Consider the following 72,089-nt stretch of genomic DNA (forward strand, 5'->3'; position numbering starts at 1 on the left):
CAGCAGAATGAAGAGAATATTAATTTCATCAACTACTTTGTCATAGTAAAATGTGAAATAAATTATTTTGTTTTGGCTTCGCTGTCCCAGAAAGTAATGTCTCTATTTAGCAATGTTTACCTTATTCCACACAAAATACTTTGTTTTTAAATAAAGTTGAACCTATTCCTGCATAAATAAATCCATCAAGTTACTGTAGTTCTTTATTGTTCTACATAAGCCCTTCCTCACATAAACTTGATTCTGTGATAAACTCTGTCTGATAGCTCATATGAGTCATTTGGCAAAACACAAAGAACATGACCTAACAATATCTTTTTAGGGATTCAAGCATTTGCAATAGTTCCTCATTCTAATGTTCTCTATTACACATTATCTCTGATATAATATGTTTATGGATTCCTTATGAATAGATGAATTATAGGACACAACTCCAAACAATGAAGTAATTTCTGCAGCTCCCCAATGGCTCAACAGTTCAACACAGTCTACACAGTCAGTAAGTGAGCCAGCTTCAATTCCTGTTCTGTAGTTTGTTAGCTGATGTGTATGTGGACACCTTATGAGGACAGAAGTAGATTCAGCTGTGATGTCTTACATGGTTGAATAACTAACTTGCCAACACTTAATATTTAAGCGTACATACCAAGAGTGGGCACTTGGGCAAATCATTGGAGGGCTATTGGTGCCCATGGAACTTTTCCCCAGCAAGAATGAATGCCTTTGGGAAGGGAGGAGAATAAAAGGGAAGAATATGGTTGATTCTGAATGTACTGTATATGGAAATGCTATTTACAATACACTCTAGGAATTGGCAAAGGGATACTGGCAAAACATCAGACAAGATATGTTAACAAAGATACTTTAGAGTTAAAATTAATTCTCAGCAAGGACCATAAAAGATTACTATGCTAAACAATCTCCTTTTAAAACATTATAACAGACCACATATACATCAGTATTTTGGCATCAAATATTAACTATGTACAAATATGGTAAAGATGACGAATGACAAAGAATGAAATCATACATAATGCAACTAGGTGCAATCAACTGGGAAAAAAAACATTTGCGGGAGGCATACTGTCTACTGTTAAATTTTAGCAATAAAAATAAAGATGAGTACAAAGAAATGTTCCCTGATTGATAACCAGATCAACGTTTCTGTTAAAATTCATAAACAGGAAAATATGGCCTCAAGCTTATCATTTCGATGTGACTAACTCAACATTTTCTTTTGTTTAACTCCTTAACTATGTACTGATCTATAATGTAAGGATACTGCAAATAGCATGAGTACTGGACTACTAAAAGCCACACATAAATCAGACAGTGTTTATTAAATAAAGATAAAAGTACTGAATGATAAATTAAGGCATGAATCATAAAGTATACTTTAATACAACTGAAGGAGGAAATAAAGCCTAAAATACTAATGTGTTACATACAAGTCCATGGTAAACTGAGCATGCGCACATGCAGGAGCTATTGTTGCAATAGTTTATTTTATGCTCCTATGAACCAGTACTGGAAAAACCCTATTAAGAGACTCCAACAGGTGTGGCTTTAATGAATAAATAATTGCTGAGCAGTGGTTTACTTGCAGGAGTCAGTGGCTTTCTGAAAAATAAACCACTAAGTGATTTTGGGCACAGAACTTCTGAGTTGAATTGAAGGACAAGTTATGCTGACTGGCTCAATTCAGTACATTTTTGGTTAACTCATGATGGTGCAGAAAACTATGCAGTACAGGGCATACTACAGAATAGAGCTTTGTGTGGAGTCGGAAAAGCAAAATATTATGTAAATAACTGGGGTAAGAACACATTTCAGGTGCAAGATTGCTTGTAAATCACCACAAAGCAAGTTGGTTTCACAGAAGAAATAATAGGAGAGAAGTTGGTATTTTAGTTTTTGTACAACTAAACAATGCAACTAAGTGAGATACTGTGGACCAGAAAGCATCTGACTTCATTGTGGTATCAATTATGTACTGTAAATGATGTGACTTATCTTTTGTAGAAATAGTTTACTCTGTTGAGACCATGGGCTCGATTTTAGGAGGGAGGTGGGTTGGCAGCGGGGGGTCGACTGGGCGCATGGGTAACGCGCCCAGTGAATTCGGGATGCTCCACACGCAATCGCAGCCTAATTGAAGCCACTTACCGTGGCTTCCGGGTTTCGTGCTGGAAAGCTGCGCAGCGGGCGGACTTCGCAGCCATATCATAGGCTGTCAGCTGGAGGAGCCCGATTTAAAGGGGCAGTCCTCCACTAACTGATGCTGCAGAAAATAGGCAGAATTACAGCATGGAGCAGCCCAGGGGAAAGGCTGCTCCCAAGTTTAATGATGTCTCACTCCAGGACTTACTAGATGGGGTGAGGAGGAGGGGGAGGACAGAGATCTTCTTCCCTGCGGACGGGAGGAAGTGGCCTGCCTCTGTCACCACGGAGGCCTGGCTCGAGGTGGCAGAGGAGGTCACCAGCACCACCAACATATCACGCACCTGCATACAGTGCAGGAGGCACTTCAATGACCTAAGTGGGTCAGCCAAAGTAAGGTCACTTACTCATTCCTCTACTCTCCGTTTGCCACATCATCGCCCCCACCCCACATCTCCTTCTGCACTGCCAACACTACTCTAACACATCATTCCTCACACCCACTCAAAGCTCATCCTCATCTTACCTGCACTTACTCACCTCGCCAGTACTCATCCCACCACTACCACTCAACCCAATCCTCATACAATCTCATGGCTCTATCTCATACTCACCCTCTCATGCATCTCTTTCACAGTCAGCCTCACTCAACCTGCCACTACCTGTGCTGCAGCCACAGGGCATGCATCACATATGTGCAGTAGGAAGCGTAAGGCAAACGTGTCGTGAGCATGAAGGGGATGCACAAGGATGTTTGAGGGTTTGTCATGGTTTTTACTTATATTTGATTTCTGATCAACTCACATTACATATTATATTGGCACCACTACTGCCACGTCTTTGCGAATCTTGTCTGGTTTGTGCAATAATGCCCTTTCCTGAGGGTCACTATGAAGACCCACAACTGATGCCACCCATTGTGTCACTGCAGAGTGGGTGTAGGTGTATTTGCAGGGCTCTTTTGTGCAGACAACTGAGAGACGTTGGCGATGTCCCTGGTGGCACCCTGGAAGGATGAGGAGGAGAAGTTGTTGAGGGCAGTGGTGACTTTGACAGCGAAAGGTAAGAAGATGGTGCTCGGGCCAGCCGGGAGCAGCTCGGCATGAAGGAGGCTGCAGATGTCCATGACTATGTGTCGAGTGACTCTGAGCCTCCGTGTGCACTGCTGCTCAGAGAGGGCCAGGAAGCTGACCCTCGGTCTGTCGACCCTGTGGCGAGGGTAGTGTCTTCTGCGACGCATCTCTCTCTGCGGTTGCCCTCCCTCCTGCTTTGCAGGTGGATGTGTCACAGCACTGTGTTGTGGAGCTCCACGTGTCAGAGATGGACGGCGTGGCCGGCGAGGCTGGTGATGGTGTTTTTCCTCCGAGGAGGTCATGACTGCAGCTATGGCGGCCCCCATCCGGAAGATGTATGTTTGACAGGGTCCGCAAGGTAGGTAAATGTGTCTGCACACCGGGGTAAGTGTGCAAGTTTGTGAATTTTATTGTTAGGAGGAGGGTGGTGGAGGCCAAACTTTGTCCAAAGTGACAGAGTGGCCTCCTGCAATGAGTGAGGGTCTCCCCCCACCACCTGTCAAATGGACCTTTGCAGCTGCCACAGGCTGACAGCTGCAACACGTCCATTTCAACTGGGAGTGTTTCCCCCAGTACGGAAACAGTCTCAGTTGAGTTGAAAATCCCACCCCTCCTAAAATATCATGTCAATTAGGTCTGCTAATGACCTGAAGTATCTACTTAGTTTAAGTGGCATCCCGCCGGCTTTAATTGCCGGCGGGAGTCCCGCATGCGGGGGCTGCACGTGCATCTAAGCGCGTCACTGGGGAACCCGGAAGTGGGCGGGTTGGAGCCGGGCTCCGGACCCGCCCCGGGAATCCCCAATTTTCTGAGCCCCCCTGCCACGAACCCACCGGCTCGGAGGTCCGAAAATCGAGCCCCATGAAACCATGACTCATGTGTGGTAGGGTTTATTCATCCAATAGTTCATTGCTCCAGCTAAGTTTGTGGATTATTAACAGTTATTGTTGCCATTTGCAGCTTTTGGAACAGTACATTCAGTTTTTAAGTGGAATTTCCAGAAATTTATAAAATGAAAACTAAATGCCAAAAGTTTAATTTTCCCCAATTACTTCTGTATTTTCCATGGTGTATTTAAGGTTAATAAGATTTTTAATGAACTTCTATCATCAGCAAAGCAAACGATCAAAACTCAAGCCATAATGATTCCACCTCCTCTGCCCCCTGTTCCCTGCACCATCCACTTCTCCTTGTCTTGTTTTGGACTTGGCAAAAGGTGACAAAGAATGTTTGCTTGGAGTATGTGATCCGTGCACCTTAATACCATCTACCAGGCTACTGACAGTCAAAACATTTCGATTTTCCTGACTATGGCCAGGCCATTAACTGAGAATATGGATTTTCAGCCCAGCTGAGTGAAGGTTAGGCCTAAATTTGAGCCATGAAATTGCAAAGCTCTGTTGTCAATGTCAGGCCTCACCGTAGGTAAGCTTAGATTGTAATTTTGGATGAAGGGTTGCAATTAATTCACTGTGTGCTGCAATTCGCAGCAATCAAAAAAGGGAACCAACCAGAAGCTGCACTGACAGCCAGAATCCTCCTCCTTGCAAAGGGGGAATTATGATAATAAGTTCCCATGCTGAAATTCACTGGCATAATCAAACATAGATTTGCTTTTTGGACCACTCCGTCTTCTCTACAGCCATGTAAAGATGTCCAAAGCAATCATGTTTGTGACACATTGTATAACTTTGCAATTCATCATGCGACAGGAGGATCAGGAGACCGCTGAAGTAGTTGTAGCAGTGAAGATGAAGAAGAGGAGGAGGAAATGAAAGAAGCAGGGGTTCCTCCTTAAAAGATTGGTGCAGCAGGCACTCATAGATAATTGTTTCCACTAATTTCCCCGATACAGCCTCTACTGTAGCTTAACTGATGTCTTCCACTATCTTATCAGTTGAAATCTTAACAAGGCCTATCTCAACAGAAGCATTCATCACTAATGAGAAATAAAGTGCTCCAAATTTATTAGGCAATAGTTAAATAATGATATGCTGCCACTGTCTGCCACTATGTTTCCCCTTGGTGATTCTACAAGTTATGCTTCTTTCGCTACCTATCCTACTAATGCTTCTAAGTACTCCCTGAGTAGGAGGAGCAAGTGTGGTGCCAGACTGCTGTTCCTTCATGAGGGTCTCAAGGGAATGGAGATAACCCTGCACCTCTTAAAGCAGGCCATGAGATGGCGCTGCTGGAGCCATATCTAAGAAGGCATTCAGTGGCTGTCGGTGCCTGCTTACTAAATTACAGTACTTCAATCCTTTGAGGAGGCAGCCTGAGTTGGACAAGTATGCAAGTATGCAGTCACCCTGAGAGGAGGCTGACTTATCTGTTCTTTCTGTTGCCATGCCCCAGGTGCTGGACACTCCTACAGAATGCCCGTTGATTGAAGTGAAAGCAGTCTTTAAGAGTACCACCGACGTGTTTGAAGTCACCATCGTAGCTCTCTCGAGTTGATCTGCCAGCCTGTCAAACCAAACATTGACACATTCCTGTGAGTTGAAACCAAAGGACTTTGTAGTTGACTCACAGCATTCGTGAGAGAAACTGTGCCTGGACTTAATCCCTCTGTCCTCTGGGGTTACCCTGCAGATGCTCATGAAGTAGCCACTCATTTCATGGTGCACTGCAGTAGTGAAAATCCTTCACACATTACTGCAGAGAGATTGATGGTGCACTCCCACTCATTCACTGACTATCTTTGCAGGGTGTTTATCATCAAGGTCCTTTGGTTCTTGATCAGCTCTCTTCTGAAGGAAGGCCCAGCAAAGCAGCAATCCTTTGGACATTCAGCTGAGGAACACCTCAGGCTGAAAACTTGGGCAGCTGCTTTCTGTTCCTTCACTTGCTCCTCCTCACTTGTGATCTCCTCCCAGTGCTCACTGACTAAATGACTGGAATTGCTAGGATCTCTACGGGTGCTTGCAGCAGGCGGAGTGTGTGATGCGACCTGCTGTGCAAGGTTCTATTCCTGGCTCTTACCAGCTGGTTTCACCTCATCCTGGGAAAACCTTACAGGAGAAAAGGAAGATATGTTACTATGGTTTCAGGGTGGAATGCCTTATAACAGAAGTAAGTTGCCAATGTATTGTGTGCCTGTTGAGCAATGTATGCCTTTGTGGTACTGAAAGAATAAGAAAATGTAACTGTTACAAATTTCGAGTCTGCACTAAATGTTCTCTGCACCCCTGGTCATTTCCATAAGCAAATCTTGCATTCCCAATTAGCTGGAGAACGCATTTACTGCCCAATATCTAGATCAATGATAATGTGACTCGGCAACTGTAACAATAAGACCACTTGCTGTGTATACTGGACACTATATTCTCGCAAGTGCTGCCACATGCATATTCCCATCTTTTCAGAAGAGGGACAGATAAGCACTCTGGTGAGACGAGACCAATTGTAAACACACAAACTGGTTTTATTTTACGAGTCACATATCAATAAACAGAATACAATTTCCTATCAGTCCTCGTACCATAAAAATAATGAAACATCATTTTCCCTTTTTATGTGGGCCTAACTAACTTTACAAGTCTGAAATCCCTGAACTGACTGGCACTAACCTTAGAAAGCGAGACCTCCATGTCTCACACTGATTATTCTCGGCACAGATTGACCAAAAATGCCCTATCCAGAGAGAATGAGAGAGATTGACCTCTGACCCCTGCCTCATTTATCTGCATTGACGATTGGCTCACCGAGCTGCCACAATAAAAGCTATAATCTTGAATAAGAACTCCCCTCCCCACCGCCCCACGCCTTGGTGTGTGAACTACAGCACCACGTCGGTCCCGATTTTAACTCAGGGCCAGTTTTCGATATGTGAGTTTTGGTGTCAGTTCAAAACTCACCCACTGCTTCAAAAAAAAAACATGCTTGGGCTACTTTACCTCCCAGGCCTCATTATAATCTCACCGGTGGGTTTCCCACCCAATTCAGCGACCCACCGGGAAACCCATCCACTTCCCGAGCACAATTTCCGACAGGTCAGCCAGATTTCAGGTAAGGGGATTGAGGTCACCAAAACGGCCGCTCTATCAACTGCTCCCTGGCCTGTCTAGCTGCAATGCGTTCTGCTCGCCCTTCTTCTTGTGGATTTCCCTCGCCTTCGTCCAATTCTTCCTAGTCTGACAATGCCTCTTCTTGGTTTGCCTACTCCAACCCCACTCCACTTTGCATTGCCAAGTTGTGCAGAAAGCTGCAATCTACGATGATGCGGCTCACTTCGTCTGGGCCATTTTGTAGGGAACACCCGAGAGTGATCAAAGCACCTGAATCTTTGCTTCCAGCTGCCAGTGGTATGCTCAATGATGTTCCTAGTGATCCCATGGCTCACATTGCACCTGTGTTGCTCAGGCATAATAGGGTTGTGGAGAGGTGTCATCAGCCAGGTGTGGAGGGCGTATCCCTTGTCCTCTTACAGCCACCCTCTGACGATCCTGCATGGGTGGAAAAGTGGAGGAATGGATGAGTGTCACAGAATGAAGATGTCGCGGTAGCTGCCAGTGAAACTGGGACAGATAGCATTGATCACATACCAGTTGAATATTGATGGAGTGGAAGCCCATCCTGTTGACATGAGTGCAGTCTATTATGCCCTGGACATGAAGGAAGCCGGCCACAGTTGTAAATCCCAGAGATCTCTCATTCTGGCTGTTGCTGTCTATCCTGAAGGTTAAGGGCGGTGGTGACTTTGAGAACCACTGGCAAACCATGGCACCCTGGTCCAGCTGACAGGAGGTTCTGCTGCAAGAAGCTACATAGGTTAGCGACAGTGGCTGGGTAAGGCCTTTTACGAGCAGCCCCCCTCACCTACCATATTCTAACAGGCCCAGCTGTCACCTGTCCTGGTTCTCCAGGCTGTTTCTATTGCTGCTGCTGCTCCTCTTCCTCCAACTATTCCTTCATCCAGTAGAGTGAAAGCAGTGAGTGGTTAATGAGGGTAAGTAAGGGAAAATAAAAATCATAAAGAAGCAAACAGGAACCTCAGAACATGCTTGGAAATGCACTACTTGTACAGATCCCAATGACCTGAATGTCTGCAGGTGAGTACCACTTTAAATGCAGCATCCAGTCACATCAGTCAGTTTGTGAAGCCAAAGCCACTAAATTTTACTCAGCAGGTTTGCCAAAGGGCAGGACTTCCCACCTACTTCCAACGGGTGCTTTTGCAACATGAGTCAGCTCCACAGTAAAAATGGCGGCCAGCGAGCTCCCAGTGAGAACAGGGCAGTATGTCGATTTACACAATTATAGCCGCTCACCAGCCTCAGTCCTGCTGAGCAGGCTAGGCTAAAATCGGGGCAGTTGTCTGTTTAGCTAAGTCCCCTGATGGGTGCCTTGAGCGAAACCCATTCTAACATTACAACAACAACTTGAAGTTATATAGTGCCTTTAATGAGAAATATTTCCCAAGGCACTTTGCAGAAAAAATGGACACCAAGCCAAAGAAGGAACAAAGAACTGAAGTTTAAGAGGGTGGAGGATAAGATACTGCTTGAGAAAACATTGGAATTATTGAGTCTAGAAGTAACAAAGGCATGAATGAGAGTTTCAGTGGCAAATGGGCTGAGATAGGACTGGAGGTGGGCAATGTTACAGAAGTAGAATTAGGCAACCTCTGATATGGGGTCAGAAATTTAGCACAGGGTCAAACAGGATGTGGAGATTGAAAAACAGCCTGGTTCAGGCTGAGGTCGTGGCCAGGGAGAAGGAATTGAGTCAGTGGTGAGGGTAGGGAGTTTGTGACAGGGGCCAAAGACAATAGCTGGAGGAAGTTACAGCTCATTCAAGACTGGAAGTCAGATAAGCAGTCTGACAGCACAGAGGCAGTGGAGGAGCCAAGCCGGGTGTGGAAGAGGTAGAGCTGGGCATCATCAACCCACATGTGGAAGCTGACCCCATGTCTGAAGATTATGCTGCCAAAGGGGTAGATAAGGAAGAAGAGGGGGCCAAGGATGGATCCTTGGAGGGCTTCAGAAATTATGGTGTGGAGGGGAAAGCTATTGCTAAAGGTGCTATGGTTACAATCAGATTGGTGAGAGTGGAACCAAGATAGTCCCACCAAGCCGAACAGTGGATTAACAAATTGATCAAAAGTCCTGAAACATAATAAGGAACTTTAAATAATCATATTTATAGAGCTCCATGTGTATATCCATTTTATTTGAGTGAATGTGTGGCATAGAGCCATAGAAAAGATACAGCACAGAAAGGGGCCATTCGGCCCATCGTGTCCGCACTGGCTCGAAGAACAACCAGGTGCCCATTCTAATCCCATCTTCCAGCACCCAGTCCGTAGCCCTGCACTTACAGCACTTTAGGTGCATGTCCAGGTACTTTTTAAAAGAGTTTGAGGGTCCCTGCCTCTACCACCAATTCGGGCAGCGAATTCCGTACACCCACCACCCTCTGGGTAAAAAAGTTTTTCCTCATGTCCCCTATAATCCCTCCGCCAATCAGCTTAAATCTATGTCCTCTAGTTCTTGAACTTTCCTCTAGGGGAAACAGATACTTCCTGTCTACTCTATCTGGGCCCCTCATAATTTTGGACACAATTCTGGCATGATGTAGTAAGTATAAATGGGATTCTTTTGCAGTGCATCTGCTCCACAATATTGTGAACAGCATGATCATTGTGGCTATGCTCTGTTTGCATAGCCACAGTGAGACTTATTTGACTTGCTTGTGGCTTAATATTCAGCCAGGACTGGAAAGAGAAAGTCCTGAGAACTGATCTTTAGTGGGATAAACAAGCAAAGCCCTATTCTACTACAGGTCCTTAACATTGACTCCAGACCCCATGACGTTTCATGGCTTCAGGTCAAATATGGGCAAGGAGACCTCCTGCTGATTACCATTTACCGCCCTCCCTCAGCTGATAAATCATTTTTCCTCCATGTTGAACACCACTTGGAGATAGCACTAAGGGTGGCATGGGCACAGAACGTACCCAGGGTGGGGGATTTCAGTGGTGACTCGGTAGTACCACTACTGACCGAGCTGGCAAAGTCCTGAAGGACATAACTGCCAGACTGGGCTTGTGGCAGGTGATGAGAGAACCGACATGAGGTATTAACCTACTTGACCTTATCAATCTACTTTTCTAAGATGTATCTGTCCATGACAGCATTGGTAGGAGTGACCACTGCACAGTCCTTGTCAAGACCAAGTCCCGTCTTCATACTGAGAATGCCCTTTATTGTGTCGTGTGGCACTACCACCGTGCTAAGTGGGATAGGTTAAGAGAGCATCCATGAGGCGCTGTGGACCATCAGCAGCAGCAGAACTGTATTCAACCACAATCTGTAACCTCATGGTCTGGCATATCCCTCACTCTTCCATCACCATCAAGCCAGATGACCAAACCCTGTTCAACGAGGAGTGTAGAAGAGCATACCATGAGCAGCAGCAGCTGCACCTACAAATGAGGTGCCAAGCTACAACAAAGGACCACATGCATTCTAAACAGCAAAAACAGCATGCTATAGATAAAGCTAAGTGATCTCACAACCAACAGAGCGAGTCAAAGCTCTGCAACCCTGCCACATCCATTTGTGGTGAATAATTAAGCAATTAATGGGAGGAAGCTCCATGAACATCCCCAACTGCAGTGATGGCGCAGCCCAGCATGTGAGTGCAAAAGACGAGGCTGAAGCATTTGCAACCATCTTCAGTCAGAAGTGCCGAGTGGAAGATGATTCTCGGCCTTCTCCAGAGGTGCCCACCACCACAGATGCCAGTCCAGCCAATTTGATTCACTCCACGTGACATCAAGAAATGACTCAGTGCACTGGACTCAGCAAAGGCTACGGGCCCAGGCAACAAACCGGCTGTAGTGCTGAAGAACTTTGTTCCAGGCCGCGATCCTAGCTAAGCTGATACAGTACAGCATCGACCCGGCAATGTGGAAAATTGCCCAGGAATATCCTGTCCACAAAAGCAGGACAAATCCAACTTGGTCAACTACTGCCCTATTTGTCTACTCCCAATCATCAGCAAAGTAATGGAAGGAGTCGTCAACGGGGCTATTAAATAAAACATACTCACCAGTGCTCCGTTTGGGTTCCACCAGGACCACTCGGCTTCAGACCTCGTTACAAGCCTTGTTCCAAACATAAACACAAGAGCTTAATTCTAGAAATGAGTTGAGAGTGACTGCCCTTGACATCAAGGCAGCATTCAACAGAGTGTGGCATGAAGGAGCCCTAGTAAAACTGAAGTCAATGGGGATCAGGGGGAAAACTCGCCAGTGGCTGGAATCATACACGGCACAAAAGAAAATGGTTGTGGTTGTTGGAGGCCAACTTTCTGTTGCCATGCCCCAGGTGCTGGACACTCCTACAGAATGCCCGTTGATTGAAGTGAAAGCAGTCTTTAAGAGTACCACCGATGTGTTTGAAGTCACCATCGTAGCTCTCTCGAGTTGATCTGCCAGCCTGTCAAACCAAACATTGACACACTCCTGTGAGTTGAAACCAAAGGACTTTGTAGTTGACTCACAGCATTCGTGAGAGAAACTGTGCCTGGACTTAATCCCTCTGTCCTCTGGGGTTACCCTGCAGACGCTCATGAAGTAGCCACTCATTTCATGGTGCACTGCAGTAGTGAAAATCCTTCACACATTACTGCAGAGAGATTGATGGTGCACTCCCACTCATTCACTGACTATCTTTGCAGGGTGTTTATCATCAAGGTCCTTTGGTTCTTGATCAGCTCTCTTCTGAAGGAAGGCCCAGCAAAGCAGCAATCCTTAGGACATTCAGCTGAGGAACACCTCAGGCTGAAAACTTGAGCAGTTGCTTTCTGTTCCTTCACTTGCTCCTCCTCACTTGTGATCTCCCCCCAGTGCTCACTGACTAAATGACTGGAATTGCTAGGATCTCTACGGGTGCTTGCAGCAGGCGGAGTGTGTGATGCGATCATGCACGGCACAAAAGAAAATGGGTGTGGTTGTTGAAGGGCAATCATCTCAGCCCTAGGACATCACTGCAGGAGTTCCTCAGGGCAGTGTCCTCGGGCCAACTATTTTCAGCTGCTTCATCAATGACCTTCCCTCCATCATAAAGTAAGAATTGGGGTTGTTTGCTGATGGTTGCACAGTGTTAATTACCATTGGCAATTCCTCAGATAATGAAGCAATCCATGCCAGCATGCAGCAAGACGTGGACAACAACCAGGCTTGGGCTGATAAATGGTAAGTAACATTTGCGCCTCATAAGTCTCAGGAAATGACCATCTCCAACAAGACAGAACCTAACTACTTCTATAATACCGTTCAATAGCATTACTATCATTGAATTCTAGAGGGGTGGGGGGATCATCACTGAACAAAAACTCAACTCAAACAGCCATATAAATGCCGTGGCTACTAGAGCAGTTCACAGGCTGGGTATTCTGCAGCCAGTGGCTCACCTCCTGACTCTCCAAAGCCTCTCAACCACCTATATGGCACAAGTCAGGAGTGTGATGGAATACTCTCCACTTCCCTGGTTGGGTGCAGCAGCAACAACACTCAAGAAGCTCGACACCATCTAGGACAAAGCAGTCCGCTCGATCAGCACCCCATCCAACAGCTTAAACATCCACTCCCTCCTCCACCGGTGTACTGTAGCTGAAGTGTGCACTATCTACAGGATGTACTGCGGTAAGTTGCCAAGGCTTTGTTGACAACACCTCTCAAACCTGCGGCCTCCACCATCGAGAAGGACAAGGGCAGCTGTTGCATCACCATCATCTCCAAGTTCTCCTCCAAGTCACCATCCTGACTTGGACATATATCGGCTGTTCCTTCATTGTCGCTGGGCCAAAATCCTGGAATTCCCTGCCTAACATCATTGTGGGCGTACCTTCACCACATGAACTCCAGTGATTAAAGAAGGCCTACCACCACCTTCTCAAGGGCAATGAAGGATGGACAATAAATGCTGGCCTTGTCAACCATGCCCACATCCCAAAGATTTTAAAAGTACAATTTATTTTTATAAATTATAAAAATAAATTGTACTTTTAAAATCTATTTCCTTTATTTGACCAACATTAAAACATCACAATATTAGCAATTTATACCACTAATAAATCAAACTTCAGGAAAGCAGCACCTTTATGTCAGGTGCAATATTCTTTTTTCTAAATAATGAAAGCAAAAAAGTATAAATTATGAGAAATGAGATCTGAATGACATTCTGTTTTACATTTTCCTGCCAATTTTTTTTTTTAATAAGGATCAGAATATTTTAAATACATTTCATCAAACAATATGACAGCTGTTACTGTGCTTTTGGGATTTATGATCCCACAAAAAAAAATGAGCATTCATGTTTAAAAGATTACAAAATATTTATTTCTGTTGTGCCTTTCTTTCTTTTCCTCATTAAACTTGTTCCATAATTTATTACACGTAGTCTAATTGCCTACTGAAAGCAAAGCTGGTATTATTTAAATAGTGTAAAATGATCCACATTTGTATGTCCTCAGAAGTAATAAGGCCTAAGTGCCCTTGGGTTAATGGAGGGAAAAGTGGCCAGGGTTCCCACTCCCAATCGCTATTCATTGATGTATGTTCCTAGACTCCGGTGAGTGTTGGATCTAATTATGCCTCTGCTAGACCGACAGCCTGCAACACTCGCTGTTAAGCACCATATGAGTCCAGCAATCCCATAATCTCTGTGCCCCAGAAAATTGATTTCATAGTCCTCATCCCATTTTTAAATCCTCCACCAGCTTGCCCCAACCTACCAGGGGAAATCTTTCCATCATGGAATTCACAGCTGCCACCCTCTGATTCTCTGACTCTGATTGCTGTTGTCCCCTCCATTCCATATCAGAGGTTTATCTTTTCACCATTATCTTCTACACCTGCTAATTCAAAGGTTTTTTTTTGCATTAAAAAATTGAATTATCCAATAATTTGAAGCAATGAAAATAACACAGCAAAATGGGAATTTGGTACTGTAAAATGCTGAGTTGTCAGATCATTTGAATTCACCCAATTCGAATTAAGAGGAGTAGATTATGGAGAGAAATTCTCCCCTTCAGGGTGGATTTTCGGCAGGGCGGGACTTCTGCCTGCCCCTATGAATCTGCCCCAGCCCTGACCCATTCTCCTGGGTTGAGGTTCATTCTGTACGCACGGTGAGCACCTGGCAGGATTCTTGCCCTGAAGAGGGAGTTCATCAGTACAAGCGAAGAAACTCCAGCAGTGCTGCAGCAGGAATGCTGCTGCAGAAACGGAAGTGGCGGCGAGCAACTTTAAGGGATAGAAATTCCACAAAAATGGCAGCCAAGCTCCCACTAAAGGCACTGGTCTCGACTGATAAGTTCTGGGGCCGATTTGAAGGGAAAGAATGCTCCAAGGCCTTCTCCATCTATTGGGGGCACTCGGGGCAATATACCGCCGCTTCCCAGGGCCTACCACACGGTGGCCACTTTCCAGAGAGCAAAAACCATTGCTGGTTTTTATCCCCCTCCTAGTCTTAACACAATTACATAGAAAAAAATAGGAGCAGGAGTAGGCCATTTGGCGCTTCGAGCTTGCTCTGCCATTCAATATGATCATGGCTGATCCTTTATCTCAATACTATATTCCCGCTCTCTCACATACCCCTTGATGCCTTTTGTATCTAGAAAGCTATCTAGCTACTTCTTAAATATATTCAGTGACTTGGCTTCCACACCCTTCTGTGGTAGAGAGTTCCACAGGTTCACCACCCTCTGAGTAAAGAAATTTCTCCTCATCTCAGTCCTAAATGTCCTACCCCGTATCTTGAGACTGTGAACCCTCATTCTGGAGCCCCCAGCCAGGGGAAACATCCTCCCTGCATCCAGTCTTTCGAGCCCTGTCAAATTTTAAATATTTCAATGAGATCCCCTCACATTCTTCTAAACTCGTGTGAATACAGGCCGAGTCAACCCAATCTCTCCTCATACGACAGTCCTGCCATCCCAGGAATCAATCTGGTGAACCTTAGTTGCACTCCCTCTATGGCAAGTATATCCTTTCTTAGGTAAGGAGACCAAAACTGCACACAATAGTCCAGATGTGGTCTCACCAAGGCCCTGTATAACTGCAGTAAGACATCCCTGCTCCTGTATTCAAATCCTCTTGCAATGAAGGCCAACATACCATTTGCCTTCCTAACTCCTTGCTGCACCTGCATGTTTGCTTTCAGTGACCGGTGTACAAGGACACTCGGGTACCTTTGTACATCAACGTTTCCCAATCTATCATCATTTAAATAATACTCTGCCTTTCTGTTTTTCCTTCCGAAGTGGATAACTTCACATTTATCCACATTATATTGTGACTGCCATGTATTTGCCCACTCATTCAACTTGTCTAAATCGCCTTGAAGCCTCTTTACATCCTCCTCACAATTCACAATCCCACCTAATTTTGTGTCGTCAGCAAACTTGGAAATATTACATTTGGTTCCCTCATCCAAATCATTGATATATATTGTGAATAGCTGGGGCCCAAACACTGATCTCTGCGTTACCCCACTAGTCACTGCCTGCCACCCCAAAAAAGACCCATTTATTCCTACTCTCTGTTTCCTGTCTGTTAAGCAATTTTCAATCCATGCCAGTATGTTACCATCAATCCCATGTGCTTTAATTTTGCACACTAACCTCTTGTGTGGGACTTTATCAGAGTTCTTCTGAAAATCCAAATAAACCACATCCCACTGGTTCTCCCTTATCTATTCTACCAGTGACATCCTCAAAAAACTCCGGTAGGTTTGTCAAACATGATTTCCCTTTCATAAATCCATGTTAACTTTGTCTAATCTCATTGATGTTTTCTAAGTGTCCTGTTATCACATCTTTTATAATAGACTCTAGCATTTTCCGTACTACTGATGTTAGGCAAACCGGTCTGTAATTCCCTGTTTTCTCTCTTCTTCCTTTTTTAAATAGTGGGGTTACGTTTGCCACCCTCCAATCTGCAGGAACTGTTCCATAATCTATAGAATGTTTTAAGATGATAACTAATGCATCCACTATTTCCATGGCTACCTCTTTTAGTACTCTGGGATGCAGATTATCAGGCCCTAGGGATTTATTGGCTTTCAGTCCCATTAATTTCTCCAGCACTATTTTTTTACTAATACTAATTTCCTTTAATTCCTCCTTCTCACTAGTCCCTTGGTTCCCTAGTATTTCTGGGAAGTTATGTGTCCTCTTCCATGAAGACAGAACCAACATATTTGTTCAATTGCTCTGCCATTTCCTTGTTCCCCATTATAAATTCTTCCGTTTCTGACTGTAAGGGACCTACATTTGTCTTCACTAATCTTTTTCTTTTTACATACTTGTAGAAGCTTTTACAGTCCACTTTTATGTTCCTTGCAAGTTTACTCTCATACTCTATTTTTCCCTTCTTAATCAATTTCTTGGTCCTTTTTTGCTGAATTCTAAACTGCTCCCAATCCTCAAGCTTGCTACTTTTTCTGGCAACTTTATGTGACTCCTCTTTGGATCTAAACTATCCTTAATTTCTTTTGTTAGCCATGGTTGGGCCGCTTTTCCTTTTGTGTTTTTGCGCCAGAAAGGAATGTATAATTGTTGCAATTCATGCATTCGTTCCTTAAATGTTAGCCATTGCCTATCCACCGTCATGCCTTTTAATGAAGCTTCCCAATCTATCATAGCCAACTCACTCCTCATGCCTTTGTATTTTCCTTTGTTTAGATTTAGGTCCCTACTTTCGGATTGGACTACTTCACTTTCCATCTTAATGAAGAATTCTATCATGTTACGGTCACTCTTCCCTAAAGGACCCCACACAACAAGACCCCTTCTCATTGCAAAATACCCAATCTAGGGTAGCCTGTTCCCTGGTTAGCTCCTCAATGTACTGGTCTAAAAACTATCTCGTACATACTCCAGGAATTCATCCTCCACAATATTATTGCCAGTCTATATGTAGATTAAAGTCACTCATGATTACTGTAGTACCCTTGTTACATGCATCTCTAATTTCTTGTTTGATGCTGCCCCCTACATTACCACTACTCCCTCCAGTGTTTTAAGCCCCTTGGTGCTTCTTAACTCCAACCAGACTGATTCCACATCTTGATTTTCTGAGCCAATATCCTGAGCAATAATTGTAGGGGCCTTGCTGCTGTGGAAAACCATAAAGACCACATTAATGTAGAAATACGTGAACAGTTACTTGACCATAAAAAGAGAAAAGCATGATGGGTATTTGACCAATGTTAACTCCTTGACGCCCATACATAGGGTAGTTACAATTTCACACACACACACACACAGAAAGACACAATTGTCCTTGGTACGTTGATAATTAAGTTGGCTGTCCAGGTGCTTGGTACTGTCTGGCCTCCCCCACTCCCCCCGTGCAGATAAGGGTATTGCTGGCTTATAATATAATGAGAATACAGTTTCTTGAGGCCATGTGGCCTTGATTCTGACTTCAGCCCTGTGATTAACCAGCTTTGGAATTTAGGGAGGTGATGTTCTCGAGCCTGCGAGGCCTGCTACGTGCTAAAACAGGAATGAGCTATGGATGTCCAGAGGAGGCAGGCTCCCTGCTTGATTGACTAACCACTTCAACTAATGGGGATGTACATGTACGCCCATATTCTATGATAGACAGATATTGCTGATTGAACTGTATAAATGTGGGCTGTGTCCTTTGTCCAGGGAAGTGGTAGTTCTGACCATTGTCAGAGCAGATCTTCCCTTGAGCTCAAGTTTCTCTTAATTAAAATTCTTACTTGTCTAAAAATAAGTGTTTGGAGTTAATGCATTGTATATAATGGGTAATTAAGTTTTCGACACTGCCCTAGCTGGGATTACCTAACTCAACCCTGACCATACATTGAAATTTGAGATCTATCTGGTCTGTATGGCTCAGTACCACTTTCTTTGCCTCTGAATTCCAAACTCCCTTGTTTTTACAAAGCAACACATCAGAAAGGGTATGATTTTATATAATAAACATTGTTAAATACTTTGTTGCAATGCTGCTTCACTGTGAAAGAGTTGATCGATATACATTTTCCTATAGAGGGACTTCAATTGATTCAAATAACATTTAAAATTGGAATCTTATCATTCACATATTTGGATAATTAAAGCATTATAACACAAAGTCTCATGTTTCCGATGGCCCATTAAGAGCTTTGTACCGAAAGTTTAAAAGGACAATTGAACAACTTTGCTCCCTCAAGTACAAGGGGCACAGACTTGAGTATATATGGTGTGCAACTGGTTTAGCTATCCATCATTAGATCTGGTTGAACCACATCAAGCACTATTGGGCCTCACACTTCTCTGCCAAAACTGTCCACTACTTCAGGATTATCCTGGAGAGCAGAGATAACCCCCCTCTTTTCTCTACTACCAACCATCTCCATAAAGCCCACTCCCCAGTCCACTCGATCTTCATCTCCAACAACAAGTGTGACTAACTCATGGACTTTCTTTGCCTCTAAGATTGAGATCATCCTTTCAGCTGCCTCGAATACATCCCCCGATCCCCCTGCCCACCAAGTCAAACCTCCCCCCAGCCCTAGCACTGATCCTGCATCCTTCTCAAGTTTCTCTCCTATCTTCCCTCATCCTTTCCAAGCTCATCTTGTCCTTGAGATTCACTTTCTTCCCATCAAACTGCTGACCGCAGAACTTCTCTTCCTGCCCCATGCTAGCTGACATTGTAAATGATTCCCTCTCTTCAGGTATTGTCCTCTGCCATTTCAAAATAACCATCAACCCCTCCTCAAAAAACCCCACCCTCAACCCATCTCTCCTTGCAAACTACTGCCTGATCTCCAACCACTCTTTCTTGTCCAAAGTCTTTGAAGTATTGTAGTTTCCTAGATCTGTGCCCATCTTCCCTTAACTCCAAGTTTGAATCTCTCCAACTAGATTTCTGCCCCTGCCACAGCACTGAAAAGGCCCGAATTAGTCCTAAATGACTGACCATGGTGCATTCTAACTCCTAATCCTCCTAGATCACTCTGCAGTTTGTGACACACTTGACCACACCATCTTCCTCCACCACATCTGCTCCTTTGTCCAACTCGGTGGGACTGCCCTTGTTTGGTTCTACTGTCAGAGCATCTCCAGAATGGCTTCTCTTCCCACCCCCATACCATTGCCTCTGGAGCCCCCCCCCCAAGGATCTATGCTTGATCCTGTCTTGTTCCTCATCTACATGCTACTCTTTGACGACATCATCCGAAGACACGGGGTCAGCTTCCACATATAGGCTGACAACACCTAAATCTACCTTTCCATCATCTCTCTCGATCCCTCCGCTGCCTCGTTGTTGTCAGACTGCTTGTTCGACAACTAATCTTGGATGAGCTGCAATTTCCTCTAGTTAGATATTGGGAAGACTGAAGTCAACACCTTCTGCCCCGCCACAAACTCCTTAATCATGCCACTAATTCCATTTCCCTCCATGGCCACTATTGCAGGTTGAACCAGACGGTGCACAACCATGGTGTCTTATTTGACCCCATGCTGAGCTTCCAACCCCATATCCTGTCCATTATGAAGACCTCCTCCTTTCATCTCAGTAACATCGCCCATCTCCGTCCCTGCCTCAAGCCATCTACTGCTGAAACTCTCATCCATCTTTTGTTACCTCCAGACTTTACTATTCCAATGCTTCCCTGGCTGGCCTCCCATCCTCCACATTCGGTCAACTTCAGCTCATCCAAAACTCTGCTGCCCATATTTTATCCCACAGCACGTACTGCTCATTCATTACTCCTGAATACGCTGATGTACATTGTCTCCAGGTTCCCTAATGCTTGCAATTTAAAATTCTCAGTCATGTTTACATCCCTTCATGGCCTTGCCCCTTCCTATCTCTGTAACCTTCTCCAGCCCTACTACAATCCCACAGAACTCTACTTTCCTCCAACTCTGGCCTCTTGTGCATCTCCACTCCTTCGTCCCACTATTGGTGGCTATGCCTTCAGCTGCCTAGGCCCCAACTCAGGAATTCCCTCCTTAGACCCATCCACCTCCTCCTTTAATATACTCCTTAAAACCCACCTCTTTGCCCAAGCTTTTGAACGAGTCAGTCTGTAGACAGAGCCGGAACCCACAACCTTCTAGTGAAAGGGTATGGGTATTTCATATGGAGCCACTCACATACTAACTGCAACTTAACATTTAATGTAAAAATGTTCAGCAATGAACTGATTCCCACTCTTCACTCCTTTTCATGCTTAGGAACAAGCCATATTCGGAAGATCATTTGTAAAAACTGCCAATAATTTCTAATCTGTGATCATAAAGGTTACTATCAAAGGTAGTTCTCTTCTTGTAGTTCTGTAATAAAAATTATGAAATTATGGAATATTCAACTGTTCTTTGAAAAGAATATATAGAAAGCACAATACTAAATGACCATTTATTTTAGTTTCATTTATTTTAAGCTCAGGTGGAACAATTACAATAACGGATCATTTAGCAGAATAGGTACACAGCTTATTCAAGCAACTGATTCTTATGCATGCATCATTTACAGCTTGGTAATAGATTATCCATCAGCAAAAAAACGATTATGTGCAAAAACTGATACAATTCAGTTATATATTGACTCTACAGTTGATTAGTCATTCTTAAATGATTGTGATTTGTACTTGATTCACTATTCACATAAAAAATAAATTTAGCATGTGAGATAGATTATTTTGCTGCTCACCTAACTACAAGTACTGTAGATCTGCAAATACTCACAGAATATATAAACGGATGATTCAGATCAAAGCTTTTATGTTTTAAATTACATGTTTACATTCAAGCAATGTGCAAATGCAATGGTTGCTCGGCAGTTATACTATTCAGTTCAAGAATATTCATTCTAACACCAACATAGCTGATTAAAGAGGCTATATCCCTTTTGCTGACAAAATAAAAAGGTTTTACAACATTTGATCAAAGAACATTACAGGCAAAGAAAAGAAAAATATTCAGCTGCCATTTTATACGGCATATGTGTGGAATCCGAATTACATCATGTACGTAATAAAAAGTACAAATAGTGTAAGATTTAGATTTGGTGTCCCTTTAAAAGGGTCAGCAGGTTTTTATGAACTATTAGTTGTGTTATGTTAATAACAGTATTACTGGTAGGTTTGGTAATACTTCCTTTCTGAGGAATATTTTATTTCCAGTGAAGTTCTCCTTATATGGGAAGTTGAAAAGAAATACTGTAGTACTGTTTTAAGTTCAAACTTGTTGTTTCAGGGTATGTGGAAAATCATAAGGGTAAAAGTGACAGCATTGTATGTATAGGAAAGTGGTGAGCCACATGGACCTAGAACCTGCTCACATAATCTCCATCTATTAGCATACACGTGTTACTTTCTGTGCACCAAATTAATCCTAGTTTCACGCAACCTCCGGGGTGCATGTCATGCCGAGACCGATTCAGAGGCAGAATAGTCTGAATGCTCAATTGATTCATGGCTTCATTCTTCCCCTCCCCCACCACTTTATATATTCCCCTTGTAACATTTCCTCCACCCATCCAATAATGCCTGCCATTCACTTGGCACAAATTGTCAACGCGTGTACAAAGCATGCCAGACAAAACTGCAATGTTGGAGTTGCTGCTCTGAGAGCTTACAGTATAAACAGGGCACCTCCACTAAATCAATCCACATACTGAACTTAGATCAAGACTTATGTAAATAGAGTACGGTCTGTAGTTTTGTGCAGCCCATTATGGAAAGGACATTAAAGCCATAGAGCCTAGATTCACCAGGATCATGAAAGGGATAGGAAATTATAGTTAGGATAAAAGTCTTGAGATACTGGGCTTATTTCCACTGGAACAGAGAAGGCCAAGAGGAGATTTAATAAAGGTTTTGATTGAGTGGCTAGGGAAAGACTATTTCCTCTGGCTGGGGAGACAGTGACAAGGTGTCATCATCTTAAAATTGTTATTAAGAGAGTGAGGAAAAATGTTAGGAGAAAGGTCTTTACACAGAGGGTGTTGGAGCATGGAATGCTTTGCCATAGAGGGTAGTTGATACAGAGACCATTGCATCCTTTAAAGGAAAAACTGGATAAATATTTGAAGCAGAGGAAGATACAGGGCTATGGGGAGAGTAGGACAGTGGGATTAGTTTTGGATTGCCCTACCAAAGACAAGATGAGCCAAATGGCTTCCTTCTGTGCTGTAAACTTCTATGGTTCTAAATATAACTTGAAAAACCCCTTGACAATGACCTCTCAAAGGAGCAAAATAAATCAGATCCTTTCACTAACCTAAGACCTCATTTACCTCAGCTGGGAATGCAAGAATCATCATTGTATTATCCATGTATCATAAACCATGTTTATACAGCATTATGTGCCTGGTTTAATATAGATTCTTCACACTATGTACGAAGGTGATGATCGGAACTTGTTCTGTTTGCCTACTGTGTCACAGTGGGCATCCTTCTTCAGTAGAGTGCACACGAAGGCAGATCATATAGTTGCAATGTACAGCTTACGAGTTTGAATACAATTTGGAAAACCAATGCCAGTTTCATGTAGCCCACTGTGAAGCCTTGGCTCATCCGGCATTGTTTTCATTCCACTTTCATGTGTAGCCTGGGTGGGGTTCACATCAACTTTACAGCAAATTGGGTTAAATGGATTTCAAATTAATTTATAAGGATGATACCAGAACTGAGAGATTATACCTATCAGGAAAGATTAAACAGGCTGGGGTTCTTTTCTCTAGAAAAGAGAAGACTGAGGGGTGACTGATAGAGGTCTTTAAGATTATGAAAGGGTTTGAAAGGGTAGATGTAGAGAAGATATTTCCACTTGTGGAGGAGACTAAAACTAGGGGCCATATATACAAGATAGTCACATATAAATCCAATAGGGAATTTAGGAGAAATGTCTTTATCCATAGAGCAGTTAGAATGTTGAACTCACTACCACAAGGAGTAGTTGAGGCGAATAGCTTAGATGCATTTAAGGGGAAGCTAAATAAACACACGAGGAAGAAAAGAAGAGGTTATGCTGATAGGGTTAGATGAAGAGGGGTGGGAGGAGGCTTGTGTCGAGCATAAACACCGGCATAGAGCTGTTGGGCCAAATGGCCTGTTTCTGTGCTGTACATTTTTAGTAATTCAATGTAATTGCTCCCACCTCACAAAAGTTGAATCCCAAGTGCTATTTTTATAACACTTGTAACTTCTGCCTAAAAAGGCAAAAGTATATTCAAATTTAACATATGTAACAATTAGGAAAGTACTACAAGAAGGTGACCTTTATAGGATTATCACTCCATACCGTCATCTCAAGGCTGACATCGCGACAGGTCAAGAAATTGCAACTTCGCAATTCTCCAATGTCATTTTTTATTTTTATGCAGTTCAGCAAAAGGAATCATCCTCGTGAAGAGTTAAGTAAATGGTTCGCCTTGAAGAGATTCCTTAGGAATTGCAAAATGCCTTACAACTTGCCAAATGGCTCAACAAAAATATTCCCAAGGTCAAAGCAAAGGTATTTGTCAGTTAAACTATTTAGCAACAGTTTGCCAGTGAAATCATATTGCAAGTCAAATTCACAAAAAAAATGTGCTGCACAAATAGTCTTGTAACATCGCATGACTTTTGAAAAATTGATTGAATGATGTTTAAATCCTGAACACTATACAAAGGTCAGATCTCTTTTTTGAAAGCTCGATCTTTTGTAAATTGTTTATAGTACAGACACTCATTGTACATTCCCAGTCTGCTGAAAATACATATTCCATGCAGAATTTTTGAAGCACTGAGTTTCATTTTATTTTAGTCTTTGGACTACATCCAATTCTTTTTCCTACCAATTAGATTTTAGGTTCGATAAAGTAATATATGCTTGGGAAGGTAAAGGATTTCAAATCTAGAAATAAACCTCCTAAAAAGGTCAGCCAAATGGCTACTGCTTCCTTAGATATTTCAGGCAATCCTCATTAATGTCACATTTATGTAGAATAGTGCTAGGTGGTTACTTGTTACTTTTGACAGCATTTGCTGTGACATGTTTTAGGTTAGTTATTGTATAGTTATAATGATTTCTCGGTTGCCCAGTAGGACAGCCAGTGCTGTTCAGCTTCTTCACACTAAATCTTGCCTGAAGTCCTTCAAATTCTTGACACATGTTGATTTGAATACTGTCAACGGTATTTGTAAAATTCTCTGACAATCCCTTATTGATTAGATTAAAATATACTTAGAAATCACACTTAAATACTTGGTATATTGTCCAGACTGTTGATAGTTGCTACATTCTCAAAAAACATTTCACATTCAGACGTACTTGTTCTAAATATCAGATTGCTACAGAAATCCCCCTTTCTGCAAAAATAAAACTGCACAATGCTTTTCAAATGAAAATTGTCTCTCATATCTACTGTTCCACTCAAAATAATATGGTTTAGTTATCTATGGGTTCCAAAGAGAGACTCGGAAATAAGTTCTCACTTTTTTACGAAATATTGCCCATCTGTGATTTAGATTTAATCATGAACTGTAATCTTCTTTGATCTCTTTGCTGTTCTTGCTTTAACTCCACATATGAGCGAGAGAAGGTGTGAAAGATGGAGGTTACAGGAAAGGCCATGAGAAGAATGCCACTCAAAATGCTGCTTAGTGCTACCACTTGGCCTGGGATGCTTCGTGGCACCATGTCTCCATAGCCCACCGTTGTCATGGTGATAACTGCCCACCAGTAACATGCTGGTATGCTTGTGAACTCCTGTGATCCAGACATTTCATTCTCAATAAGATAGAGCAATGGGGAGAAGAGTGCAATGGCTACACACAAGAACAAAAGGAGGAGACCAAATTCACGTGTACATCTGCGAGCTGTTAGCCCCAGTGTCTGCAGTCCCAAGGAGTGCCTGGCAAGGCGCATTACGTACAAAATCCTCAAGGCACGGAGGACTCGCAGAACCAGGCCCACCTTGTCGAGGTAACTGCTTCCTGCTCCAGGTTTTCCATTCTCCACTGATGTGGTGTCCACCAGAAGGGTGATGTAATAGGGCAAGATGGCTATCATGTCAATAATATTTAGCGGGGTCCTCAGGAAAACAAATTTGCTGCGAGCCTGTATGAAACGCAATACAAACTCCAGAGAAAACCAACCTACACAGACAGTTTCCACGATGAAAATGTTGTAACACTTCTGGGAGCATTCACCCTGCAGGCACAAAACATTAAAGAACAGTAAATAAATGACTACTGTTTTCAAAAGTTACTTTAACACTTTTTAGATGTATGAATGCACAATCTTATGCGTCTTTTTTCCAAAATTCTTAAGGAACCATGGGTGTTTCTTCACTGAATAAAATATAAATATACCTTTTTATTCCACTATTGGTCGCAATAATATACTTTTTCTTTCTGGTACTCATTTTGTAATCTTTTGTCACCTCCTCCTTTTCTGAAGGTGCTGACTCCTCCTGGGGTATAGTTCCTACAGGCACTAATCACTCTCTGGTATCTTGTCATATTGGCCATTTTTTATGTGTGAATGTTAACAGACTATTTGGCTCTGGTAGGTGGGTGGGGAGGGAAAGAGCATCACAGCTGAGCCCGGTCCTGTCCTCACTTCAAATCCACAAAGTTACACTACCCAAATAAATTATTTCAATTTTGATCCCATTCAGATTGTCAAGGTAGGTGTGTATGGGGTGGCAAAATGTAACCATTGTACTCCAAACCCAAGCATGTTAAATCAAAATGGAAGCAATTCTTCCCTATGCTCATCATTGATGAAACTGGCCTATAAATTGTTGGATACTATTGCAGTTGATGTTCACATCAACATAATGGTGAAAAAACAGCATATTCTTTCTCTCTCCTTTAGTACATTTCTGTTTGGATAATATCTTCCACAATAGTAGTTCTACAATCCTAATATCCATCTCCTCTATGAATACTGAGGCCAAGAACTTAATTAGTATCTAAGCCATTTTCTTGCTTCTTTGATGTCTTGATGACTATCCTCTTACTACTCCTATAAGCCAACTGTAACCAAAGTGCCATATGAATGCAAATTAATATGGAGAATGTCCTGAAACCCTTTATGGGGGAGAGGAAAAATAAAAATAAATAAAAAAGGTATAATGGAGCAGACATGAGAGTTAAGAAAGGTGACTGGAAGCTTGGTTGAAAAGAAAGGTTTTGAGAAGGGCCTCTGGCAGCTGAAGGCTCTGACACCAATGGCAGGACGAACGAACAAGGGCCTGTACAAAAAAAACCACAGTCAGAGGACTGAAGGGTTCAGAAGAGGCTGTAAGACCAGGATGGGGATTTACAATTTAATTTACAGGGGAAGTCAATCTAGGTCAGCAAGGAAGGAAATGATGGGAAAGTGGGAATCAATGCAGGACAGGATACAACAACTGAGTTTTGATCAAGTTGGAGTTTCTGGAGGCTGGAGGATTGGAGGCTAGGAGAGCGTGGGAATAATTAAATACACAGGTGACAAAAGCATGAATAAGAATTTCAGTTGCAGTGGGGGTAAGGTAGTGGTGGCGGTGGAAGTAAGTGATCTTGTTGATGGATAGGATGTGGGGTTTGCAGCTTAGCTCTGGATCGATAGGGACACCAAGGTTTCACATTATTTGGTTCATTCTGAACAGTTGGCTGGGGAGCGGGATGGAGTCACTGGCAAGGGAAAGGAGTTTATGGTGGGGACTGAAAATGATGGCTTCAATCTTCCCAATATTAAGTTGGAGGAAGTTTTAACTCACCCATGACTTGATGTCAGACAGATACCCTGACAGCACAGAGTTGGGTGTACGGTCAAGAGAAGTGGTAGAAAGGTAGGCCAGTGTCTGTGGATGATGTCACTGAGGGGGTTGCATACAGATGAAGAAGAGGAGGGGCCAAGGATCTATTCTTGACTCATTGATGGACATGAATGAGCCTATAGAAAGCCTCTATATTTCCCTTTATATGATTTTTGTTCATTTCTTTTCAACGTCCTCTTAGTCTTGCTAATTTCAATTTTTATAGCTTTTCTATATGTTCTTTAGATATTCCCTGGCTTTCATTTTTATTATCTGCCATGTAAGCATTAAAGGCTTCTTTTTTAGTTTCAATTTTGATTTAATCACCCTATTCACCCATTGAAACCCAGCTTTACATACACTTTTGGCCATACTAGAATAAACTTGAATTGTACACTTTCGATCTTCTTCCTTGAGGGAATAGCAACACACTGACTGAGAAAATAATTTTGAACACATGCCCATTTCACCACAAACATTTTTCCTATCTCAATCTATTTTTCAATAATTAAAATCTCCTTCAATTATAACTCTAGGTTAATACATGGCTCTCTAAATGGTCATCCTCAGTTTCCTTTCCACTGTTGTATGGCAGTCTATAACATACTCCTGATAATGTGAATTATTCCTCGCTATTCTCCAGTTCAATCCAAAGGGATTCTGTTTGGACCACTTCTCAATTTAAATCCTCATGCCTAACTTGTACAATAAGCATTATATATCCTCCATGCAATCTGCCGTTCATTCAGTAAGTTTTCTACTTGTTCTATACAATATTTAAAAATCCTTTAAAAACTTTAATGGTTAGTGTAATATAAATCATATCGAGGTACTTCACACAATTTTTAAAATACTACTATAATTACAGAGTGTACAGCACAGAAACAGGCCATTTAGCCGAACAGGTCTATGCCAGTGTTTATAGTCCACAAGAGCCTCCTCTTACCCTATCCTACTGATAGTTGAGATACTAAACAAATTGATATATTTAAAACCCGTTTCAGAAACTATAACCAAATTATTTCTGTCAGACTTACACAAATAATAAACATCGCATTTTAACTGAAATGCTGATAACATTTTTTGGATATAATAATACTTAGGATCATTGTTATCATTCAAAATTCTAAGCTGAATAAATTCAGTATAAATGAAAACTTCCTAGCAGTGTTTAAGTAAATTAATCTGTGTATATCAGTACAGGTACAGTAAAATGTCAACATATGGTTTGAAACTGTCCTAAAACTGTCCAGAAATTTGAACTGTAATTTTAGGCTTCCCCACACATGAAGCTCATGGGTTAAACTTTTTCCTTCATTGTCTGGGCAGTAATAACATTAAGTTTCACCTTTCTGCAGAAAGGCTGAGCTAGATTGAGGGTTGTAGGTTTTATTTGGTTAGAATTGAGGAATAATAGAGGAGCTATTATGCTACTGGGTATATACTATAGGCCACCAAATAGTGGGAAGGAGTTAGAGTAGCAAATTTGCAGGCAAATTACAGAAAGATGCAAGAACTGTAAAGTGGTGATAATGGGGGACTTCAATTATCCCAATCTAGACTGGGATAGTAACAATGTAAAAGGCAAAGAGAGGGAGGGATTCCTGAAATGTGTACAAGAGAATTTTCTTGATCAGTGTGTTTCCAGCCCAACGAGGAAGGAAGCAGTGCTGGAGCTAGTTCTGGGGAATGAAGTGGGGCAAGTGGAGTATGTTTCAGTGGGGGAGTAATTTGGGGAACAGTGATCATAATATTATCAGGTTTAGAATAGTTATGGAAAAGGACAAAGAACAATCAAATGTGAAAATACTTAACTGGAGGAGGGCTAACTTCAGTGAGTTAAAATGGGATCTTGCCCAGGTGGATTGGAATCAAAAATTGGTAGGCAACACAGTAATTGAACAATGGGAGGAGATGGTGCGGGTACAGAGTAGACACATTTCCACAAGGGGGAAAGGAAGGGCACCCAAAGCTAGAGCTCCCTGGATGATTAAAGACAGAGATTAAAATGAAACAGAAAAAGGAGGCTTATGACAAATGTAAGGTTCATAATACGGTAGAGAACCAGGCTGAATACAGAAAGTACAGAAGAGATCTAAAAAAGGAAATGAGAGGCAAAGAGAGAGTATGAGAATAGATTAGCCCCTAACATAAAAGGGAACCCAAAAGTCTTTTATAAACATATAAATAGTAAAAGGGTAATCAAAGGCAGGGTGGGGCCAATTCAGGTCAAAAAAGGAGATCTTCTTGTGGAGGCAGAGGGCATGACTGAGACATCCGTCTTCACTAAAGAAGAGGATGCTGCTAAGGTAGCAGTAAAGGAGGAGGTAATAGCGAAATTGGATAGGCTAAAAATAGATAGACAAGGAGGAGCTACTTAAAAGGTTGACAGTACTCAAAGTAGAAAAGTCACCCGGTCCGGATGGGTTAGGGAAGTAAGGGTGGAAATTGCAGAGTTTCTGGCCTCAATCTTCCAATCCTCCTTAGATATGGGGGCAGTGCCAGAGGACTGGAGGATTGCAAATGTTACATCCCCGTTTAAAAAAGGGGAGTGGGCTAAACCTGGTAATTACAGGCCAGTCAACCTCATGTCGGTGGTGGGGAAACTTTTAGAGACAATAGTCTTTTAGACAAAATAAACTGGCACTTGGAGAAGTATGGGCTAATAAATGAAAGTCAGTACGGATTTTTTTAATGAAAATTGTGTTTAACTAACTTGATTGAGTCCTTTGATGAAGTAATGGAGAGGGATGATGAGGATAGTGCAGTTGATGTTGTGAATATAGACTTTCAAAAGGGATTTGATAAAGTACCACATAAATTAAATTAAAGCCCATGAGATTAAAGGGACAATGGCAGCGTAAATACAAAATTACCTAAGGGATAGAAAGCAGAGAGTAGCAGTGAATGATTATTTTTCAGACTGGAGGGAAGTATACATTGGTGTTCCCTAGGGGTCGGTATTAGGGCCACTGTTCTTTTTGATATATATTAATGACCTAGACTTGGGTATCAAGGTTCAATTTCAAAGTTTGCAGATGACACAAAACTCGGAAATATAGTAAACAATGTGGAAGATAGTAACAATCTTCAGGAGGACATAGACAGACTGGTGAAATGGACAGACACATGGCAAATGAAATTTAATGCAGGGAAGTGTGAAGTGATACATTTTGGCAGGAAGAATGAAGAGCGGCAACATAAACTAAATGGCACAATTTTAAAGGGAGTGCAGGAACAGAGACACCTAGGGGTGTATGTACACAAATCTTTGAAGGTGACAGGACAAGTTGAGAAGGCTGTTAAAAAAGCATATGGGATCGTTGGCTTTATTAAAAGGCACAGAGTACAAAATCAAGGAAGTCCTGCTATACCTTTATAAAACACTGGTTAGACCTCTGCTAGAGTATTGTGTTCAACTCTGGGCACCGCACTTTAGGAAGGATGTCAAGGTTTTAGAGATGGTGCAGCTGAGATTTACTAGAATAGTACCAGGGATGAGGGACTTCAGTTATGTGGAGAGCCTGGAGAAGCTGGAGTTGTTCTCCTTAGAGCAGAGAAGGTTAACAGGAGATTTGATACAGTTTTAATAGAATAAATAAGGAGAAACTGTTTCCGTTGGCAGAAGGGTCAGTAACCAGAGGACACAAATTTAAGATGATTGGCAAAAGAACCAGAGGTGACATGAGGAAACATTTTTTTTAATGCAGCGAGTTGTTATGATCCGGAATGCACTGCCTGAAAGGGTGGTGGAAGCAGATTCAATAATAACTTTCAAAAGAGAATTGGATAAATATCTGAAGGGAAAAAAAATTTACAGGGTTATGGGGAAGGAGCAAGGGAGTGGGACTAATTGGATAAGAGCTGGTACAAGCACGATGGGTCGAATAGCCTCCTCCTGTGCTGTACCATACTATGATACTATGAAAACAGGAGTACTGAGACCACGACACCTGTGGACAAAATGCATATTGCAGACATTAGCTGTTAGTGATATCATGCAAAGTTATGTTATTGATTGAAACATGGGTCAAGTGTTATTAATGTCACAGAAACGTTATTAAATTGTGACAACAGGAAATAGGTGTTAGAATGGGAAGTCTCAAGAATTTTAATATACCAACTGATCTCCCGTGGTGTTGGACACAAGGAGACAAGACCAAACGTGGTCTCCAGCTGACAGGGATTGATGGAGAGGTCATGAGGTCAAGCATTAGAATAAAGGCGATGGTATGCAAGATGTACTGAGCCAACAAAAAATAGAAAAATGTTACATCCATATGAGTATTTAAAGAACCAATAACAAAAATATAAAAATATCACTCAACAACCACTTGCATTTATATAGCACCTTTAACGTAGTAAAACATCCCACGCGCTTCACAGGAGCGGAACGAGCCACATAAGGAGATATTAGGACAAATGACCAAAAGCTTAGTCAAAGAGGTCGGTTTTAAGGAGTGCCTTAAAGGAGGAGAGAGAGTTAGAGGCAGAGACGTTCAGGGAGGGAATTCCAGAGCGTATTGCCTAGGCAGCTGAAGGCACGAACCCCAATAGTACAGTGATTAAAATTAGGGATGCGCAAGAGGCCAGAATTGGAGGAGTGTAGGGTTGTAGGAGGTCACAGAGATAGGGAGGGGTGAGGGAGGGATTTGAAAACAAGGATGAGAATTTTAAAATTGAAGTGTTGCTGGACCGGGAGCCAATGTAGGTCAGCGAACACAGGGGTGATGGGTGAATGGGACTTGGTGTGAGTTAAGATACGGGCAGCATAGTTTTGGATGAGCTCAAGTTTATGGAGGGTGCAAAGTGGGAGGCCGGCCAGGAGAGTATTGGATTAGTCGAGTCCAGAGGTAACAAAGGCATGGATGGGGGTTTCAGCAGATGAGCTGAGGCAGGGGCAGAGATGGGCCATGTTATGGAGGTGGAAGTAGGCGGTCTTGGTGATGGAGCGGATACGAGGTCGGAAGCTCATCTCAGGGTCAAATAGGACGCTGCGGTTGCGAACGGTCTGGTTCAGCCTCAGACAGTGGCCAGGGAGGGGGGATGAAATCGGTGGCAACAGAAGACAATGGTTTCGGTCTTCCCAATATTTAGTTGAAGGAAATTTCAGCTCATCCAGCACTGGATGTTGGACAAGCAGCATGACAAATGAAAGGCAGTGGAGGGGTCGATAGAGGTGGTGGTGAGGTAGAGCTGGGTGTTGTCAGCGTACATGTGGAACCTGAAGTTGTGTTTTCGGATGATGTCACCGAGGGACAGCATGTAGATGAGAAATAGGAGGGGGCCAAGGATAGATCCTGGGGACTTCAGGGGTAATGTTGCAGAAGCAGGAAGAGAAGCCACTGCTGGTGATTCTCTGGCTACGACTGCATAGATAAGAATGGATCCAGGCCAGGGCAGACCCCCACAGCTGGACGACGGAGGCATTAGAAGAGGATGGTGTGGTCAACCGTGTCAAAGGCTTCAGACAGATAGAGAAGGATGAGGAGGGATAGTTTACCATGGTCACAGTCACATAGGATGTCATTTGTGACTTTGATAAGGGCCGTTTCAATGCTGTGGCAGGGTCGGAAACCTGATTGGAGGGGTTCAAACATGCGGGAAAGATGGGCATGGATTTGGGAGGTGACAACACGTTCAAGGGCAAAATAAGAGCTCATGGTGTAGGGGGTAACACATTAGCATGGGTAAAGAATTGGTTAGCTAACAGGAAACAAAGAGTAGGCATCAATGTGTCATTTTCAGGTTGGCAAGATGTAACAAGTGGAGTGCCACAGGGATCAATGCTTGGGCCTCAACTATTTACAATCTATATCAATGACTTGGATGAAGGGACCGAATGTATGGTTGCTAAATTTGCTGATGACACAAAGGTAGGTAGGAAAGTAAATTGTGAACAGGACAGAAGGAGTCTGCAATGGGATATAGATAGGTTAAGTGAGTGGGCAAAAATTTGGCAGATGGAGTATAATGTGGGAAAATGTGAACTTGTGCACTTTGGCAGGAGGAATAGAAAAGCACTATATTATTTAAATGCAGAGAGATTGCAGAACTCTGAGGTACAGAGGGATCTGGGTGTCCAAGTACATGAATCACAAAAAGTTAGTATGCAGGTACAGCAAGTGACTAGGAAGGCAAATGGAATGTTGTCATTTATTGCAAGGGAAATGGAATATAAAAGTAGAGATGTTTTGCTACAGTTGTACAAGGCATTGGTGTGACCACATCTAGAATACCGTGTGCAGTTTTGGTCTCCTTATTTAAGAAAGGACATAATTGCTTTGGAGGCGGTTCAGAGAAGGTTCACCCGACTGATTCCTGGGATGAGGGGGTTATCTTATGAGGAAAGGTTGGACAAGTTGGGCCTGTATACACTGGAGTTTAGAAGAATGAGAGGTGATCTTATTGAAACATATAAGATCCTGAGGGGACTAGAAGGGATAGATGCTGAGGGGATATTTCCCCTTGTGGGAGAGACTAGAACTAGGGACTATAATTTAAAAATAAGGAGTCTCCCATTTAAGACAGAGATGAGGAGAATTTTTTTCTCAGAGGGTCGTGAGTCTGTGGAATTCCCTTCCCCAGAGAGTGGTGGAGACAGGGTCATTGAATATTTTTAAGGCTGAGTTAGATAGATTCCTGATTAACAAGGGAATCAAATGTTATAGTAGGTAGACGGGAAAGTAGGGTTGAGGTCGCAATCAGATCAGCCATGATCTTATCAAATGACAGAGCAGGCTTGAGGGGCCGAATGGCCTACTCCTGCTCTTAATTTGTATGTTGGTATGTTCATATGAGAGGAAAGGAAGGTTGGAGATGGGGTGGTAGTTTGCAAGGACTGAGGGGTCAAGGGTGGTTTTTTTGAGGAGGGGAGTTGATGACGGCAGATTTGAAGGGGAGGGGGATAGTAGCTGAGAAGGAACTGTTACCAATATCAGCTAATATGAGGGCCAGGAAGGGAAGTTGGGTGGTCAGCAGTTTTGTGGGAATAGGGTCGAGGGAGCAGGAAGTGAGTCTCATGGTCAAGAGGACATGAGGGCAGATAGGAGAAAAACGAGAGGAAGATGCGAGTTTCAGGCTGGGAAAGAGGGAACCTTAGGGGAAGTTTGGCTTGGTGGGATAGGGGAGGGGAGGGAAGCGGCAGGGGCAGCTGAATGGATGGTCTCAATCTTAGTGACAAAGAAGTCCATGAGCTCCTCACATTGTTGATGGAGGCAAGGTTGGCGTGGCAGGGGAGAGGGGTTTAAGAAGATGGCTTGTAATGGAGAAGAGAAGCCAAATTCTAGTTGATCTCCTGTTGCATTGCACGTGGGAAATCAAGAATAAGGGCACTTTTCATATCAAGCAGGATTAGAGATAACTCCCTGATTTTTTCTGATGAGACCCGTGGATGAATTGCGTATGGTTTGAGGTGCTAAGCAATTTAAACCCCCCTAATTCTTCCAATATGCTTTAATCTGACCAATTTTACAATCTCAGACACTGATCCCAACTATAACTTTATAATCAGCAAACAGTTAATGCTAAATTACTGTTACATAACTGAACTGCCTTTATAACCTGTTATTTATTTCATCAATTAACCCTATCTACTAATTATTTGCATACACAAATGCTTAAATTTAAGTGCTGCTAAGTATGATTCTAAATTAATAAACAATTGTTAGTTTATGACTTTGTTGCTTGACCGCTTTGATAATTGGCAGGAAAGGGTTAATTCATTCATTCAGTAACTTTTGTGGATGCTGATGGGAGCTTGGTAGCGTAAATGCTAATATAATCCAAACTGGTTGATGTAATACAGTTCAGCGGACCAAATTTAGGCATCATTCACTCTTAGGCATTGATGGGAGAGGTAAATCTACACTATAATTCAAAAATTGTGAGAAGAGATCAGTAGGACATAGCTGGCTAACTGTCTCCATCCTGCCTATAAGAGTTCTGTACACAAACGCACGTAGCATTTGAAATAAAACAAGTGAGTTAAAAGCGCAAATTCTGCTTCAAGGGTATGATGTAGTAGACCTGGCTATATCTGGAACATGATTGAGAGCTAAATATTCCAGGCTACAGGATCTTTAGAAAGGAAGGGAAATTGGGAAAGGAAGGGGAGTGGCATTGATAAAAGACACAATTACAGCAGTGGAAACAAGGGATTTCAGTAAGGGTGAATGGGCAGTAGAAACACTATGGGCAGAGTAAAGGAACAGCAAAGGATGCAAGACTCTGGTAGGAGTTGTCTACAAATCAGAAAACAAAGGTGAAGTAATTAACTTTTCAAAGACCAAGGTTAAATATAAACAAACACAGTTGACATAATTAGATTGTGCTAAGCAATTTAAGCCCTCCTAATTCTTCCAATATGCTTTAATCTGACCAATGTTATCAATCTCAGACACTGATCTCAACTGTAAATTTATCAGCAAGCAGTTGATGCTAAATTATAGTTGCATAACTGAACTGCCTTTATAACCTGTTATTTATTTAATCAATTAACCCTGTCTACTAATTGTTTGCATCCTCAATGCTTAAATTTAAGTGCTGCTAGCTATGATTCTAAGTTAATAAACAATTGTTAGTTTATGACTGTTGTTAGACTGCTTTGATAATTTGGCAGGAAAGGGTTAATTCATTCACTCAGTAACTTTTGCGGATGCTGATGGGAGCTTGGTAGCGTAAATGCTTAATTGAAAAGTTTTCAAAATTAAATTGTTTGTATTTTAAGAAAAAAATCCCCTCAGAAAAAAAAGAGGTCCACCCGATGCAAGTGGGCGGTAGTAGAGTGAAATTCTTCGTACACCACTTACCGCCCTGTTACTGCTCTGCTGCTATCCTACAAAATTTGCACCAGTATCTGAAGCTCAGAATTCAAGTCTATGAATTTGAAAAGTTTGTTTTAAGCAAAGAAGACAGTCACCACAGCATGGATCATCACTTCAGGAGACAAAGGAGCAGGAAACGTCAAAAGTGCTGGAACCTATTTATGATTGCATTTTAACAAACTACACTCTTATTAAAACATAGCACCAACATGGGCAGATACACTGCCAGGAAGATCTATTGATTTTAGTGAACCAATTCTATTTTAAAGGCTGCTAATGACAAAAGTACATTATCTGTGGATCAATGACTGTGGGACAATAAAGTGGCTCTGTAATGCTAAGTTTCAGCCTTACATTAATCTTTTGTGTAATACAAGGTTTCAGTCCATGTTATCAACAACTATCACTAGTTAAATCTGTGGTTAGTTGGTTTGTTTATCCTCAATCATAGACAAGGTTACCAACACTATTAAAGCACCTGTTAATGTAATGTCTTAAAATATAACGTAGTGTTGAATACAAAGAGGTATGGAGGACATTCATAGGAGCTCTGACAATAGCCAACTGATGACGATCTCTACAACTGCATCATTGGGGTGGAACTTTCACCTTCGGCGGAGACGTGAAACAGGTCATAGCGGATCGGTCGTCTGTTATACACCCTGCCTGAATTTTCTTTCCATTGATGTCAATGGCACAAAAAAATCAGATGGGATGTGTAACGGGCAGCCGATCTGCTACCGCCTGCTTTACGCACTCACTGAAGTTGAAAATTCTGCTTGATGGGGTACATATGGAGCAGGGGGTGGGGGTGGACCTGGAGTGGCAGTGATCGGTGGGGGGGTGGGGGGGGGCCTGGAGTGGCAGTGATCGGTGGGGAGTGGGGGTGGACTTGGAGTGGCAGTGATCGGTGGGGGGGGGGGGGCTGGTGGGGAAAGGGGGCCAGCGATCGGGAGGGTGTGGGGGAGGGGAGACGGTGAGAAAAGCTGTGACCGGGAGTGGTTTTAATGTAGAGCTGGGAGGAGCACTCCAAATTTTTAAAAAACTTACCTTTTTGGTGGCAGCCTGCAGTGGTCCCTTTAAGGACCCCTGGTTAGGCTGCATATAGACCTGGTTTTCTTGGACACAGCTGGCCTGATGCATTTAGGGCAAACCAATTTGGTAAAGGGGCCTCAAACAGGCTTTAGGCTCTTTATTTGTATATGCAAAGGACCTTATGCCTGTTTCAGGAGCAGGCCCTGGATGCCTCTTACGATGCCTATACCAATATGATGTACGGTGCACTTCTGGCTAAGTATGTGCGTTTAGTCTAATTATGAATATGATCACGTCTCCTTTAGCTAGTGCACTGTGGGTAGTAGTTGAGCATAATGAGTTCATGTTAAATTCTAGCAAGGAAAATTAGGTCTGATATGTTAAGACTTATCTTCCAGGATGTGTCTTGCTTGAGGAGAGTGCAGATTGGAGAATTAAATGTGGAGGTCAGTGTAACCAATTCTCTAATCTACACTCATTGAGAAAGGTGCTGAATCTCACAACTTTGGGGCTATTGTACTTTGAAGAAAGCAAATTATAAAATATCAGGCACAATTATCAATGAAGTTCCAAATGCATGGATGTTTCAATGGTGCATAACACTAGTACTCTAACTTGCACTATAGAATGGTAGGATAAAAGGTTCAGGGCCCTAATTCCTCACGAGCCAAGTTCCTGCGTCAAGGACGCAGGTTAGCTGCTTCGTTGGGGTGGGGGTGGGGGTGGGGGTGGGGGGGGGCAGGCAGGAAGAAGAAAGGGTGGCTTTGGAGTGCAAGTCGCCTGCAGCAACTCTTATACAGCTCCTAGCAACCCGATGAGGAGAAATAATCAACAAGAAAACCGGGAACAGGTTACCTGACCTGCTCTCAGCAAAACAAAATGATACACAATCCTCACCAGACACTCTAAAGAGAGCAGGGAAAATCAAGTAACTGATAATGCATTATGAAACATTTTTACCGGATAAAGATTAAATTTTGTATTGCAGATTTTGCCCCTTTGCTATTCCCCTTTATTGTGCCACATCACAAGTCTCTTCCCTTGGAGTTATTTGCATTTTCTCCAATAAATTCATTAATGCTGCATTGGAAGCCAAAACAATGAACATCTAACTTACTCCTGAACACAGCAGCAACTGGGAGGAATCTTCCCATAGATAGGTGGTTATGAATTTATTGATAACTACATCAGGAGAAAATTTGTATCGACTCAAGAACGGCATTTCTAACTTACAGGCAAACACTTTAAAATTTGGCAATATTAACGTATCTGTCGATCAGATTTTATGCCCTGGGCCAATAGCTGGCAGTAAGCAACAGGCAGTACAGATGTTCTGTAAGGAGATAATGTTTGTTTTTCAGCAATTTTTTCTCCGTGCACATCTGGAGCCCTGCCACACAGCGATGGCAAGACTCGAAGCTGCAGTCATTGCCGCAGGGACTCTGGGACCTGGCTTTATCCACTGTGGTGAGAATAAAACCAGCTTCCATCAGTATCACAGATTTATTTTGTAGCTGCCCTGGGATTAAACTACCGATACCACTGGTAGTGCAGAGTACCTGCTCAAGGATTGAGTTTATGAATGAATTACGGAAATTTAAATAGGATTCAGTTCCTCCTTACAACTTTCCCCATGTTACACAGTCACTTTGACCGAAACTAATGTTTTCATCAGCAGCCTTCAAAATCACTTTATAATCTCCTGGCTTTTGTATTTCAGCACCTATCTGTGAGCATGAATTGAATATTGAGAATTCTGTTCATGTTTAAATCTATCTCACGAAAGATCTGGATCAGTAAAATTTAGTCCTGTCTTTTCAAAATGAATTACTGCCCTACTTTATATAGTTTAGTAGTTGAAAATAAACTGAAGAGATACCGAAGTAGAGCTGCAATCTCGAGAAAAGGAACAGAAACCATAATAGAGCTGGGACGCTGAAAAATATATCTGATGGGTCTTTGATGCTGGTAAACGGGAATGCATAAATGGACTTAAATGCCTGTAGCTAACAGTATGTAAATATTGATATAAAAGTAATCACTGAGGACTGCAGCTTATTCAGTCATAGCTTATTTAACAACACACACAGTAGAACAATTCAAGGAAAGCTTCTTTTTCTAAAAATGCATGAAACCCAAATAATATTTTTGCTTCCAATTTTAATTCCAAAAGGTAATCTGTTTCCTAGCTTCTGCCAATGTTATTCTTAAACTGATGAATAGGAGGGAAGAAAAAGTGGCCCAAGGTAATGTCATCTCTGATTTTCACCACTTTTTATGGGGAGGCACCTAACCTGCACTCCCTGATGGTATGGAGATTATTGTGAATTTACTGCGTAATTGTGGTACAAACCCAAGGGAGTAATTTACATATTATTACCACCCCGTTTGCACCTAAAAATGGGGCAGTAGCAGGACTAAAATGAGTAAACAAATGGTAATGGAGAAAATAATGGGACTTAAGATTGACAAAATGCCAGGGCCTGATGGGCCCAGAGTATTCAAAGAAATAGGTGAGGAAATTGTAGGTGCGTTAGTCTAAATATTTCAAAGTTCTGTAGATTCAAGAATTGTGCCTTTGGATTGGAAAAATGCAAATGCCATTCCATTAATTAAGAAGGGAGGGAGAGATAAACCAAGTAGCTGCAGACCTGTCAGTTTAACATCAGTTGTGAGGAAGTTACTGGAACCCATCATCAGGGACAGATTGTCTGAGCACTTGGACAAGTATGAGCTGATGAGAGTTAGCATGGACTTGTTAAGGGTTGGTCCCGTCTGACTAATCTAGTTGAATTTTTGAGGAGGTCACTAGTATCGTGGATAACGGAATGTCTATGAATGTTGCCTATATGGGCTTCCATAAAGCATTTGATAAGGTTCCACACAAGACATTATTAGCAAAAATGATAGTGCATCGAATTGGAGGTCACTTTGTGACATGGGTTGGTAATTGGTTGGGAGGTAGAAAACAGAGAGTAAGGATAAACAAAATGTTCTCTGATTGCTAGGATGTTTCAAGTGATGTTCCCCAGGGATCTGTACTGGGCCTTAGCTTTTCACCATAAACACAGAATGACATAGAATGTACAGCACAGAAACAGGCCATTTAGCCCAACTGGTCCATGCCGGTGTTTATGCTCTAAAGGAGCATCCTCCAACCCCTCTTCATCTAACCCTAAAATATATTAATGACTTGGATGAAGGAATAGAGAGTTCTATATCCAAGCTTACAGATGACATTAAGTTAGGAGGCACAGTAAGTTGTGTAGATGGGAGCAGGAAGATGCAAAGGGACATGGACAAACTAAGTGAGTGGGGACAATTATGGCAGATGGAGTTCAATATGGGGAAGTGTGAAGTCATCTGATTTGGATCTAAGAAAGACAAATCAAAATATTTTCTTAATGGTGAGAGACTAGGGGCTGCAGAGGAGCAATGGGATTTAGGTGTCCATATACAAAAATCACTGAAAGCTAGTGCACAGGTACAATAAGTCTAATGGAATGTTTGCCTTTAATACAAGGGGGTAGAAATACAAAAATGAGGAAGTTAAGCTTCAGTTCTCTCGAATACTGTGTTCAGCTTTGCGCACCTCACCAGGAAAGATAGGCTGGCCTTGGAGGGGCTACAGCGTAGATTCACCAGAATGATACTTAAAGGGTTAAATTACAAGGACAGGTTGCATAAAGTTGGCTTGTATTCCCTTAAATTTAGAAGGTTTAGGAGTGATTTAATCAAGGTGTTCAAAATGATAAAGGGATTCAATAGAGTAAATACAGAGAAACTATTTCCTCTGGTGGAGGAATCCAGAACAAGACGGAATAATCTTTAAATTAGAGCCTGGCCATTTAAGAGTGAAATCAGGAAGCTCTTTTTCACACACAGGGTAGTGGAAATCTGGAACTCTCTCCCCAAAAGGTTGTGGATGCTGTGTTAATTAAAATTTTCAAGACCAAGATAAATAGACTTTTGTTTGGTAAGGGTATCAAGGAATATGGAGCAATGGCTGGTAAATGGACTTCAGGTACAGTTCAGCCATGATCTAATAGAATGGTGGAACAGGCTTGAGGGGCTGAATGTATTCCTATGTTTAAAATACTCCCCCATTTTATGAAGAAAAAGTATACTCGCCAGGCTTTTCTGTGACACTTGTGCAAAAGCATCCTCTTTCCTACCTGCATAGAGACATTGAAGTCTTGGGTCTCCCTCTCTGTTAGCCCACTCCAGGATGTCACTTACAAAAAGTGTGTTAGTGTGACTCCAAAATAAACCGCGGGGGCCATGACTTCAGAAAAACCAGAGAGTTGCTCCAGACTATGTATCCCCACCTTACAGTGTAGCTTCTCAGGATCACATGGCTCCAGATTGTCTCTGAAGGAGGTTTGAAGTTGCAGGTCTGCCATTTCCTACAGGTCTGCTCACGTACACTCCTTATTAGTGACGTCACTGGAGCAGCCTAGCAGGGAGGGATATCCAAATCAAGGGTCTCCACCTGGGTAATAAAATTGATATTTAATCAATAAAGAAAACTTTGGAGAGTTTTCTTAATGTACAATGGGGGAGTTCTTTAATTGGAAAGTGCTTCCTTTAGACTTATCTTGTTCTTTAAAGGAGATTGTTGTTATATTCATTAGAAAAAAAAATAAACATTTGTTTTCCAAAAGTTATTCTTAAGTGAAGTGTGAGCAAAGGATATGTTGAATTCTAACCATGCATAAGAAATAAATCAAATTTGCAATCTCAAATGACCTGAATTGGATTACTATGTACTCAAATGCAAATATCCAAATTTGCAGCACTTTGGGCTCTGAGACACATTTATGACCTTATTTAAGAGGCAGAATGCATGTGCAGGAGCACAAAATATTCAATGACTGAGAGTATGTGTGCATGTGTGGTTTGGGTAATGCCCAATCCCAGATTATCAAATGATGGAGTTTAAGCCTAATCCCTGGTGTCTAGTTTAGCCAAGTATCCAATCCCGTGAGTGTACCCATCTGAATCTCTGCAGGTCAGTGTTGTCCCTGCTATCCTTCACATTGTTGCCAATTTAGTGAGGGGGAGGCACGAGCATTCTCAGGCGTCTTGTGGAACACATGCATTTGATACCTGGTGGCTTAGTGACGATTGCATCCTTCCAAAACTATAAAACAAGCCCAAATGCAATCTGTAATTCTAACCAAGATTGCAGTACAGAGATGATTGAGGGACAGGCTGGATGGATCAGTGGGTCTTTTCCTGTCCGTCTAATGATGAGGGCGCACACTAGTCACACTACAATCTGTTTCTGTGCTGTTTCTTTCCCACATATGCAGATAAATCTACTGATATATAAATGCAGAATATTTTATACCATGAAAAATAAGCTATAAAAGTTCCATTAGAACTAAGTATTTGACTTTAGCAGTATGTAATAATTATAAATTTTATCATTTAGCTGAGTTCAGTTTTTCTTTGTAAATTCCTAAATTACTGGATAGAGTAGATTTATTGTACACTAGTATTAAATAGTACTATTGAGTGTTGAAAGTAAAATGCATATCTTGTATTTTGAAGGTATAGTATAGCTTAACTGTAAACTTTTACAGCAAGTTTAAAATCATTGTGAATTAAAGTGTAAAAACAAACTTACTTTATCCTCTTCTGCTCTGAGGTCAGGCATGGTACTGATGGATAGATTAACTACAGTAATTGTCACAAATATAACGGAGAGGCAGGCAAAGATTTTTCCTGGGAGTCCTGACTGAGGGTTTTCCACCATATCCCTGAGTTGTGTCATGAAGCGGTTACATCTCGACGGCTCTACAAAATCGCACAGCTTTTCACCCTCTGCCAGATCTTCCTCAATAGCGTTCATTTCTGCAAATTGTTCGATTTTCTGCAGGTATCGGCGACGACAGCACCATTCCAGATTGTCATCTTCAATGCCCCAGTACAACAATTCCTCTTGGAAAGAAAGGGCACACATTTCCCTCAAAAGTCTCAACTTCCCAGCCCTCAGGAAAGTCAAAATCGTCCTAAAGGCACCTGGGTTACGATCAAAGAAAAACTCATTGCAGGTCACATCGTAATCATCACAAATTTTCATTATTTCATCAAAGCTGTGGCAAAATCGGAGCTGTCCCAGACGCGTTAAAGGAAAGTCATCGAGCGTGGTCCATGGCAATAAGTATTTTATCCCCCCGACATTTATTATAACGTGGTGTTTGCGATCCTCTGGGAATGTACTGCCATACAAGTCTTCTTGAGGGTGAACTAGGTGAGCTCTATTGTAGAACACACCTTTCAGAGTCTGCGTTTCATTATAGATTGTTTGATTAAAGGAGTTTTCAGAGGCACAGCTGAGGGCGCTGTAATCATAGTCCGAACTGTCTCCTGCCAGCAGAGTCATCCTGAATGCAACTCTTCACATCACTACAGCCGGAGACATTTAGAAAGCGCAGCAAACTATAAGAAATTAGATAGAGACCAAAAATGCCAGATAATCACTCAGGAACATTAATATTTAGCATGTGAAGCCATAATAAAGTATGCATTACTAACTAAAAGCTACCTTTATTGTGTCTTAAAGAGCCATGCGATATGATTTATACCATGAATGGGCTTATCTGATGACTCATGAATTATTGTCATCGCCAGTGGAGATTATAAATCATATTCCATGGGTCCTTATCATATGTCTCCACAATCCACACAACTTAGTTCCTATTTAAAAATTGAAGTTTGAACTTTAACCATTTTAATTGCTAACCTAATATGAATTATCTGTCAGCTAAATCATGAGAGAAAAAACCTATCCCACAGTTCCTTGTTATGTACATTCCAATTGTGGGTCCCATCAGATTGTGATATTTTAATTCTAAATGATTAAAAGTCTTATATATGTTTAGGGAATTCTTTTTTGCATTGACTAGAGGAACTATTAATATAAAAATGTGTGCACTGTTATTACAGCATATTAATAAACACTACATTACTGAAGAAAGTATATTTCTGTGGGGGACCATTTGTTGTGGCCCCATTCCATGTACATTTATTTATGAGTTTAATAAAAGGCTTAGAGAAAGGCAACATTTGCTGGACTGTTCTATTAAGAGGCTTCTGTAGTTTTATTTTTTTTACACACGTTACGACATTCCGCAAGATGTTAGGTCCAAAAAATGTTTTTTTTTCCCCACTGTATCGATTGCAATAACTTGGCCAAATGAAATAGGTAACAGCGAACTACTCTGAAATCTATATGGACACTTTCCAAAAGGCTTTGTACAATCTTGAGAAAACCACCGTACAAAAAAAACCCAAGGTTGTTAATTTTGAACTTGTTTCTGTCAGCAGTAGGCTTCATAAATGACAGTGATTGCCTCTCACTAAGCCTTCTGATGATATTACATTGTATTCAGAAACCTTTACAATGTTGTAGCTATAAGTAATATAGCAGAAACTTACTGACACTATTATCTGGACACAATCTCCAACTGGTGTGGACATTCAGTTTGAAACAACTTCTGAGAAATTAATAAATTGTAAACTGTTCAACTGAGAATCCCCGAGTTAGTCTCTAGCTACAGATTTCTAGTTGTAAACGAACACAAATGGCAGCTTGGAGATCCCCAAGTATAGAGCCTCCTTTAAACAAACATTGTCACATACAGTATATCCAGAAGACAGCATTATGTACCTTTAAGCTTTTCAAAAGCATCATCTTGTCAAATTGCTGACTGAATTCAAAATGAATTAACGATGGTATCAGTAAAAAGAAAACGAATTAATTAAAAATCCAACCCAGACAGATCCTTGTTTGTTGACTCTCAATTAAATTTGAAACGACGAATTTTTTAATGCTTATGTTTTTATTTCGAGCGATTTGTTTTTATTTATCAAAACACACATATATATCCACCTGTTGCACTTGCAGATTGCTACAGGGATGTGTTTTTATAAAACACTGGACTAATTATTAAACACTATTCATTATCATCTGTCACCACAAGCTGCTACGCAGCAACATTCAAAACAGGCATCACCACCACATCAAGAACTAGCTGTGGTTGTGCTGATTCTGTGATTAGGGATAAAAAGCTTTAACATCTGAGTGAAACAGGATAAAAAGAACCGCACAGTCCAAGTCACGACTCTAATAAAAACAGCCAGCAAGACAGTTGTTAGATAATGTTTTTTTTAAAAATTGAAGCCTTTCCTAAAAGCATCTGAATGGACTCTAATTTTGGAATGCTACATCTAAAAGTGAGGTCAGCGTTTTGTTTTAACTTCCTGATATGGAGCGTTTGTTACTAGAAATTGAACGAAATAATTGCTAATTAATCTTGTTATAAGTCTGAACTAGTCTATACAATGCTAGAGAATCTTCATGCTAGACATTAAAAAAGACTTATTTAACTGTAAATAAATGGCTGTAAAGAACGTTACATTGACTGAATGTGTAGGTACTGCTCCTGCCAGTCTCCTAATGTTGAGACCAATTTAAAGTTTCAAAAAAGCTTTGTGTTCGCCTCCAAATCCGGGATAATAACATCATTTACTTTGAATTTCCTCCCCAACGCCTAGGGGGGAAAAAAGGTTTAATTCATCGTTAAAACACTTGTAGCCACAACATATACTCTAACAAAAGAGGTAGCTCTCCCGCATCCTACAATTGTAACTAACGATTAATATTTAACACTTACGCGCTACCACGAGAATAATTTCACACGGAGAAAGAAGTTCCTTGGGTTTCTGTTTGGTTTGGATTAAAGTTACTTTACACCGCAGTTTTGTTACTCGAAAACTCGCAGCAACTACACCTTGCGCCCAGCGTCTGTCCATATAAAGTATAGAGTGGAAATGGTATGTAAAGAAAGTGTAAGAGGATCAGAGCCAACAGGCTGCAGGCTAATCGTCTCCAGCAGACTGTTCTGACGCCACCAGGAGGACGTGCTCACTCGTTGAGAAGGTTTGAGTGAAATCCATGGCAACCAGCGCTTTCAGAATGGAGGATTTCCCCCCTTAAAATGGAAATGATCAAGCTGGGGGGAAACGGTAATTCACACTGCACATATACTCTAATAAAAGAGGCAGCTCTCCCGGGGGATATAAAAATCCCAGTATAAGTCAAACACTCTCAATTGGGTTGTATGCTTCTCAAAACATGTAAAACATGAGCGTTATGTTCAACTGTATACGATTTATGTCAGAATCGACACTGAGCAACTGAGATGTCTTACACCATCTGCAGCACAGTTCATTATCTGAGCTATAGCCTCACATTCTGACGCTGTGTTACCCTGAAAGATTTACATTTCATCCAGGTACATCCCTTTTTATTCCTTTTCTTTTAAACACTTTTGTGTCAAACTAAAACGCAGGATTACCAATGGCTTGTTATGGTTGGTAATGATAAGCAGAGAATTACAAAGGAGTGTCAAATAATTGGACTTAAAAAAACTCACACATTTACCCTAGTGGCACACTTACAGTCATCATACACTGTCATCATTACTTACTCATTTTTAATAAAACATTTAATCATTTTGTAATTGTTTAATTGTGTTTTTATATATTTATATTTATTAATTTTAGTTCAGTTTTATTTATATCTGTCATGATTTTGACATTTCCTTATTTTTGTTCTTTGCTTGTTTCCTCAAATTTAAAATGACCCTAAATGATGTTTACAGCAGATTGATTTGCAAGTAAACATTAATTTATTGCATCAAATTACTGTTTATTTACAAAAGAGTTGCACTAAGTGCATCAAATATTGTATATAAATGATTTCACTTACAATATTGCTGTATTCTCAGTTACTTTCCTTGCAATTTACTGCACTTAGGTGTAACTCTAGACTCTGGATCAGCCAGCAGCAAACACCCATCAGTGAGGTGAGAGCCTAGGACAGATAATCTGTTATTTGTTCTTTGCATATGTTTATTTGACCTAACCATCTGGAGCAGAACTGGAAAGTCTTAGCAACCCATGGTTAGCAGGCTGGATTATTAACTACTGATTGAACATGCAATAACATTAAGATTTACATAATTATGAGCAAGACCAGCCAATAATGACAATTGATCATTTTTAAAATTAATTTTACAAAATCCCTCGCTTTTTTGTTATTTCTCATTGAAGTGAATGATGTCAGAATTTTTTTTTAACAATCATTTGTAACAGTCATCCATGACTATGAATAAAACAATGCCGTAAATCTATCACCAAGAGCCTTCAGTAAAACAGAAAATGTTGGAAATGCACAGCAGGTCCATCAATATCTTTAAAGAGAAAAGATGGGTTAATGTTTTGGGTGTCAACCCTTTATCAGAATATCTCACATGTCCAGTTCTGACAAAGTGCCTGTAACCAATTCTTTTTGGAAATGCTGAGGGACCTGCTGTGCATTTCCAGCATTTTCTATTCTCATTTCAGTTTCAGCATTTGCAGGATTTTCTTTTCAATCCACTGAGGGTCATGTCAGCTATACTCAGTTGGTAGCACTTTTGTCTCTGAGTTAAAAGGTTGTGGGATTAAATCTCACTCCAAAACTTGAGTGTATAATCTATGCTGGCACTTAGTCAATAACTGGGGGAGTGCTGCATTGTTGGAGGTGCTATCCTTTGCAGGAGATGTTAAACTCAGACCCTGTCTGCCAGTTCAGGTGGACATAAAAGCTCAATGGCACTATTTGAAGCAGAGCAGGGAATTCTCTTTGTGTCATGGCCAACATTTCTTCCACAATCAACACCATCAAAAAAAAAATTAACTGACCATTCATTCATTTGCTGTTTGTGGGACCTTGATGTATGCGAGTTGGCTGATGTGTTTGCAACAACAATTTGGATTTACATAGCATCTTTAACATGGTAAAATGTCCCAAGGTGCTTCACAGGAGCGTTATCAAACAAAATTTGACACCGAGACACATATGGGGATATTTGGACAGGTGAAGGGTCAAAGAGGTAGGATTAAGGAGCTTCTTAAAGGAGGAGAGAGAGGTAGAGAGACAAAGAGGTTTAGGAAGGGAATTCTAGAGCTTAGGGCCTAGGCAGCTGAAGGCACGACTGCCAATGGACGAACGATGAATATCAGGGATGTGCAAGAAGCCAGAATTGGAGGAGCGCAGAAATCTCGGAGGGTTGTAGGACTGGAGTAGGTTACAGAGAAAAGGAGGGGCGAAGCCATGGAGGGAATTAAAAACAAGGATGAGAATTTTAAAATTGAGGCATTGCCGGACCGGGAGCTAATGGGTCAGCGAGCACAGGGTTGAGGGGTGAATGGGACTTGGTGTGAGTTGGGATACGGGCAGCAGAGTTTTGGATGAGCTCAAGTTTACGGAGGATGCAAGGTGGGAAGCTGGCCAGGAAAGCATTGGAATAGTCAAGTCTAGAGGTAACAAAGGCATGGATGAGGGTTTCAGCAGTAGATGCGCTGAGTTAGGGGCGGACACTGGCGATGTTACAGAGGTGGAAGTAGGCGGACTTGGTGATGGAGAGGATATGGGGTCAGAAGCTCAGCTGCGGGTCAAATATGACGCCAAGGTCGGGAACAGTCTGGATCAGCGTCAGGGAGAGGGATGGAGTAGGTGGCTAGGGAACAGAATTTGTAGTGGGGACCAAAGGCAATGGCTTTGGTCTCCCCAGTATTTAATATTCCCAATATTCACCTCAGTCGATGTGAAAATTTATTTGTACTAACAATTGGTGTAAATAACATCACTTCAGATTCACAGATGTTGCCTAAAGTATTTGGATCCAGGAATTCTTGATTACATCATTTCCTTAGTTCCCCCATCAGGACTGAGTACCTAAAGCCTTACACAAGGAATACTGCATTTTCTGTGACAGTGTTTTAATGACCAATAAAACAAGCTACTCTCACAATCACAAGTTTTACTGCTATGTGATAAAGCTTTGACTGCAAAACAGAGGGTAATTCATGACTTGAATACAAAATTGGTAAACCTCAACCAAGATTAGAAATTCCAAGATTTTGTTTTCTTCCTGCAGTGTATTTATGGGACTCACTCTCATATAAAAGAATTAGCGATGTGGTGATTAACATCTTTAAAAAATAAACTGGGAAAATATCTGATTATGAACAGGATTGAAAGTTGTACGGAAATATTCTATGGAACATTATGGCATCAGGACTGAGACTGGGAATTTTACTTGTGGAATGCTACCAGCAATGGCAGTTCTTATACAAGATCAATATCTTGAAGTTTCCTCTCAATTACTTTCAGGAGCCAGGGAGATATTTCACTAAATTTTCTCTCTTGGAAGTTTTATCTGTGGCTATTCACCTCTTTCAGGGGATTTTAAAAGTTAAGGATAGTCCATAAAAATGTAAGCTATACATATTCGTTTGAAAGGTGTGGACTCAGTTGGCCAGATGATCTTGTTTTATATTTACTTTTGATTTTACATTTTTCTTTTAATAAATTTTTTCTTCCTCCTCCTATTGTCCTCGAATGTTCTCCCCTCCCATCTTCTCCTAAAGGAGTTCACTCCTTGTTGGACAATTAAGGCTGGCGGGCTGATACTTAAAGAGGCAATGTACCTCATTGAGATACTGAGGTACTTAAAATTTTGTGTATTGGGAAACTTAAATTAATTTAACCTTACCTGTTCTGCTTTCCCATCGCTCCCAATTCATGTCAGGTGAAAGCAGGTGGGAAGGGCTGGATCCATGAGGTGAGTGCTTTTATTGCACTGCTTGTGGGCCCGGAGAAGCAGCAGTTCTTCATCCAGACCCAACAAGCTCACCTGAACATCAGGACCCCCCCCCCCCCAACAAACGATGTTGGATGCCCCTCTGATGCTGGATGCCCCCCTCCACCCCAATCTACATTGCTGGCTGATCCCCCTCACCCTGATCCCTGATGCTGGCTGACCCCCTCGATGTTGTCCACATTCCCCCCACTCCGATTTTTTCCAAGCCCGATGATCTCTCTCTCCCTCCCGCCCCTCTCTCTGATTTGCGGCTCCTTTCACTGCCGACAGGCAGCCAGCCTGTCAATCTGGTTTCCTGGCGTGTGGGAAACCCAGAAGCTCAAATACTCACCTTCAATTGAGTTGTAATCGCAGATTGTGACGCCCTCAATTCGCTTTTGGGTTCGCCACACGAATATCTGCGGACGCGCGGGGTACGGGCTCAGAGTAAAAACCAGGCTCCAGGTAACAGTACGGAACAGAGGTTGAACCTGGCACCTTTCTCGTCTGCATGTCTAAACCTGCTGAGCCATTAGGGGAGCCTCTTACATTTTTCTTACAGTTCCTTTATATATTACAGAAGTACAGCAGACATATTGGGCTACATTTTCTTCTTTTTGATACCTTTAACAAAACACAGTAGGTGATGTAATGCCAGTAGTAAGTACTAACAAACATTTTCCCTGTTCTTGCTGTTCTGAGTATTACCTACTCTTCAAAAATTAAAATCCAGCCCCACAATTTTAGCATCAGTACAAAGCAAATGCAACAAAGGTGGCATGGCCTGTAGACCGTCCATCAGCAAGTTGTGAGGAGTTTCGGCGGGGTTCCATGTTTGGAAGGGGCAGAGGCCCAGACTTTGCTTGTGAAGCCTGGAGAACCAGTCCCTGCTTCTCCTGACCCCATGACAACAAGGTTTTTACTTACCTTTCAAAGCCTCTGCTGGACATCTGTCATGTTTCATTGGTCAGAGCAATCACAGCAGTCACTCAAGCCTATTGAAATTGCCTGGGGGTCTTATTTGAACATTAGGACCCCGATTAGCATATATTAATGAGGTGGCCGCCTGAGTCAGGCAGACGTTTCAACTGCCTTAAAATCACCGCAGGCAGTATCAAAGCGGGAAAAAAGGACGCTCAACTTTAACCTTCGTTCTGCTACGATCAGTGTTCTATCTTGCAATAAAATACCTGAGACTGGTAATCCATGTGGCAAGGAAATTTAGGAATCTAACATTTCACTGCTTGTACAAAAGAAATGAAGCCATTGAGGACATTCAAACAACTCCAAAATTGTCAAATTTAAATTAAGAAGGGAGAAGAGAGGACACACTTCTGGGATTTAGAGTCTCATCTTGACTACATAATTCTCATAGCTGCCTCAGAGGTCTTCCTTCTTTCCCCAGCATTGTCTACAATCCACCCATTGATAGATGCAATGCTTCAATTTAACCCTGTACATAATATATTAATGTTAAAAGAACTTCTGGCCCCAAAAATCCATTGACTGCCATCCTGGAGGTTGTGCTGGGATTGTGGCTGCCAGTGGCCTCCAACACAGGCCATGCTGGATTTTGCCATTCTGCCTCATTCAGCCAGAAAATCTGGTGCCTTCCCAGTGTAGGGGAACAGCTCAGCCAATCCCAGCTGAGATGCCATAGTGCCCTCTCATCCCCCTGTGCAAGAGGGAAGAACCTATTTTTAAAAAAGAAACAATTTTTCCTGTTCTTTGAGGGTCCATCCCACCGCTGGATCCCCCTCGTGGAATCTTCTTTTGCCCGTCTGGAGGCATTTCACTTGGCGTGCTGGCTTCCAGTAATAGGCTGTGTCCTAAATGAGCAGGGGAAATGGGAACTCCTGGCATTGGGAGTCCTCACCTCTGCGGGCTTCCCTTGATGTCATTGGTCTTGTAAGAGGCTGGGGAGGCTCTGTCCCTTACAAGGCCAATCAGGAAATCTTGGAATCGGCTGGCACAGTGAGTCTCTGTTGTTTTCAGATATGTTTCCCCGGACTCCTGCTGAAGTTATGGTGAGTATCCAGGAGAATCCCCAAGGAAATTCAGGGCCTCTGTATCTTAGTTGCATAGATGGAAGCTGTTCCACTGCCATGTTGTGTTTGGTGTAGTTATTATCACAATTTAGATACATTAGAAGGAAGTGACCTGTGGTTCAAGGTTCTCTGCTATGTTTAGGTATATTTGATTATAATTTGTGTGTTAGTAACTTGCATTACAAGGCTATTTCTATATCTTTCACTGTTCTTCATATGCATTAGCAAATAAAACTTTATAAATACCAAAAACAATCAGTAAAAATAGAAGTCAGTGGTAGCAAATTTTCTGTTGATACAACTGGAAGTAAATCTCTCACTGTGTACCTAAGGAGAGGGAAGCGGGGTGATTTGACCCTTCTGCACTCCGGTGTGGGAGTGAATAGTGATGTGTTCTTACATCTGAACAATTATAATTCACATCCTAAAACTTCCATATATTTTATTAGTCAGCTCAGATGAAGGTTGATCAATCAGATGTAAAGTACTCACAGTTTCATTTAAATGAGGAATGTAATCTAACTCTTCATAAACGACAGTAGCCGCCATTGGCAAAAATGACTTATTTATTTCACTGTAGTTTTATTACAAAGTAGTTAGTCTTGAATGTTTCTCTAAGGAAAGCAAGAGTGAAGTCTTACTTTGACAAATATGTATTACATGCTCCACATTTTGACAAACTAATCATCCTGGTAGAAGTTTTATTAAAGTTAGGAAACAGACTCAAACCTCAACAAGATGAACAGGCAATTGGAAGAAATACTTTGCTGTCCCCACATATTTGTTACATTGAGGATTGACAGTTGATCATAATGGGGTGTGAAGGATATCTTTGTCATGCTTTGGCTTGCAATATGAAATGATGCTATAAGGGTTTTTTGTATACTTTGGCCTGGAAATTATGCTGTAAACATTAGTATACGAATGCACAATGCAATAACGTGAAATTCTTTTGTCTGCTGTTTTAATGGAGGTATTAACCTGCTTACTTTAAACAGGTTGACGTCTGTTGAAATAGCATATTAAGGAACTTCATATGATTATGTTAAGTATTTGAACGTTAATGTTGACACGGTGTAATTTCAAGGCCTTTGTGTTTTTAAGGAGGTTAATTGTTGGATGTTGTTGTTTCTCAATGTCTTTTCCCAAAAGTGGAAGATTGATCACATCCATGAAGATGTCCAAACCACAATTTTCAGTACCAATTATTTCAAATTGTCACTTGCTACAAATATAATTAAATCATCTTTAATGGTACTTTTTATAGTTCTAGTTTGTTGACGAGACCTGATTTATAACTTTGTACCCCTCACACATAATACAACTAGTGGTTTGAGTAATGAGATTGAACATAGTGCTTTCAATAGAAGTTTTAATAGGCAGCTTGGGCCTTTTTATCAAAAAGTTATTGCTTTCCTGTCATATCATCACATTTGTTTTTTATATAGAGAAAGTAACTCTTTCCTTACTCAGTGTATGACTATGGGCTCCTTTGACAGGTCTGTTGGTAAATACACTCTATTGTACTATATTGAATCACACAGGCTAGGAACGTTCCGGATTCAATTCCTGACCTGCGATGACTTAGCTGCTCTCAAGTCGGAGTGCAAGTAAAAACACAATAATTACCTTCCACATCATTAGGCTGGGAGACAGGAAATCAGCTGGAGTTTACAGTCCTAATTGTTATCCAGAGAGCCCTGCTGAAAGGTGTGGAGATCAGCTGAGGATTGGATGGGGCTTGGCTGCTATGCACTCAGTGGTTAAAGTGGAATTAGTGCAATTTGTTAAAGAGGAACTGCACTAGCCACAGAATCTATGTTAATACTCCAAACACCAGGGAGGGTAAACGTGGACAAATGATAGGCTATTGTCACACAACTGTGAACAGTTCTGGTCTCCATATTATAAAAAGAATATAGAGGCACTGGAGAAGGTGTGAAAAAGATTTACTAGGATGATACCAGAGCTGAGAGGTTATACCTATCAGGAAAGATTGAGCAGGCTCTGGCTCTTTTCTCTAGAAAACAGAAGACTAAGGGGTGAACTGATAGAGGTCTTTGAGATTATGAAAGGGTTTGATGGGGTAGACGTAGAGAGGATATTTCCACATGCTGGGGAGACCAGAACTAGGAGTCATAAATATAAGCTAGTCACTATAAATCCAATAGGGAATTCAGGAGAAACTTCTTTACCAAGGGAGTGGTTAGAATTTGGAACTCGCTACCACAAGGAATAGTTGAGGTGACGAGCATAGATGCATTTAAGGGGGAGTTAGATAAACACATGAGGGAGAAAGGATTAGAAGGCAATGCTGATAGGGTTTTTTTTTATTCGTTCATGGGACGTGGGCATCGCTGACAAGGCTGGCATTTATTGCCCATCCCTAATTGCCCTTGAGAAGGTGGTGGTGAGTCGCCTTCTTGAACCGCTGCAGTCCGTGTGGTGAAGGTTCTCCCACAGTGCTTTTAGGAAGGGAGTTCCAGGATTTTGGCTCAGCGACAATGAAGGAACGGTGATACATTTCCAAGTCGGGATGGTGTGTGACTTGGAGGGGAATGTGCAGGTGGTGTTGTTCCCATATACCTGCTGCTCTTGTCCTTCTAGGTGGTAGAGGTCGCGGGTTTGGGAGGTGCTGTCGAAGAAGCCTTGACGAGTTGCTGCAGTGCATCCTGTGGATGGTACACACTGCAGCCACTGTGCGCCGGTGGTGAAGGGAGTGAATGTTTAGGGTGGTGGATGGGGTGCCAAACAAGCGGGCTGCTTTGTCCTGGATGGTGTCGAGCTTCTTGAGGGTTGTTGGAGCTGCACTCATCCAGGCAAGTGGAGAATATTCCATCACACTCCTGACTTGTGCCTTGTAGATGGTGGAAAGGCTTTGGGGAGTCAGGAGGTGAGTCACTCGCCGCAGAATACCCAGCCTCTGGCCGGCTCTTGTGGCCACAGTATTTATATGGCTGGTCCAGTTAAGTTTCTGGTCAATGGTAACCCCCAGGATGTTGATGGTGGGGGATTTGGCGATGGTAATGCCGTTGAATGTCAAGGGGAGGTGGTTAGACTCTGTCTTGTTGGAGATGGTCATTGCCTGGCACTTGTCTGGTGCGAATGTTACTTGCCACTTATCAGCCCAAGCCTGGATGTTATGCAGGTCTTGCTGCATGCAGGCGCGGACTGCTTCATTATCTGAGGAGTTACAAATGGAACTGAACACTGTGCAATCATCAGCGAACATCCCCATTTCTGACCTTATGATGGAGGGAAGGTCATTGATGAAGCAGCTGAAGATGGTTGGGCCTAGGACACTGCCTTGAGGAACTCCTGCAGCAATGTCCTGGGGCTGAGATGATTGGCCACCAACAACCACTACCATCTTCCTTTGTGCTAGGTATGACTCCAGCCACTGGAGAGCTTTCCCGCTGATTCACATTGACTTCAATTTTACTAGGGCTCCTTGATGCCACACTCGGTCAAGGGCAGTCACTCTCACCTCACCTCTGGAATTCAGCTCTTTTGTCCATGTTTGGACCAAGGCTGTAATGAGGTCTGGAGCCGAGTGGTCCTGGCCGAACCCAAACTGAGCGTCGGTGAGCAGGTTATTGGTGAGTAAATGCCGCTTGATAGCACTGTCGACGACACCTTCCATCACTTTGCTGATGATTGAGAGTAGACTGATAGGGCGGCAATTGGCCGGATTGGATTTGTCCTGCTTTTTGTGGACAGGACATACCTGGGCAATTTTCCACATTGTTGGGTAGATGCCAGTGTTGTAGCTATACTGGAACAGCTTGGCTAGAGGCGCAGCTAGTTCTGGAGCACACGTCTTCAGCACAACAGCCGGGATGTTGTTGGGGCCCATAGCCTTTGCTGTATCCAGTGCACTCAGCCGTTTCTTGATATCACGTGGAGTGAATCGAATTGGCTGACGACCGGCTTCTGTGATGGTGGGGATATCGGGAGGCGGCCGAGATGGATCATCCACTCGGCACTTCTGGCTGAAGATGGTTTCAAACACTTCAGACTTGTCTTTTGCACTCACGTGCTGGACTCCACTATCGTTGAGGATGGCGATGTTTACAGGGCCTCCTCCTCCCGTTAGTTGTTTAATTGTCCACCACCATTCACGACTGGATGCGGCAGGACTGCAGAGCTTTGATCTGATCCGATGGTTGTGGAATCGCTTAGCTCTGTCGATAGCATGTTGCTTCCGCTGTTTAGCATGCATGTAGTCCTGAGTTGTAGCTTCACCAGGTTGGCATCCCCTTTTTTGGTACGCCTGGTGCTGCTCCTGGCATGCCCTTCTACACTCCTCATTGAACCAGGGTTGATCCCCTGGCTTGTTGGTAATGGTAGAGTGAGGAATATGCTGGGCCATGCGGTTACAGATTGTGCTGGAATACAATTCTGCTGCTGCTGATGGCCCACAGCGCCTCATGGATGCCCAGTTTTGAGCTGCTAAATCTGTTCTGAATCTATCCCATTTAGCACGGTGGTAGTGCCACACAACACGTTGGATGGTGTCCTCAGTGCGAAGACGGGACTTCATCTCCACGAGGACTCTGCGGTGGTCACTCCTACCAATACTGTCATGGACAGATGCATCTGCGACAGGTAGATTGGTGAGGACAAGGTCAAGTAAGTTTTTCCCTTGTGTTGGTTCGCTGACCACCTGCCGCAGGCCCAGTCCAGCAGTTATGTCCTTCAGGACTTGGCCAGCTCGGTCAGTAGTGGTGCTACCGAGCCACTCTTGGTGATGGACATTGAAGTACATTCTGTGCCCTTGCTACCCTCAGTGCTTCCTCCAAGTGGTGTTCAACATGGAGGAGGACTGATTCATCAGATGAGGGAGGGTGGTAGGTGGTAATCAGCAGGAGGTTTCCCTGCCCATGTTTGACCTTGTGCCATGAGATTTCATGGGATCCATAGTCAATGTTGAGGACTCCCAGGGCCACTCCCTCCTGACTGTATATCACTGTACCTCCACCTCTGGTGGGTCTGTCCTGCTGGTGGGACAGGACATACCCAGGGATGGTGATGGAAGAGTCTGGGACGTTGGCTGAAAGGTATGATTCTGTGAGTATGGCTATGTCAGGCTGTTGCTTGACTAGTCTGGGACAGCTCTCTGAATTTTGGCACAAGTCCCCAGATGTTAGTGAGGAGGACTTTGCAGGGTCGACTGGGCTTGGTTTGCCTTTGTCGTGTTCGGTGCCTAGTGGTCCGATGCCGGGTGGTCCGTTCGGTTTTATTCTTATTGTGACTTTTTTTAGCGAGATTTTACAACTGAGTGGCTTGCCAGGCCATTTCAGAGGACAATTAAGAATCAACCACATTGCTGTGCATCTGGAGTCACATATAGGCCAGACCGGGTAAGGACGGCAGGTTTCCTTCCCTAAAGGACATTAGTGAACCAGATGGGTTAGATGAAGTAGGGAGGGAGGAAGCTCATTTTGAGCATAAACACCAACATGGACCTGTTGGGCCGAATTACCTGTTTTTGTGCTGTACATTCTATGTAAGAAGTTCATCCATCTTAACCCTCAAAATTAACTGATAGGGGATTTACTAGCCAATGAATTGGAAAAGCAGGTTTTGAGTTTGTGTGTCAGATTCATAAATCATAGCTGTCAAATTCAGATTGTTTCATAAAGTTTGACAGTTTAAATTAGATATGGGCAAAGATTTTGAAAGTAATCTGCACAAATTTTTGACTGCAATGAATGTTCTTCATTTTTGAATCAACTCAGACTCAATTTAAATTACAATACTGCAATTGGAAGTCTTTATGTCCCCTGAGCAGTAAACAAAATGAGACTTTTATAGCCTATCGAACTCTCCTGGGTCCCAGGAATAAAGTATCAGTGGTTCTATTTTCTGCTACATAAACATATCAAGCTATGACTAAACTTATCATTGAGTTTATCCCTTTATCACTACTGAATCAGTTTTTCTATGTGTATGTTATATTTGGATTATTTTCCTTGCCAATTGTTCCCCTCCCCTCCTTTCCTAAAGATATTGACTTCGTGCTGGAATTGGCAAAATGGATTTTTGCTTGTGCTGGATTTTTTAAACATTTACTTCTGTACTACTAGGATCAGGATGGAAGGGGTTAAATCTATGTGGTTGATTTTAACCCTACCCGCACAGTGGAAACCGAGTGGCTGGGCAGTTAAAAATAAGCAGGCTATTTACCTGCTCGTAACTTGACCCTTTTCTGCTGTCTCTGAAAGGGTTCTGGTGGCAGATGAGGCACCTGCTTAATGCAGGTGGGAGCTTCATTAATTTATGCAAAGCAGGGTCCTATTATGTCACTAGGACCCCAATGGCATTTTAACTGCGACCTGAGCAGGGAAGTCAACGCATCTTTCCCGCCAGGCTGAAGCAGCTCGGCAGCCGGTGGGAAGGACAGAGAGGTCAACCAGGTAATCAAAAAATTTCCTTTGTGAGTGCTCCTCTGGGCCACACAATGGAAGTCGCAGCCTCCCCTGCCCTGGACTCTCTTTCTTCCCTCCTACAACATCCTCCCAAAACCCGCTCCTCACCACTTGCCCGGAAGCTGGCCGAGGGCTGCCCGATCTTCCCCTACTGGCATGTACTCTACACCCTCTTCCTGCTTGTGCCAGGCGGGAAGTGAACCGGAGGCATTTAAATGAGGCCTGGTGATTAAAATTGTCATGGCCTCCTGCTGCCTCTGGCGGGCAGGATATTAACCCGTCGGAGTAGTGGAGTGGTTTCTCGCTGGAAACCCACTCCGTATTAAAATCCATCCTCATGTCACCCAAGGATTCTCTAATGGCGTGGGGGTCGGGGGGGAGTGGGGGGTGGTCAGAACAGTTTGACTCTCGATAAGTTGGCATCACTGTTGCTTACTTATACCAAATGCTGGATCTGTGAACAATAGGAACCCTGAAATCAGTTAACTGGAATGGTCACATTCATTGAAAAGCATCTTAGGCCATCAGTAAAGATTGCTTGCATTCAATATTTATGAACAGCCATTCTGGTTTAATTAAATCATGAGAGGTGTATTGTCTACTCACAGTTCAAAGGGTTGGTCCCAGTCTACAGCAAGGACTTTATTTGACAGCAATTTCAGTTCCTTGAAGAAAGGGACAGACCATTGGTTGGTTGGCACCCTCTGTGTGTAACAGCTCATTGCGCAGAGGCCTCAACTCACTGTTTTAAGGAGACAGTGCCCTGAGGCATGGTTCAGTCTCTCAGTCGTACTAATGCTGCAGACATACTTCCAAGCACAGACAGCCTGATTCTAACTATAAATTCTCCTTTAAACCAGCCTGTAATACTTGATAAACAGAAGAAAAAAGAAGGAACTTGCATTTATATAGTACCTTTCATGACCTCAGGATGTCCCAAAGCACTTCACAACCAATGATGCACAATTACTGATGTCTTCTTATTTACATGGTAGCTCTGGAAACTACCAATCTTTTCAGAGCTAGGAAATTGGAATGACCTGTATATTCTGCAGACTCAAAGTGGGGATATAAAAGTAGTCTTATGGTTAGTGAGGGAGGCAAATGACAATGGTTGGGGTGGGTGGGAACACAACATTATTTGGCAGGAGACACACTGCAGCCTGTTAGTTGACAGTGTTTTGTTTTTGAGTGGAGATGGATTAAGTAACAAATTTAAGCTCTGTAATGCTGAAAAGTCATAGATTGATAATTACTTTCCCTTTTCTTTTGTCCATAAGATTCTGTAATAGCAAAATTGCCTTCGACTCCAGGAGAGATGACCTGACATGCATGTGCACATTAAACAAACCAGCAAAATTGGATCATGAAGAAAAAGAGGAATTTGCTGATATAAAAAATGTGTACATTTGACGCTTCTGTACAGTGAAGGGAGCCTATCAAGGATCTCCTCCATATTCTATAGTGCACATATAGGTGGTACCAGATTTTAAGTGGAGTGTTTTTGGCAGAAATATTTTCAGCTCCAGCAGGCTATTTTAAAGAATGGCCATGTCTTCACTTCCCTCTTTTGAGCTCTAACAACTTGTACAAATGACTGCTGAAGTCATGAATGTCCATGACTTCAGCAGTCATGGACATTCAGCCACCGACCTTCGGGTAAGCGCACTCCAAGGCGGCCTTCGAGACACACGACAACGCAAAATCGTCGAGCAGAAATTAATAGCCAAGTTCCGCACCCATGAGGACAGCCTCAACCGGGATCTTGGGTTCATGTCACACTACACGTAACCCCACCAGCGAACAAATGTTATCTGTTTTTAATATAACGGGTCATTGACTGTCTTCCTTATCTCTCTCTCTCTCCTTTTTTTTTTGGGGGGTTGTATATTCAGTGGCCTTTTAGATGACACCTTTCTGTCTGCTCACTGTGATTGCCTTGGCAAACGGGCAGTAATCACCAGGCTTTGTTCTGTGATCTTAAAATGCAAAGGATTCGAAATTGTCTTTTCCACACCGCCTGAGGAAGGGGAAAGCCCCCGAAAGCTTGTGGGATTAAAAATAAAATCGTTGGACTATAACTTGGTGTTGTAAAATTGTTTACAACTTGTACAAAGAAATTCCTTCATCCTTCACCAGTTTATTTTATCAATTTAATAATTTTTGCTTTTTCATGTCCTATGATAATGCTTAAAAACTTTTAGAATTACAGGTAGTTGGACGTGGGTTTCAGAAGGATCTCTATTGCTCACACAATTTGCCCTCACTGACTTACCCAAGAACTGAACATCAGCAATTTCCACTAGTTTTCACCTTTTTAGGTGAAAACTAGGTGCATCTTAGAAGCTTTTCTTTGTGAGGTCAGGAGGGGCAGGAGTGCTCCTCCGGGCCCCAAAAGGAAAGTCTGGGCCTCTGATGCTCTGGACTCTCCCCAGCTCTCCGCCCCCCCCCCACCACCACCCTCTCAGCGAGACCCTACCAAACACGACTTCCCACTCCCGACTGACTTGAGTGGTGGCACGCTGCCTCCGGGCTGCCCAGCTGCCTCCTTATGCCTGTTTTGGGCAGGCAGGTGGCCAGCAGGATGTAAATGAGGCCAGGCCGTTAATATTGGCTGGGCCTTCAATGGAGAGTCCCAGGTGGGCAGCCTGTGCAGCCCGCCAGCTTCCTGCCCAGAGTTACAATTCTCCCTATAATGTGCGAAACAAACCAGCTTCATGATTTTTCACTGGCTTTGTCTCATTTCCTCTGCCTTTCAAATGGTTGGAGAAGCGCATGTGGAGGCATGTGCGAGTTTATGGTAACCAATTCATATAATAAAGCCGTTTCATTGTTACGCCCCCAGGCCACACTGCTGTATGACTAGAAATTGAGCAGTAATGGTAAATTCCTGATTGTATCAGACGTGGGATCTGCTTATGGAAGAAACTAACACTGAACCCGAAAGAATATGTGGAGCACATCCAAAATTTGTAACAGCGTTCATAGTGCAGAAGGGGAAAATACTGGCCATCTTGTCCTATCTTAAGCCTGTTCAGTTTAGATGTGGTAATATGCTAATTTTCTTAATTAGTAATCCCCCAAATTCAGTCCAACAGGCATTGACAACTCTACGCCTGAAAGAGCAGGTGGGTTCAAAGCCTGCTTGCCACCACTGCCCCCTGTAATTGGCCACTAGGAGACACTGGGCCGGCCCCCTCTGTGACTCATCCTCTGTTTTCCTCCCTGCTGCTGCATTTTCTTGGCACTCCCCCCTTCCCCCTACCACCCCCGACCTGACAGCATATACCAGCAACTAAGTGGGTTGAACCTGCATTCACGCTCACTACGTGGCTCTGAGTGTTGGTGCTAAAATTCTCATCACCACAGAGGGAGCCTGAAAAGTAATACATTTCTGGTCAATACACATAGGTCAAATTCTCAGAATGGCTCGCTCAGCTACTACACAGAAATCATTTTAAACAAGTGTTTTGACCGCTGTAAGAATTAGTAAAAATATCAGCTGATTTCGGTAAACCCAGAAAAATGACACTTTTTGTAATTTGTGTCGGTGCTTATATGAAGGTATGCCACTGTAATTGTAGAAATTAAATTATTTATCAAATGTTGTATCACTGAAAAAAGTATATTGTGGACTGGGAGGAGAAATACAATTCAAACTGTTCGGTCATCTCTATTAAAAAAAATGAATCAACCGCTTGATTGGCACCCCATCCACCACCCTAAACATTCACTCCCTTCACCACCGGCGCACTGTGGCTGCAGTGTGTACCATCCACAGGATGCACTGCAGCAACTCGCCAAGGCTTCTTCGACAGCACCTCCCAAACCCGCGACCTCTACCGCCTAGAAGGACAAGAGCAGCAGGCACATGGGAACAACACCACCTGCACGTTCCCCTCCAAGTCACACACCATCCCGACTTGGAAATATATCGCCGTTCCTTCATTGTCGCTGGGTCAAAATCCTGGAACTCCCTTCCTAACAGCACTGTGGGAGAACCGTCACCACACGGACTGCAGAGGTTCAAGAAGGCGGCTCACCACCACCTTCTCGAGGGCAATTAGGGATGGGCAATAAATGCCGGCCTCGCCAGCGATGCCCACATCCCGTGAACGAATAAAAAAAAAGGTATGTTTTCTCCCCCATTTTCACCTGTCCGGAAGGCTGACTTCTTCTGGGAAATGCTCCACAGATACTGTCTGCTCACCAGTACTCCACTGACATGGCCATTTTTCTTGTGGAAGCCTAGATAATAATTGTTGCAGGCCATTTATTCATGGGGGCATTACAAACAAGTCCAATCCAGTCCCCACCAGTGTCCACACATGCACACTCTTCCAGTCACTGGATAGCAATTAGAGACTTATTTTTCCTCTCCTCAGCATCCTCAGCGACTGTAGCATCCGAATCACTGATATTAGCTTACTGTCCAGAATGGGGATGGAACCGGGACCTTGCAAGGCCTGTATGGCGCTACACCATACGGGACAATGCATTTACCAACTAGGCTATTGGGGAATCTCTGTCGACATGTATTGTATAAGCTCCATTTTGCACTTCATACTGTGGTTGGGTTGCAGAGGTGGGATGAGTTGAATGACACTTAAAGAAGAATGACTGCTGAGTTCTCTGGCTTTCTCTGATGAATTCTTTTAACTTTCTATAGCAGTAAAAAAAAAATCAGCAGATGAATGTCAAAAATACGTAGAATTACATAGACCGTACAGCCCAAAAACAGGTCATTTGGCCCTACAAGTCCATGTCGGTGTTTATGTTCCACACGAGCCAAAAATAGATCTCATACCGTTAAAGTGTCAATGGCATAACTGTAAAGTGAAATGGAATCTTTCTTGTAAGACTCAGGGTTAATAGAATTAGACATTTTCCATTGAAAATATGGACTTTCTTATAATTCTTAGGAATAAAAGAACTAATATCGTGTCAATCATTGGTCTATTTAATGATTACATTCTTAGAGATAGAGCAATATTATATAGGGCTTGTAAAAGAATAAATGTACCTTACACGTCATGGTCTTGTTCAGCGACTAGAATGCTGATATCAGTTTTTAAAATTAAACAATGATTCTTTAAAAACACAAGCATTTTGATATATAAACTAAATTCCAAATTCACAAAATACATTTTTCAAATCTATAATTGTATGCATGTATTATTATTTCAAAACGGGACAAAATAGATTGATTCCTCATAGCCACTTCCACAATATGAAAGCAATCTCCACCTCCAACAGAGATCAGATTGAGTCCTTGGAGTATAGACTATTCAACGCTGCTTTCTGTTCTGCTTATCTATAAGGGTCCACATGACATTTTTTTAATAACATTGCCTGGGGGAAATAATTGGGGTACTGGAGTGATTTACCACGTCTTTCATGCTTTAGAATTAACAATGAATTGTAAATATGCAGATTATGGACTTGTGCATTTCTACCACTCTGACCTTCATGCTGCATTGGTTTATTAGTTTGAGCAGTGCACTGGATTCAACATGATAATGCTTTCTTTTAATTCTTTAGATCTCAAGGTGCCTTAGAGCTTGAATATACAAGTCATTGTAGGGGCATTTCTGGGAATTGGTACTGCCCTACAAACCACCAAAATTCAGTCAATCCTTCCAAAGTAGGAGCTAGGAGAAATGCCAATTGTTACAAATTTATATTTGCCATAGATACCTTCTCGGGTTCAGAAGTGTCAATCATTCCCTGAAGCATTCTGAGTATCTAACTTTTATGGGGGAGTTGTCTCACATTGCTCTGTATCTACTTGTACAACAGCATAGCCAGAGATTTGTCATCCGGACCAGATAATCATATCTTCTGCACAAGTATTTCTTCAATGTTTCTGACGGCAGACTGAATTACTATTAGGTGAGGCAAGGCTTGATATGAATCACTAACCTGCTTTATTCACAGTAAGGTGAACATACAGAACAACAGTTACAGTTGATTTCGCTTATTTCCATCAATACAATTTGCATTTGTGTAATAATATAAAATGAATGAACATGCAATGCCACCCCACTTCAGTGGGCCACCTTGCTTAACAATATTGATTTTTTAATTCATCTATCCAGTACCCTATCCTTCTCACAGCCTTTGCTGTCTGATTGCCTGTGCAGCATCCTATTTTCAAAAGTCAGACTGCCTGTGTAAATGTTAGTGCCTCTCTTTATTTTTCTGGCTGTTCATATCCAGAAAGAGGTCAAAAACCTCCTGACACAATGGGAAAAGAAGTGTTTATCGATTACTGAGACAAGCTAATAAATTGCTTATTATTTGTAGTCTATGAGGAAATAACATCAAAGGTAGCTCATTAGCATCTTAACTAGCTACCGTCTCAGTCCCCCACCCTTTTATTTTATTTGCAAGAATATACTAGGCTTTACAATACAACATTTAAAATAATTTTTTACCCCACTTCCCTTCTGTGGAAAAATGGTCAAAGGATCCCGAACTGAGAATCCAATGTTATACTATTATAATTGTAAACAATTTTACAACACCAAGTTATAGTCCAGCAATTTTATTTTAAATTCACAAGCTTTCGGAGGCTACCTCCTTCCTCAGGTGAACGATGTGGAAATGATTTCCACAGATTTCCACATCGTTCACCTGAGGAAGGAGGTAGCCTCCGAAAGCTTGTGAATTTAAAATAAAATTGCTGGACTATAACTTGGTGTTGTAAAATTGTTTACAATTGTCAACCCCAGTCCATCACCGGCATCTCCACATCATACTATTATAAGATGGTTATTTCTTCAGTAGTCTCAGGATTCCTACCTATTAGCTCAGCCAGTTTATCCTGTGGTTAGCTAAAGAACAGAACAGAAACATCCCAGGTATGATCTTTGCCAGGTTGATTTGTGAGAATTGGTTTCATTGCCCTTGGGGTTAGGGAGAGGAAAATCAGTCAGGAATTGTGCTCGTAATTGCTATCCATTGACTCCTGCGTGCTTGAATATTGGGCTAAATTGTGGATCCAGCTAAAGGGTGAATAGCTTGTCAACACTAACTGTGAAGGCTCACACACACAAATAATGGCCAGATAGGCAATGTACCAGTAGCAACTGGTGCCTTTGGAACCAGACCCCAGCAAGGGCTCAATGGCTTCAAAAAGGGAAGGGAGGGACGAAAATTGGCAGTGTAAAAAAAAGAGTCTTGGCTTTTAGAAATTGAATTCTTTAGGTGATTGGGATTAATGTACTTTGCGCACTTTGTAAAACCTGTGTGTTTTTGGTTGTTTTCAGGACTTGAATGAGAAAAATTTGTACATCAAGGACAGTCAGTAAGGATGGGTCTATTTGATACTGTATATTTATAATTAAGTTTAGACACAGCAATCAAATTATGTCCATGGTGGTGCAGAGAGCTAGATGGACATTAAAGTGTTTGAAACCTGTGTGAAAATAGTGCTGCAGCTTAAGTTGTTCTGCTACTGCATTGCAAAAGGATCAGAATGACTGCTGAACTGCTAGAGAAACTAGCTCAGATTGGACAGAGTTGGACATTTTTTGGGCAAGCCAGGAGATTTGAATCCTTCCAGAAAGCAATATTACTAAGCATCCAACAAATAATTCATATAATTCCACCTGTGTTCAATTTGTCTGATCAGGCTGTTATTAATATAGCCCTATTCTTGGGATAAAAACGATCATGTTACATTTAATGAAGAAATGCATTACTATGCGCGAGCTTCCTCTTCTCCAGACTCAATGTTTGACTAGTTGTTCTGGCAGTCTCTAAGCTTGATGAGAATTATATATGCAGTTTGTTTAAGGATGGCCATTTTTGAAATAAAAATGACAACTATTGGTGATCGATTTGAAATCAGTCAGCAGAGCCTGGTGAAATGATTGATCATGGCAATAGCAGGGAAGAGACTCGGGGCCCAAAATTCAGATGGGGTCGCTCAGCCGACAGATGTGCTGTGGAGCAGGCCTTAAGTGAGCCCGTGCCAAGATGCAGACCCTGTTAGAAATCCCACGGACAGGGTCATTTGTATACTCGTGCCTGTAAGGGCGCATCAACAGTGCCTGGGCTGATGGAAGCTCAGAAAATTGGAGCAGCATGTGAAAGTAAGACGCCCTTATCGAGCCAAGCAGTTAAGTGCAAAATTTTTCCTTTATCATTTTTATCCCGAAGGGACACTAAGGTAGGTATCTGAAGGCAATCCATTCCCATTTGGATCAATTACCTTTCCCCTCAAGCATTTTGGAATCTTTGGAAGAACCATAACGGAACCTATGTCTGCTCTCAGCATGAATTCCATTGGGCATATGGGGTGATGTTCTGGGCAGAATTTCCTGTGGAAGCCTAGGTACTCCCCAGACATACCCACTTGATGTGTGTGTGTGTGGGTGGGGGAGGGGGGATTGGTGGGGGGAGGGAGAAGATCTGCTCTCCCTTCTCAATGAAATTTCCTCCTTTGCCCATTTTCCATCTGGCTGTCATGACAGAGATGCGTACAGGCGAAGGGTGGAATTTGGGGCTCTAGGGCTTTAGAGATAAAAATAAAGAGCAAAATACTACAAATGTTGGAAATCTGAAACAAAACCAGAGCAAGCTGGAAACACACATCTGGTTCATCAACATCTGTGACGAGAACAGATAGTCAAGGTTTTGGGTTCTTGCCCTTCTTCAGAAATGAAAAATGAGATCTGAACAAGCATATGAACAGAATCAAAAAAAGGAAGGGGGAGAAACAAGCACAGAGAGGAAGTACAGTGGTATGGTCATTGGACGATATAAGAGATCATACCAAGCAAATAATGGAGAGAAGCATAAAAGAAATGAAAGATTTTAAAGAAACAGAGGACAACATGAATAGCTGAGACACTGAGAGGCCTAAGGAAAAGGCTTTGAATTTCCTGGATCATAAGCTCCTGCTCCTCCTCCTGCAAGGTGACAACAATGATAAACTTGATTCTGCACCCATCCTGCTGTGTTAACTGAAAGACTTCTCTTTATTTTCATACAGTAGCTCCAACTCTGCTCGTCCCTTGATCTCTGCCTGCTCTCTATGGTCTTCCCATACCAATTTTATTCGGAGGAAATTAACACAGTGTGAAGGAAGTAAATCCTGAGCAGATTGTCATGTTTCTCATTAATAGCTCATTAACAAGCTAAAAAGAAACCTTTAATGCAGTGCTTGTGTATTAATGTAGCATACAACCATTAAGATGCAAGCACTCCCTTCACCACCGGCACACTGTGGCTGCAGTGTGTACCATCCACAGGATGCACTGCAGCAACTCGCCAAGGCTTCTTCGACAACACCTCCCAAACCCCTGACCTCTACCACTTAGAAGGACAAGGGCAGCAGGCACATGGGAACAACACCACCTGCACGTTCCCCTCCAAGTCACACACCATCCCGACTTGGAAATAAATCGGCGTTCCTTCATCGTCACTGGGTCAAAATCCTGGAACTCCCTACCTAACAGCACTGCAGGAGAACCTTCACCACATGGACTGCAGCAGTTCAAGAAGGCGGCTCACCACCACCTTCTCAAGGGCAATTAGGGATGAGCAATAAATGCTGGCCTTGCCAGCGACGCCCACATCCCATGAACGAATAAAAAAAAAGTGAAACAGGAGGACTGAGTGACCGCAGAGTTAGCACTAACACATAATGTTCATTACATGGGCGTTCTACCTTGAACACAGAAGAGATTTGCCTTTTGAGGTTTTTTTCCTGTTCTTGGGATCTAGGCAATGTTGGCAAGGCTGCATTTTGTTGTCCATACCTCGTTGCCCTGAAAAGGTGGTGATGAGCCTTCTTCTTGAACTCCTGCAGTCCTGTAGTGTTTGTGATTGTTTTACAACTAGCTGGTTTTCTGGGCCATGTCAGAGGGAATTAAAAGTCAACCACATATTGTGGGACTTGAATCACGTGTAGGCCAGACCAGATAGGGGTGGCAGGGTCTCTTCCCTGATGGACATTAATGTACAGTTAGGCTTTTACAACAATCCAGCAGCTTTCTTAATCATTTTTGTTATGACTGTCAGTTTCAAAAGGACGTGACTGTCACTTTGGTAAAGTTTGAATGTTAACCGAGCAGCGATTCTCTTGTGTACCGGCTCGAACATGCTGGCTGTCAAAACACTTATTTCATTACTTAAGTGAGGTTTAAGATTTCAATCAAGTTCGAAGAACAAATCAGTAAAAATGTTACCCTGAAGGATTCCTTCAAGGTTGATAAACTTTAAGTTTATTATAAAATGAAGCCCTTCCTCGGGTATAGGCACCCTGCTAAGCGATAACTTTTCTGATTCTTTCACCCACCAGCGCCATTCTGTAATGGTCTGTCAACGGTAATCAGAGTAATGTTAATTCTGCAAATCCGCGATTGCCATTGATTTTGATGCTGGAGGATGGAGCTATATTAACTGTTTCAGCGAGGGTCTCAGCGGAGCGGCAAAAACGTCCCAGGAAATTAAGTTGTGGTGTAAGTAATGACATAAGTCACTCATGCCATAACTTCCTGGCATTTCTGCGCCATAATAATGATGTACGCTGTGGATGCACCATTACTATGGTGCAAATTTTCAGGGAAATTCAGGCCACTATTTCAACTAGGGAGGATTTTATTAAATGGTTCTGAAGCCCTTGCAAGCAATGAAAATTAATTCACTACCCAGGAGTGTGTTAATGAACTTTCTGGATTCCATACAAAAATGCATCACACATTTTCAAAACCTTTTGCATGAGTCACTGATGTGAAGCATTATTAGAAGTTCTGTGGTCCGGAAGTTTATATCCTGAAGGAATGAAAGACTTTGGCATGTAATTTTACAGTGTCATAGTTAAGAACCAAATCAAAAAGTCAGATTTGCACTGGAGGACACACCCAACCTTTAAAACTATATCTGAACCACTGGTATATGTAATTCATGCACTTTGCTCAGATAGTGCTGAATAATGTTATTTCTTTGTACATTAGTCTTTTTCATAATTCAATGCTGTGACACTAGGGATCAGCCTAGTGTCTGGTTCTGTACAGCTTGAACATTTTTTGTGTCTGAGTGACTAAAATTGGACAAGTATTTCAGGCACAGCCTGACCAGAAAACTATACAGTTTGCATTTATATTGTACCTTTCATGACCTCAGGATGTCCCAAAGCACTTTACAGATAATTAAGTACTTTTGAGGTGTAGTCACTGTTATAATGTAGGGAAATGCATTTTGTACACAGCAAGGTCCCACAAACAGCAATGAGCTACAAGACCAGATAATCTGTTTTAGTGATATTGGTTGAGGGATAAATATTGGCCAGGACACCGTGAGAATTCCTCTGCTTTTCTTCGAATAGTGCCATGGGATCTTTTACATCCACTGGTTTAACATTTCATCTCTAAGACAGTACCTTCGACAGTGCAGAACCTCCTCAGTACTACACTGGAGCCCCAGCCTGGATTATGTGCTCAAGTCCCTGGAGTGGGACTTGAACCCACAACCTTCTGCCTCAGAGGCGACTGAACCAAGGCTGACACCTGACAAGTTTAATAGACTACAAAGATCTTTGTTATTTGATGTTAAAGGGACAGATTTTTGTAAGTAGTTTCAGATGATTTAAAAATTAGCTCTCTTGATCAGGAGTGTAGACTCCCAAACAGCTGGGTGTATACACTGATCAATTTATGACTTTGCAAATGTAGGTGAGCTGTGTCAAGGGTGAGAAGCCAGATGCTGTCCCACGGATAAAGAACTCAGAAAGCCAGCTGCTCAGGCCAGACTGGGTGAGACTGTACCAGGTCGAGTCTGGTGTTTTAAATGTGGTGAGGTAGCCCACAAAGCCAATGTCTGATGATCGCAGAAATCCTGCAGCACAAATAGTGACTCCACGTGAGCTCATAAGTTATGAGATTGACAGTTATGTAGTGACCAGTGATGCAGATAGTTTGACTCCTTACCTTCACCCAGTCATGGTGAATGAGACGCACAGAAAGCAATTGTAAGACACTGATTGTCCTTCACAGTAGTTAGTAAATGACTACCACCATGTAAGGGACAAAGTTGCTTGCATTTCAGGACTGAATGACCATAGAGATACCTGTGGCCAGAGTTTGGCTGGAACATTTCAGCCATGCAGGGATGACTGAAGTGGGAGTTTATTTGTCCATGCATTAAATGTTTTAATTGAGATTGGTGTAGATACCAAATGAGTTATAGACAGACAGCTTAGGGCCCATGAAGGAGCACAATACATAGAATTGTGTTTGGTCTAAGCGATCACAGTCATTAGTCTTGGTATGGTTCATCTCTCAGGCAGATTTCCATGTAACCCATGGACTCATGGGGTCCAGGAGGATTGGCAGCTGTAGTGGCATACCTAGTTTGGGTGTATGACCGTCATAAATAAGCCATGGGGATTGTATGTGAGGGACCGACCCCCGGTGGAAGGAGGTGTATCGTGGGAACACCATCACCTCTAGGTTACGCTTCTAGTTAGGCATCATCCTGACTTAGACATATATCGCTGCTCCTTCATCATCGCTGGGTCAATATCCTGGAATTCCCTACCTAACGCCATTGTGGAAACACCATCACCACAAGGATTGCAGCAGTTCAAGAAGAAGGTCTCAGAACAGCTAGGGATGGGCAATAAAATGGAGCCTTTCCAGTGTAGCTCACATCTGAACAAAAAAATAAAGGAAGGGTCTGATTCCTGACTTTCTAGGAGGAGGCCTGGTGCTCTAGTGAGATAGAAAGAAAGAAAGACTTGCATTTATCTAGCGCCTTTCATGACCTCAGGATGGCCCAAAGCGCTTCATAGCCAATGAAGTACTTTTGAAATGTGGTCACTGTTGTAAGGTAGGAAAAAATAGAGGTGTGTTTTTTTAACGGTCTAGGAGGAGGACATATAGAGTATATTTTCTGATCAGCATTGTTCAGGTAAGAATGCTTATCTCATCCATACTACATTCCTCTGTGTCACCCTGTTTAAAATAAACCATAGTTCCAGTTGCATATTTTCATAGAACTAAGAGAACACGAGGCATCAAAGTTTTAGCACAATCCTTCCTCTCAAGGGAAAGCAACAGTCAGAATTTAATTTTTCACAGTTTCTTCCAAAGCATTTGCACCTGCTACTCTAATCACCTGCTGCAGTTCTATATAAGAGCTGTAATTAAAAAGAGCCAGCCTTTTCTAGAGAATTCTAAAACTCAGCAATTTTCCTTTAGAACATTTGAGGAATAATTCAGTGCTTGAGCACATCTAGATTTTAAATAAACATTTCCAGTAAAGGGCTCCTTCAGTCCTTCCAGATTCCATAGACATTTGTCCACAACAGTTGCTGTTCTCAAATACTTTCATTTTTCCATTTGTATATTTTCTTATTTGAACTATTAACAATAAATGGTGTTGTAACATGTGAAATATCATGCATTGCATTCTGGAAGGAAATCTGGGCCAAGCTTAATGTTTCCTAGATGATCAGTGGTTAAAATATAATGAAGTGTTAATCTAAAAAGCTCAGTGCACAACCTTTATTTAAATTGTGAAAACAATTATTATATGTAATTGCAAAATCTTATACACCTCACTTGTGTCTATCTTTAAGTGTCATGGAAATTCACAGAATGAAACAATTATTTGAAGAACTCAGCTCTGAATATTATTGGATGAATGCTTAAAGCTTTTGTATGAAATTACTTGCTATTTTAACAGAAGCTTTAACCCATTTATTTTAAACAGGTTTCTTAAATTAGCAGAGAAAGGAATTCCAGGCAAATGTATGCAGTGCTTAATTTCAAGGCATTCAGAAAGGGTTGTAATATTGTTATCTCATGTCAATCATATGATATATTGCTTTGGTAAATGTGCTATTTTTCAACTATGATCGAATCGCTATGGAGTTAGGCTTTGCTGGACTATGGTAAACATCAGAACCTATAGTCCAGGGCCCAGATTAATCATGACCAACACTGCAGGAGATCCAATAGTAAATGTTTAAAGCGCGAGGAGTGGATGCATGCTGGGGCTTTTCCCCAACACTCCTATTCCCCA

The 72,089-nt window shown here is 42.2% G+C and overlaps 1 protein-coding gene across 1 annotated transcript; it reads right to left on the bottom strand.

Annotated features, from left to right (window-relative positions):
* Positions 1 to 20,633: 20,633 nt before the first annotated feature.
* On the bottom strand, positions 20,634 to 45,712 carry kcng1 (potassium voltage-gated channel, subfamily G, member 1). Its single transcript, XM_068000596.1, has 3 exons — positions 45,557 to 45,712; positions 42,505 to 43,319; positions 20,634 to 25,415 (listed from the first exon to the last, which is right to left on the bottom strand). Exons 2-3 carry the CDS (start codon positions 43,261 to 43,263, stop codon positions 24,702 to 24,704), a joined length of 1,473 nt encoding a protein of 490 aa, XP_067856697.1. The 5' UTR covers positions 43,264 to 43,319; positions 45,557 to 45,712; the 3' UTR covers positions 20,634 to 24,701.
* Positions 45,713 to 72,089: the final 26,377 nt, after the last annotated feature.

Source organism: Heptranchias perlo, chromosome 19, assembly GCF_035084215.1.
Source record: "Heptranchias perlo isolate sHepPer1 chromosome 19, sHepPer1.hap1, whole genome shotgun sequence".
Classification (NCBI taxonomy): domain Eukaryota; kingdom Metazoa; phylum Chordata; class Chondrichthyes; order Hexanchiformes; family Hexanchidae; genus Heptranchias; species Heptranchias perlo.

What these genes read in the sequence shown, in the direction of transcription:
- kcng1 (XM_068000596.1), bottom strand. Translation starts at nt 43,263, where the DNA reads ATGACTCTGCTGGCAGGAGACAGTTCGGACTATGATTACAGCGCCCTC. An exon ending in TCAGAGCAGAAGAGGATAAA is followed by an intron (nt 25,416 to 42,504) that starts GTAAGTTTGTTT and finishes TTGTGCCTGCAG; the next exon opens with GGTGAATGCTCCCAGAAGTG.